Source organism: Setaria viridis, chromosome 1 (assembly GCF_005286985.2).
Source record: "Setaria viridis chromosome 1, Setaria_viridis_v4.0, whole genome shotgun sequence".
Lineage (NCBI taxonomy): Eukaryota > Viridiplantae > Streptophyta > Magnoliopsida > Poales > Poaceae > Setaria > Setaria viridis.
In genome coordinates, this window is record NC_048263.2 from 27,696,323 (window position 1) to 27,766,698 (window position 70,376).

Below are 70,376 nucleotides of genomic sequence, written 5' to 3' on the forward strand. Positions count from 1 at the left end.
TTCTAGCCGCACGCACGCCCACTAGCAGTGCTGCCGCTCCCTAGCTCCTTTTTCTCTTGTGCTAGGCCCCTTGGGCCCACACCTACCGCACCGCTTTCTTTTTTCCCTCCTCTGATGCTGACTCCCTAGAGCGCATGCCTGGCCCCTCCGGGCCCACACCTGCACAGCGCCATCAATGCGCACACGTACCAGGGCCCTAAGCCTGCCGCCTGTCCCCCACGCCTGGCCGCACAGCTGCTCCCGCGCTGGCCCCTGCCGCTCCCTCGCCCGCACCAGTGCCCACACACCCCACTCTAGCGCCGCACGCCAATGCCTCGCCCGAGTCCCGACGCCCTGGCCTCGCCATGCCACATCGACACACTGCTCGTCTCCACCATGCCAGCGCGCATCCCCAGCCACGTGCACGCACGCAACGCCGCTCGCGGCTTGTCGCCGCAGTCACCGTGTGCCTGCGCGTCGCACCATCTGGCCGCGGTCACTGCGCTTGGCGCGCCTCGACGCCGCCGCGCCGCGCCAACAGCTCGCCGCCAGCGCCCGACCACGCCATCCACGCGCATTGCTGCTCGAGCACACCACCGTGTCCCTGTTCGCCTCGCCGCGTGAGCCCGGCCTCACCACGCTGCGCACGTGGAGCTCCACCTCGCCATGCCACCGTTCCTATGCTTTGTCCTGTGCCCGGGCATCCCGTCCGCCATTAACTCCGCCGTTCCTGTGCGCCGCCCATCGGCAGCCCGCTCCACCTCGCCTCCAGCCTATAAAAGGGCCTCCACTCCGCTCTGCACTCCACCACCGAGCTTCCCAACCAACTCCCCCTCGCTCCCGTGCTTCTAGTGCTGCTTCCGCCATCTCTCGCCTGCCGCCACGGAGCCGACTCCACAAGCTACCTCAGCCCGAGGTAAGGAGAGGAATGGAACCCCCTCGGCCTCCTCTCCGTTTCCCCCCTTTTCCCGGCTGTCGTCGTGCCCCGACGCCACCTTTCCCCAACCATGCCGTCCCCTCCTATTTTTTTCCCCATGCCTGGTTCTGTCTTGAGTAAGAAGAATGGGCAGCTCTGCCTTTTTGCCCCTCCGTTTATTCCTTTTCGTATCCAGACCCTCCCACCTCTCTCAAATTTTCTTCGCAGATCAGCCCCTCCACCTCCCAAAAATAATTACAAACAAGTCCCTGGTTCTCGCAGATTGGTCCTAAGCCCTGCTTTAACCCCTAAATACACTGTTATCTCGTCATTTCATGCGCCAAACTTCCTCCAATTAATCCCAAATTTGACCATGGCATCCTCCAATATATTCCCGCCGAGTCATCTCCAAATTCCATGAAAATACTCATTCCTCCTAATTTCCGTTCACATTCTCTGTTCAAGCTCAACGGGTAAAGCTTTATTTTTCTTTTATTTATTGTGTGCCTAATTGTGTGTGCTGTAGATCGCAGAGTGCCCGAGGAGGAGCCTGAGGAGGATCTTGACGACCAGTATCGCGAGCCAGAGCCCGAAGACCAGCACCGCGAGCAGGAACTCCCGGAAGGCTTTGAGGACGACATGTCCAATCTCACCCTTTGATGCATATTTGTCCCAGTTTTTCAAACACAACCTATTGGCCTGTTTTATAAAACTGCACATTGTTTTACTACTGAAACACGGTTGGATAGCCACCCCTTGATTGTTATGATTATCCCTTGATTGTCCTATAATTATCTCTAAATATGATTTGCTCTGTTTGGATGATAATTACTGCTAGAATGCTTAGGATCTTGTTACCCAATTCAATCATGATTACAATGTGTTTCGTTAAAGAATAAATGCGTGAGTGTTTTTAAAAGGGAAAATGGGTTTCCGGAAATGAAGGAAAGGAATGCTTAGATGAGATGGATGGTTGTTTCTTGTGTGAAATGCCAATAAGTTGGGCTCGTACCTTTGTGATTGAGTAAGGTTGGGAGATATCCATCTTGTCAAAAAATTAAGGATCGAGTTGATGTGTCATCTTGCTGAAGCGTCCCCACATAAGTAGAGACTAAATGTGATCCAATTTATCAGTCCCAGGAGGCTGATAACACATTTATTCAACAGATAGTTCAGAAACCGTACAACTCCCGAAGGAGCAGGCGGGCAAGCCACACCCAAAGCAAGACTAAAGCGATAACAACACAAATCCAAGTTGCAGTCCAGTCGGACTCCGGGCTGCAATCGGAACTAAGCGTCAGTGGAAGCATCCTGCAAAAGGGCCAACACCGCAGGCAGCGTTGGGTGCAGACGCAACCTCCTATTCGAAGTCCTCGGCGACGAAGTCCGGATCCTCCTCTGAAGTAACAACACAAGAGTGAGTACAAAAGTACTCAGCAAGTCCAACGCCATCCACGGAGGGGAAAATACAACAAGAATATGCATATGAATAATCAAGGAATAAGCTATGGTTTATTTGCAGTAAAGCTGAATTTTAGACACATGCAGGGTTCCATTTCAAAGAAGTTTCATGAAAACATTTTTAGTAACGATATATCAAGTGGGGTTGATCCTACACAAAGGATCCAAGTTTTATCGCTACCGGACTCCCCGTCCGCCGTAGCGCACGGCACACCTGCCGGACACTTCCAAAATTCCACACACCCACACACGCAGTAAAATACCAGTCATCTCCAAAAGTTAGTTGTGTGACCGAGCCGTAACTCGCCCAATGCCGTGGACACGGCTACCCGGATAGGTTTTAACTCTGCAGAGGTTGTACACTTTTCCCACAAGTAGGGTACCGTATCGCGATCACCTTAGTGTCGGTATGGATCCTAACAAAGCCATTACCCACCTTAGCCAACACTGACTAGTCAACACGGAAGCACCCAAGGGGTTAGCAACCCATCCACGGGGTCGAAACCGGGACCTAAGTCACCAAGAGCTTAGTCCTGTTCCAAGGGCTCCCGTTGCTCACCAGCACACCTGAAGCCTAGCAGTTTAGCTAGTGGGGTTTATGCTAAGCCGTTGCCCATACAACGGTCGAGTGGTTGTACGATGATGGAATTAGGCAGGATGACACATCAACTCGGTCCTTAGTCATGACAAGATGGATATCTCCCACTCTGCTCAACCACTAAGGTACGAGCCCAACAATCCGGCATTCCACACAAGAAACACCCATCCATCTCATCCACCACCTCTCTTTACACCCGAAAAACCCAACTCCTCAGTTAAACATACTCACGCCTTTATTTTCCGAATAAACAGGTGTAGTCATGATTGCATTTGGATAATGAGTTCCTAAGCATTCTAGCAATATTTATCATCTAAACAGAGCAACTCATATTTAGAGATAAATATGGGACAACAAGGAATATTCATGACAATCAAGGGGTGGCTATCCAACCATGTCTTGCGATAGAATAACATGCATTTTATAAAACAGGCCCATAGGTTGTGTCTGAAAAACTGGGTATTAAATATGCATCAAAGGGTGAGATTGGACTTGCCGTTCTCAAAGCCTTCCGGGAGCTCCTGCTCGCGGTACTGGTCCTCGGGCTCGGGCTCGCGGTCGAACTCCTCCTCGCGCTCCTCCTCGGGTACTCCGCGATCTACGGCACACACAAACAAGCACACAATAAATAAAAAAAGAAAAAGGTTTTACCCGTTGAGCTCCGAACAGGAAATATGAACGGAAAATAGGTAGGACGGGTATTTTCATGAACTTTTGATATGCCTCGGCGGAAATATATGAGAGGAGGCCGTGGTCGAATTTGGAATGGATTGGAGGAAATTTGGCACATGAAATGACGGGTTAACGGAGTATTAGGGGCTTTAAAACGAGGTTTAGGACTGAACCGCGAGAGCAGGGGCCTATCTGTAATTATTTTTGGAATGGTGGGAGGACTTGTTCGCGAATCAGGGAAATTGGTGGGTTGGATCGCGAGGAGAGGGATTTACCCCTTCTTCTTCCTGGAGACAACAGGAGGTGGAGGAAGAGATGGCCGTCGGCGTTCTGGTGGTGGGAGTGGAGGAAGGCAAGGTGCTCGTGGTGAGGGTGTGGAGGTGCAAGGCTCGACTCCCCCCTTTTATAGGCGGCGCACGGGCGGGCGAGGGCCGAGGCAATGATGGCGGCTGGACCTTTGGTCGATGGCGTGCCGGGGTGGTGGAGCTCGTGGATCGCGTGGCGGCGTGGTCGACGAGGCTACAGGAGCGGCGACCGGTGACCGGCGACACAACGCGACGCACCGAGCCAAGCGCTAGACGCCAAGGCGCGAGCGGCGTGGCACGGGCGACGCGAAGCGGCGCGGGCGCGGTGCGGGCACGGCGCGGCGCGGCGCGGCGCGAGGCGGCGGGCGCGGGCGCGGGCGCGGCGCGCGGCCCAGCGCGCGGGCGTGCCTCGGCGCGCGTGCCGGCGTGGGTGGGTGCGCCAGCGCCTGGCGCAAGTGGAGGGGGTGCCAGGGAAAGTAAAGAAGAGAGAGAAGAAAGAGGAAGGGAGAGGAGGAAGAAAGAGAAGGAAAAAGGAGAAGGGAAAGAAAGGGGAGGAAAAAGAAAGAAGGAAGAGAGGAAAGGGAGGGGAAAAAGATGGCGAAAAATGCAGGATTCGACTGGCGCGGTGATGGACTTGACGGGCACGCGGCGAAAATTACGGGGAGCGGAAAATGGAGAGTTGACGAGCCGGGGCCAGGACGGCGGGTCCGACGGAAAGGAAAGGATTTGACGGAGCTCGGCGGTCGGAAAAATTTTGGTAAGTATTTTTAACGAGTGATTTAACTGGGTGTATTTTACGGGCGTTAGACTTGCCTAACCTAACCATCGTGCAACCACTCGACCGTTGTATGCGGCAACGGTTGAGCATAAATTCCACTAGCTAGTCTGTTAGTCATTAGGAGAGCTGGTGAGCAACGGGAGACCATGGAGAAGGAGTAAGAACTGTGTGAACTTAGATCTTGGTTAAGACCTCATTGGTAGGTCATTAACCCCTTGGTTGCTTCTATGTTGACTAGTCAGTCTTAGCTAAGGTGGGTAATGGCTTTGATAGGATCTGCACCGGCACTAAGGTGATCGTGCTGCGGTACCCTACTGGTGGGAAAAGTGTACAACCTCTGCAGAGTTAAAACCTATCCGGGTAGCCGTGTCCACGGCATTGTACGAGTTATGACTTGGTCACATAACTAGTGCTTGGAGATGGATGGTTTTCATGGCGTGCGTTGGATTTTTGAAGTGTCCGGCAATTGTGCCGTGAGCTACTGCGGACGGGAAGTCTGGTAGCATTAAAACTTGGATCCTTTATGTAGGATCAACCCCACTTAATGATTCGGTTACCAAAAGAAGTGCTTTGCGAAGACTCTTTTGGAAAATGAACCCTTACATGTGTTGAAAACTTAACTTTATTCCAAATAAACCTTAGCCTTATCCTTGATTTATTCTGTGCATATTCTTGATTGTATCCCCTCTGTGGTTGGGGTTGGACTTGTTGAGTACTTTTGTACTCACCCTTGTTTTGTTGCTTTAGAGGAAGACCCGAACTTCGTCGCCGAGGATTTCGAGTAGGAGGTCGCTTCCGCACCCAACGCTGCCTGTGGTGTTGGCCTTTGCAGAATGCTTCCGCTGCCGTGTAGTCCCGACTGCTGTCTCTTGATAGTAGCTTGGCTCGCTGCTGTTATTTATTTACTTATCGTTTCGACGTGGCTTTCGCGACCACTCCCTCGGAAGTTATACGGTTTATGAACCATTTGTTGAAAAAATGTGTTATTAGCCTCCTGGGACTGATATTGGTATCACATTTAGTCTCTACTTATGTGAGGACGCTTCAGATTGGGATGATCATAAGGTCACAAAGAAGATGCTTAGGGTTTTCACACCAAGGAACCCTACTCTTGCCACTATGATTAGAAGGGATCCAAACTTCAAAATAAAGACACTTAATCAATTTCTTGGTGAAATCTTACATCAATAGTTGGTTGAAAGAGATGTGGCCAAGTCACTTAGTCTAAAAATAAACAAGAGTGTTGCTCTCAATGGTAGCTCAAGTATCATGGTTGAGTCAAGCTCCAAAGCTCTCAAGTCAAAGAAAGAAGACTAAAGTGATGAGGGAAGCACCGATGAAGAAACAACTTTGGTCTTGAGAAATTTCAAGAAGTTCATGAAGAAGAAGAGTTTCAAGAAAGGTGGTGATGATAGGAAGAATATATCATAAAGAAGATGCTATGAGTGCAAGGAATTGGATCATTATATTGCTGATTGTCCATACAAGAAAAACAAGGATAAGGAGGAGAAGAGGTACAAGGAGAAGAGTAAGGACTACAAGAAGAAATATAAAGGTCAAGCTCGTGTTGGTCAAGAATGGGATTCTAGTGATGAAGAATCCAACAAAGAATATATGGCAACTTTAGCCATACTCAAGCCTCCTGCACCAACTAGACTCTTCAACAACACCTCCAACAATGAAGATGACACTCCTTTTTGTCTCATGGCAAAAGGGACCAAGGTACTAGATGCTACATCCTCCTCATCCCTCTCCTCCTCTATATCTAGTAATGTGCAGAATGAGTTGGATGATGAGGAAGAAAAACATAAAGCCAACATGATAAAAGAATTTGGAAATAAAGGTTACAAAGAGATTAAAAAGCTTATGGAGAAATTAGAGAAAAAGAAGGAGTCTCTCGATAGGTAAGAAGATTTGCTCATCCTTGAAAAGGAGAGAAATCTTGCTTCAGAGAAGGACCTCGGCAAAGAAAAGGTGAATGTTGAAAAATTGGCTATTGACTTATCTCTAGCTAATGATTCAAATGAGAGGATGTCAAAGGAGTACACTTTAGCAAATGAATCTCTATCTCTCTAAAGGCTACTCATAGTGAACTTCAAGAAAGCTTCTCATGCTTAACGTTCAAATACAAGGACCTTGAAGTTAAGTATAGTGCTCTTTGGGAAAGCACCAAAACCAATTCCAAGGTAACTCTTAACTCTAATGTCTCCACAAGTGAAGATTGCTTAAGATGTTATAAAATTGATGTAAATGCTTGTGTTGCTAACATTGCTAAGCTAGAAGAGTCAATTCAATCTAGGGATGTTCAAATCAAAAGATTGAACATGCTAGTGGCACAAGGTTATGAAGGTAGTGCCAAGCCCGAGTCCAAGATCAAGTACAAGGCCGGGAGGCATTCTAGCCATATGGATGGGCTTGGACACTACAAGGGTATTAAGGTGAATGACCGCAAGGTGATAAATGGTAAGGAGGTCCTTATGTTCAACAAGGGTGCAAACCTTGGTGACTTGATGGACATGATATATGGTGTGACAAAGACCAATCCAACTCAAGTCAAGCCAATTGTCGAAGCAACTACCAAGGTAAACGTTGTGAAAAAATTCATGACAAGGTCAAAGGACAAGATAGTCTCTATACTTCATTGCTGAACTTTTGATTTAAATAGATTCCGCTGAAACCTGTTTAAATTTGAATTTCGTAGAGTACATTTTACTCTGTCGGAAGTTTCGCCCATGTTTGGAAGTTCCGACGTATTTAATTCCGCTGCGAAGAATTTTCAGGTGTTCAGATCGAGCCTATTCACCCCTTCTCCAGGCATCACACGATCTTTTCAGGAGGCCGAACATGTGTTGATATCGGTGAGTCACGTCGTGTGCGGAGTGCAAGAGGGTTTGACCAATTTGATCTCAAAATCGGGGGTGAGTCACGTCTGCGGGGTGTACAAGAGGGTTTGACCGGTTTGGCCTCAAAATTGGGGGGTGAGTCCGGTGCGACCGGATGGCATCGAGTCGAAGGACGCGTGGCACCATCGCGAAGCTTGCGTCGGGGTGAAGTGAAGTTGTGAAGGCGCTGGGTCTGTTCAATGTACCGATAAAAAGTTGGACGATTTTACCCATATGGGGTATTTAAGTTGTATGCTTCATGTAACGGATTTGGGACATTCGCCAAATGACTATATATATCAGGAGTGGGCTGTTGGGCAGCCACGTCTCTTGCGCTCTTTGGTGGTCAGCTTCTCATTTTGTTGGTGGAAGTGTTTGCGAGGTGAGAAAGGGAGAGAGTTGGGAGATCTTTGATTTAATCTTTTTGCCATCTTAGCTTTGATTGTGCTTAGGAGTGGCTCGTAACCGAACATGGTGGAGTAATCCAAAGATCAATTTCGTGCTGTTTTGTTCCATCCTCTTTGAATATAAAATTTATCTTTTTCGGGTTTTTCGGAGGTATTTTTGAGGATTTTTGGATCTTTGCGTTTGGCTCCAAATCTAGTGAAATTTGTTAGTGGGTTTTGTTGCTAGGATCCTTGTGAGCCACTTTAGTACGATCCCCCATCAAATCCCTCATGGATTCGGCGTGAATTTGAAATTTTTCCTAGACCGTGTTCTTTGTAGGGTGTTTGGTTTTCTTCAAAATCCGTGGTGAATACTTGAGCTTTTCAATATCTTTTTTCTAGATCTACTAGCTCTTGAGGAGGTGCTTCTGTTTTGATCCGTGGTGTTTTGTGAGAGGACTTTTCGTTTGAAGTTGGGAGCTTGTTCTTCGTGTTGTTGTGTGTTGTGTTCTCTATTCGAGTGCAGGAGGAAGGAGCGAGCAGCGAGCAGGAGGAAGGTGCTCACGCGCTGCGCACGCACGCGCTCTCGGCAGGCCGACGCCGGCAGCAGCTGCAAGGCCCGCCTGGCTTCCTGCGCGTGCAGCAGGCCCGTCTGGCAACTGTGCGAAGCAGGCCGACGCGGGTGGAGCCCGGCTCGGGGCGAGGCCCAGCGCAAGGCAGGCCAGGGCCAGAGCGATTGGCCCAAGGGAGGCAGCGTGCAGGGACAGCAGCCGCTCTCGTTCTGTCTGCAAGCCTGCAAGCTTCTGTAACAGCAACAACAGCAGCGCAGCTTGTACCTTCTGAATGCAGCAGACCAAGCCAAGGAACTCAGGTAAAGATCAGGTGCACGGACTGAATACTTGAAGTGTCATTGTCTGTGAATAGTGGAGAAATCATTGCTTTGGAAAGTTAATTGCTTTGTCTCTGAGTGGCAGCTTCCTTTGCTTGTGTCAACAGTAACTAGCTTCCTTTTTAAATTAGTAATCTTTGCTCTGTCTTTTTGTTACCCCAATAATATATATGCTTACGTGTTTGGCAGTAGCATTTGTTCAATAGTAGCTTGCTGTGTAGCTCAATAGCTTTGCTCAACTAATGTCTCGCATGCTTAGCTGGAGCTCTTGTTTTAGTTGGTAATTAGTGAGCAGTCGCTATGCTTTGAGCTTTTTCCAATTTGCTTCCGCTACGCTTTGAGCGTTTCTAATTGATCCTAGGATGAGCTTGTCACGAGTTGACTTGTGTCATCTTGATGATTAGAAGTGAGATCTGTTTGTGGTGACAATCGGGATATAGACCTGGTTCTCAGAGAGAATTTGTTAAAGACTTCCATTCAGCCCCTCTAGTCGCTCATCCCGATCCTTCAACTACACCCATCGTCAGCGGTAGCAAGAGAGGCAAGGGTGAGCAGGCGAATTATTTTCCTGTTCGTAAAATGGCGCCTGTTTTTTTTTCTTGCATCCCCTGTTCGAAACGTCGACTTGCATAACAGATTTTCCAATTCCGACTGATGAACTATTAAGCCTGGTTGGTTTCGTACGTCGCCGTGGATTACGCGTAGCGCCTTGCTAGATCGCGTGCATCGTATGCAACTAGCAACGATGATCGGAGCAGCGCACGCTGCACACACCCTGGTGTTCTGGTGAAGGTCGGATTCGTTCAGAGGCGACCATTGTCGGGCGGTAAATAGGAGCGCGCAAGTGCTTGCTTCCGGGCACACGATCCACCACCACCACCGCTTCTCCCCCTCCCTGCGACGGCGACTTGATCGCTTCTCCCTTCTCCGCCAGGACCTTCTTGCTCCCCATCGTGCGCGGCCGGTGAACCATGTGCGCCGTCGCCCCCTTAGCTCTTCCTGCCCTCGCCGGCGTCGCTCCTCGCGCCGTGCCCGTCTTCCACGCGGGGAGCACGATGGCGACGTACGCTGACGGCGGCGCTCCTGCCGTGATGCGCGGGTACGGCGGCTATGAAGACGTTGGCGCCGACATCGACGCGCTGCTCCGCGACATCCACGCCGCCGTGCTCCAGCGCACACCTCCCGGCCACGCGCCCCAGCCCGTGGCCGCTGGCGCCGACCAGCCGGTCAACCACGACGACTTCGACCTCGAGCCCGTCCTCCGCGACATCCGGAGCATCCGCATTCCGGCCGCCGGGTTTGCTGGTCCCGACCCCGTGGACTCTGCCGTCGGCACTCCGACGACGCCCTTAGCGAGCCTTCCAGCGCCGTTCAGCTACGGCGACGCTGCCGCCGAGGACGCCGCCGACTCCGCCGCCAGCACGACCACCACCCAGACCTCTCCCAAGAAGCAGCAGGATCCCGGCCAAATCTACGACGCCGAGATAGACGCCACCTTCCGGGCCATGGAGCAGGACCCAGCGGAGCGGCCGTCGGCGCTCTACCTTTGGACGGTCCAGGAGGGGGTCATCACCCTGGCCGACCGCGCTAACGTCGTGGCGTGGATGTACAACTTCGTCGGCTACTACGGCCTCGCCCCGGGCACGCTCCACCGCGCAGTCTCCTACGTCGACCGCTTCCTGTCATCAAGGAAGGTCAACGGCTACAACGTCTCCGGTCATCTCCTCCTCCTCGGCTCAGTGGCCGTGTTCACCGCGGCCAAGTACGAGGACCGGCGCGCCACGCTGGCGCTCAACGCCGACGGCATCGCCTGCTGGCACGTCGGGTGCTCCCGCCGCGACGTCGTCGACGCGGAGCGCGCCCTGTGCGCCGCGTTGGGGTGCCGCCTGAGCGGGCCCACCGCCTACACCTTCGTCGAGCACTTCACCAGGCACGGCAACGATGGCGGCGGCGCCGACGAGGGCTCGACGACGGTGAGGTCCCTGGCGCACCACCTGGCCGACGTGGCTCTGCTGGACTACCGGTGCATCCGGTTCCTGCCGTCCACCGTGGCGGCGTCCGCGATCGCCCTGGCGACGCTGAGCATGAACCCCGCGGCGTCGTGGAGCGACGACGAGATCAGGGTGACGGGGTACACGCTCGAGGACCTAGCGACGTGCATGGACGAGATCGAGGAGACGCATGGGCTACAGGGCGCGTGGCCAGGTTGCGCCCAGATGACGGAGGACTACATGCGCAGCTACGGCTTGCTGCCTCACTGATCAACAATTCAACAGCATGGACACGAAGAAAACTAAAGAACGCAGCAAGAAACTTTGGTAGAGCCTAGGTAGCAGCAATCAGTGTGTCGATTTGTAATGTCTATATATCACTAAATTGTGTCTGGATGATTGGAAACTCTGTTTGTTGTTTTGAATTAAAGATCTCTGTTGCCTTTCAAAACCGAGGTGATCTTTGATATATGGTTTAACTAGGTAATTCGCGAGCTGAAGTTTCAAAGTTTGCATAGTGATGTATTGCTTGTTTAGTGTTGTAGACTAGCAGCAGTAGCAAATAACTCATCAACTGATGAACATATATCAATGGCTACCAGCCTTTCCGTGTCCTGTCTACCTTTCCCAATCACAAACGCAGGTCCATATAGGTTTATTTGTTCGAAGTCCATATAGTGTGACCATTACTATCCAAAATTCAATATAGATTGACATCACAATATTGACATTAATATATTTTGGTATGAAAAGTACTTTCATACTCTATAACTCCTTTTCATTTATGATAATATACGTTATGACAATAATATATTACTACTTAAATAAAGTTATAAAAGTTTGACTTAAGACAACTGATGGCACATGTGCCAAGGAACGGCCCTGCAGCCTGCTAGCTAGGGCTGATCATCCAGATGCAGTATATTCTTTTTTTTTTCTTAAGCGACTAGATGCAGTATTCAGATTTCAGACGTACTTGCCTATGGCCAATGCTCTGACCGACTGACATTACTTTTCAGAATCAACGGGCACGTACCTTAATCAACAAAAAAAGATCACTACAGAAAATATGACGGCAACCCAAGCAACACAAGCATGTTCTGTTCTCACGTAGCCAGGGTTACTCATGTGTGATTGTGTGACCATTGACCTAGCCACGGCCAGCATGTTGCGCTCGCACGTACAAGGAGCATTACATGCATGGTATGGGCAATGGGCCTGCATTTCACGCAAGCAAGAAAGACAAGCTGATGAGTTGAAGTCCGCATAGCCAAGAGCGTTTCAACCAGTGAGGCAGTGACACATCTGATGATCTGAAATTCTGAATGTCTTGCAGGCTGCAACATAATCATGTACGTTAATACTTTTAACTAGAATTTTGTTGTGTACACAAGCTTTAAATCTTCTTTCCATTCTACAAGTTCTTCTCTGTTCCATACGTTTACCAGTTGCAAAATGATGCTTGAAAAGGCCATCATTGCTTTTTTTATTTTGTCAAATTAAACTTATTCTTAACAAAAAACATTTTAACAATCATTATATCCCCTGGACCTTTTTTTGCTATTTGAGCCATATAATGATATACAGGCTCGGATTACTCAGTATATATACTCGCATATGCTCAATTAAGTATTACCTTTTGCATGTGCCCTAGCGCGGTAGCGCCTGCCATCAGCCCCTTGCCTCCATGCATGGGTCATCGTGCAGACTCTACACCTTAAGGCTTGTTTGGATAGAAGAGAATTGGAAGGGAATGAAGGGCATTGAGTCTGAAATGAACTAATTTGCTCTCCAATCCCTCTATCCACTGGTATCCAAATAAGGCCTTAGGTGGAAAAAGGCGATGTTCTTTGTCCAATGGTGTGGTTCTAATTTGTATGGATTGTGGTGTCTTATATGTGTTGTTGGCAATGTTATTAATGGGTAGTAAGTTTATCTTTCTTTGCCATTGCAGAAAGCCTCTCTCCAGCTCTCTCCAGTGTTTTTAGCTATGATGCCGGCATTTAGAATTTTTTTTTCCAAATCTAGATAGCTGTTGTTTATAACTTGGAGATGAAAATTCTGATCAAGTGGAATACATGTTAGATTTGACTTAATCTAGCATTAATCTTAAACATGATCTTAGCTTAGCCTAATCATGATCACTAAATTAACTTAATGCGGAAACTTAAGGTTAAACTAACCAGAGCCTGTAGATGCCATATGTAGGGGTATTGTTAATGAAGCAGAACTTAATTTTCACCGGATCAGAAGCTTGTTTCTCCTGGTTGGTGAAGAACTTGATGTTGATGACAAACAGCAACCTTCTGGACGTCAACCTTGATGAACTTGATGTAGATGCTATTCACACTCTCAAGAATAGGGGTTCTTGATCTGGTGAGGTTAGGATCTCGAGCTTCCGATCCCTCCGGTGCCCTAATTAATCGGTGTTTAGCTTAATGATGAAATTAGATTGGTGCACGGGGCACCCCTCCAATTCATATATATAGCATTGTGGGACAGGAGCCGAGTCCTAGTTGGTTACGCTTAGGTGTGCTTGCCGATCACAGCACCTGAGTCCTAATCACATATGACGTAGGTGGGACACGTACGTGAGTTGTAATCTGAGTTGTTATGTTGAGATCACAAAATATCCAACAGTACATGCTTGACTTTTTTTTTCATATATTGTGGTGCCATTTGAATGTGCAACATTTTCATCTTCTAGAATAAGTAAGGATCTGCCACCAACCAGTAATGGGGCATTGCCCGGCTCACGATCGTTCAACAAAGTTTATCATGCCTTTTGTGGCACAATTTAGATGCAATTTATGTGACCCTTTATTAGGATGTATGGTGCTTCACCTCCTCCTTCGGTCCAATATCTTCCCCAATTTTATCTTTTCTAACCCTGGAAACAGAAAACCAGTCCCTGGTAACTAAAAGGGAGCCTTGAAATCCTAACCCCTACATCATTTCTCGCCATTGTAACCGGCATTCTTCAAGGCGTTGCTTAAAGTTTATTCATGTTGTATCTTCCATTTAGGAAGTATATACAAATTCATTATGCTTTACTAACTACTGATCAAGTGGATCATACAAACCCAACCGCGGCTATATGGTTTATTTGCTGTAAGAGGCACCAAGAACGTGCTTACATATACTCATGACTTATCTTGTCATTGGTTTTTCATGGTACGGATTTCTAAAATGACAAGAACTTCCTCATGGGGAGTCTAAATGGATGGTCTATATATACATTTCGATTATCTCAACGAGAACTAAGCGATGATGAAGTCTAATTTGGTGATTTCAAACTTTCCCAAAACTGGATATTCCGGTTATAGAAAAAACCAACTCTTTGTCCAACCATGCCAATTTGGTCCGTCAATATCTTTTAAGTTTTCTTCTTTCTATAATCTAAATAGAACTTAGAGCAACTTCAAGAGACTGCTAATCTTACCCCTAATACCTTTTTTAGGAAAAAAGAGAGAAAAATGAACTCCAACAATCCACCTAAACCTTCCCCAATTTTTTAGCGACGCTAAAAAACAGCCTGCCACCGTGTATATTTTAGCGTTGGCGTTCCTCCCCCAATCCTGATTCCCGCACGCCCGCGCATCCCTTCCGATGGGCCCAATATGATGACGTGGCCTGTGTTTGAAATATTGGGAGCTATTTATTAGCGATCTGCTGTGGACTGATATGTTTTTGGGGGAAATTTTTTTTAGGAGAATCCCCAATACATAGTTTTGGGGAAGAATTTTTTAGGATAGTCTTGGAGTTGCTCTTACCCATTTACCAACGCACCCCTCCCAACCCACTCTGCACACAGCAAGCCTCCTCCGCAGTTACTACACAAGGACTCACCCACTGATGCGTGGGCCCGTGCAGTTACTTCAGAGGAACTACTTCCCTTCATATGCCACATGCACACAATGCAGTTACTGTTAGAATAGCAGATAGGTTCGGCTTATGTAAAACGTAATATGCATGGAGTGTATAACATGCATATGCGCCTGGGACTGGTATTCGTAGTCAGCTTGGACTCGGCATAGAGATAGAGATATATGTAATAGAGACCGAGTACCCTTGCTAATTACGATTGTAAACAACATGTACTCTTGAGGGGGATTGTCCCTATATAAACACGGAACCGATGGCGAGCCGGGTAAGGTAGCCACGTTTACCAATCTACTATAATTCTTTCATGGTAATCAGAGCTGTCTTCTTCCAATACATCTAATTGCTAGCCTCGGTTATGGCGTCATCATCCAGCGCCCCCTCTGTTGCGCCCCTAGGGCCACAAGTTACCGAGAAGCTCACCCGGGACAACTATGTCCTTTGGAAGGCGCAAGTCCTTCCCCCCATTAGAGGCGCTCAGCTCATGGGGATCATTGATGGATCCTTCAAGTCGCCGTCAATGACCATAGAAGTTGTGAGGGACGACAAGACGAAAGAGATCCACGTCAATCCAGCATATTCAGCATGGCTTGCTCAAGACCAGCAGGTGCTTGCTTTCCTTTTTAATTCAGTTTCGAAAGATGTGTTGGGCCAAGTTGCGACGCTGGATTCTGCAGCTACTGTTTGGGTGGCGCTAGAGACAATGTTCTCAGCGCAATCGCGTGCGAGAGTGACAAACCTACGCATGCAGATTTCTACTTTGAAGAAAGGAAGTATGAGTACATCTGAATACTTCAACAAGATGAAGGCTTTAGGTGATGAATTGGCAGCCGCTGGCAAGAAAATAGAAGACGATGAGATGGTCTCCTTCATACTCACCGGATTAGATGCGGACTATAATCCAATTGTGACTTCGGTTATGGGCAGGTTGGATCCAATTCCCTTGTCTGAATTATATGCTCAAGTAATGTCGTATGAAACAAGACTTGAGATGCTGCAAAACCAAGGTGGACAGTACCAATCTTCAGCAAACTTCTCTTCGTCCCGTGGTCGCGGTGGAGGCAGCAACTTTAATCGTGGTCGATCAGGAGGATTTCGTGGACGTGGAGGCCGAGGAGGTCGAGGTACTGGTGGACGACAAAATCAGTCCACCAACCTGAGGTTCGACGGGCAAGGTACCTCAAAGCCAAGGTGCCAAATCTGTGATAAACCAAACCATTCGGCTCTTGAGTGCTGGCACAGGTTTGAGGAGGATTTTCAGCCCAACGTGAGCAACAAAACAGCTGCCAATGCTACATACTATGGTGTTGATACAAATTGGTATGTGGACAGTGGATCAACTGATCATATTACTTCGGACCTCGACAAGATGACTGTTCGGGAGAAGTATGGCGGCCGTGATCAAGTCCACACTGCTAGTGGTTCAGGTATGAGCATTAGTAATATTGGTTATTCTATTTTGCAATCCCCAATTCGAAACCTCCTTCTAAAAGATGTCCTCCATGTCCCATCAGCTAACAAAAATCTTGCTTCCGTTCACCGTTTAGCTCGTGATAATGATGCTTATTTTGAATTTCATCCCACTTTTTTCCTTATTAAGGACCGGGCAACGAGGAGAATTCTACATCAAGGAAGATGTAAGGGTGGTCTTTACCCTTTGATGCCGAGCTCCCTAGATAATAGTTGGAGAAAACAATCTTTTGTAATAAGTAGGCCATCCATTAAGCAATGGCATAGTCGCCTAGGACATCCTGCTCTTCCCATTGTTACTCATGTCCTCAAAAATAATGATCTTCCCTTTATTAATGATGATAGTACCACATCTGTTTGTGATTCTTGTCAGCGTGCCAAGAGCCATCAACTTCCCTACTCCAAGTCTCAGAACATCTCTACCATTCCGCTTGCTCTAATTCACTCCGATGTCTGGGGTCCTGCACCTACATCTGTAGGGCGGTACAACTACTATGTGAGCTTTATTGACGACTATAGCAAGTACACCTGGATATATCTTCTTCGACAAAAATCTGATGTCTTTGCTGTCTTTCGTGACTTCCAGCAACTCGTAGAAAGAAAGTTTAGCCGAAAGATTTTATCCATGCAAACTGATTGGGGTGGCGAGTATGAGAAGCTAAATACCTTCTTTAAACAGATAGGGATCTCTCATCGCGTCTCTTGCCCTCATGCTCATCAGAATGGCACGGCCGAGAGAAAGCATCGTCACATCGTCGACGTTGGCCTCACTCTCCTCGCACAAGCCTCCATGCCATTAAAGTTTTGGGACGAAGCGTTCCTCACAGCCACACACCTCATCAATCTTCTGCCTAGCAAGGTCCTTAATCTTCACACCCCAATTGAGCTCCTCCTCCAAGAAGAACCTGACTATATGTCCTTGCGTGTGTTCGGGTGTGCCTGCTGTCCCAATTTACGACCCTTCAACAATAAGAAGCTTTCCTTCCGTTCTACGCGATGTGCCTTCCTTGGCTATAGTCCCCTCCATAAAGGCTTCAAATGCTTAGACATCTCATCAGGGCGTGTGTATATCTCGCGCGATGTTATCTTTGACGAGGCCGTGTTTCCTTTTGAGATGCTACATGACAATGCAGGAGCTCGTCTTCGACAAGAAATTTTACTCCTTTCTGAAGATCTTTACGCCACCAATCTGGGGGGAGCAAATAGCAATGAACCAATAATTACTGATGACCATAACCTTGACATGCCTTCTAGTGATGTGATTGGTGTGCAGGATCACGAAGGAGCACTCGCTGGTGAAAACTCAACTCAAAACAGACAGCAGCAGCAAAATTCTCTGTTTCTGGATAGAGACACGGGTGCTGAAATCCAGGAGGATTTTCCAACAGCATCTGGCACGGAAGGCAATGCGGATTCGGCGGCGGCAGCACCTGGCGACAGCAGCAGCGGTGCAGCGCTAGCGCCGGCTGGCAGCGCGCGGAGTCATCCCGCGTCACGGCATGGGCGTGTCGAGCCCGGGCTGGCTGACGGGAGCGCGGGAGGCTCCACCTCCGTACGATCCTCCGCGGCAGAACCTGGATCGCGTGCAGATGGCAACGTTGTGCCCGAACTTGCGACCTCAGCAGCTGCTCGCCCAAACACGAGATCACAAAGTGGGGTTTTTAAGCCAAAAGTTTTCACAGATGGAACAATTCGATACTCCAGCTACTGTTCGACAGGGGAACCTGATAATCTTGCTGAAGCTCTGAGCAATCCAAAGTGGACTCATGCGATGGAAGAAGAGATAATGGCATTACACAAGAACAACACCTGGCATCTTGTTCCTCCAAGGCAAGACATAAATTTGATAGACTGCAAATGGGTGTATAAGTTAAAGAGGAAATCTGATGGGAGTATTGATCGCTACAAAGCTCGATTAGTCGCAAAAGGGTTTAAGCAAAGATATGGGATCGACTATGAAGACACCTTTAGTCCTGTGGTTAAAATTGCTACAATAAGATTGGTATTGTCTATTGCAGTATCAAGGGCCTGGTGCTTACGGCAATTAGATGTGAAGAACGCGTTTCTTCATGGTGTTCTGGAAGAAGAGGTTTACATGAAGCAACCACCGGGTTTCGAAGATCAGTCAAAGCCTAACTACATTTGCAAGCTGGACAAGGCACTGTATGGATTAAAACAAGCTCCGAGAGCTTGGTACTCAAGGTTGAGCACAAAGTTGTGCGCGCTTGGATTTCGACCATCAAAATCAGATACGTCCCTCTTTATATACTCTAGTGGAAACATCACTATATACATGCTCATTTATGTGGATGATATAATTGTTACAAGTTCCTCTCCTCAAGCCGTGACTGATTTACTCAACAAACTTCGAGAAGAGTTTGCCCTGAAGGATCTAGGAGATCTGAATTACTTCCTTGGCATCGAAGTAAAAAAGGTGAATGGTGGTTTGCAGCTTTCGCAAGGGAAATATGCGTCTGATATTTTAACAAGGGTTGGCATGCTGAAGTGCAAAAGTGCAGCTACTCCATTGTCCGCAATAGAAAAATTGTCAGGGGAAGATGGCATGCCATTGTCACTAGAAGATGGGACGCGGTACAGGAGCATAGTAGGAGCATTGCAATATCTGACTCTCACCCGGCCTGACCTCGCATACTCAGTAAATAAAGTCTGTCAGTATCTACATGCTCCAACTACGGCTCACTGGAGTGCAGTAAAGAGGATCCTGCGATACACTCAAGGAACTATGGACGTTGGCTTAACTATTCGACCTTCCGATTCAACTCTGCTTAGTGCATTTTCGGATGCAGATTGGGCAGGCTCGATTGATGACAGAAGATCTACCGGTGGTTTTGCAATATTCCTTGGACCTAACTTAATATTGTGGAGCGCTAGAAAGCAACCTACTGTGTCAAGATCAAGCACGGAAGCTGAATATAAGTCATTAGCAAATGCTACTGCTGAACTTATATGGGTGGAAGCGCTGTTGCAAGAACTAGGTGTGCGGATAGCTCAGATTCTGTGCTTATGGTGTGATAATCTTGGAGCCACTTATCTCTCAGCTAATCCAGTGTTTCATGCAAGGGCAAAACACATCGAGATTGATTTTCATTTTGTGAGAGAAAGGGTTACCAGGAAGCAGTTGCAAATTCGGTTCATTCCTTCTAGAGATCAAGTGGCAGATGGATTTACAAAGCCGTTGGCAACTCAGAAATTCATAGAGTTTCGAAACAATCTCAACCTGACAAGCAAGATCAGTTGAGATTGCGGGAGGCTGTTAGAATAGCAGATAGGTTCGGCTTATGTAAAACGTAATATGCATGGAGTGTATAACATGCATATGCGCCTGGGACTGGTATTCGTAGTCAGCTTGGACTCGGCATAGAGATAGAGATATATGTAATAGAGACCGAGTACCCTTGCTAATTACGATTGTAAACAACATGTACTCTTGAGGGGGATTGTCCCTATATAAACACGGAACCGATGGCGAGCCGGGTAAGGTAGCCACGTTTACCAATCTACTATAATTCTTTCAGTTACTTCAGAGGAACTACTTCCCTCCATATGCCACATACACACAATGCTCATTGCTCGTGCCAGGAAAGCTTACCTGTTCGCTTACACACCATTGAACCTGAGACGAGGTTACATGGAGCTTTACGTGCACTAGTTTAAATTTGGCATCCATTTAATATACATGAGTATGAGAGTTCAATGGTTATGTACATCTCTTGTTTAATTTGCTGTAGTTAGAAGTTATACTTTTCTTCTCTAAAAAGAAAAATGTCTGAACTGATTTTTGAGTGCGACCGAACGAGGCTTCCTGCGGCTCTATATGTTTTACAAAGCGCCGTCCGATTGGTAGATAATTTCCGTTGCATGGTTATGCTTGAGCGTCTTACTCGACTGCATGCCCATTCTAGAGTATGCATAAGAAAACCAATCAGACACACCAATTCAAGACGGCGATCGTACTTCCTCGATTGGAGCAGCACCTCTCGACCATCAACTCAAACTCAAATACGTGCGACCGGAGGGGGACCTCACATGGGGTGGTGGTTCCTCGTAGGGAAGCCTTAGGAAAACGTCCTCTGTAGATGTCATCAGTGCGGCCAATCAAAGAATCAGTCCATTGTTTTTCAAACATAGCCCCAAAGTAAAGGGAAAGAGGACACGGTTTGTTTGATCTGCATCAAGCTTGTACACCGATTTTAAAGCAATAAGAATGACCATGTAATCACGCTTTTGAAAACTAATCTCAAAAGCTGTTTAAGAAAAAAATTGGCTTTTGAGAAGGGTTTTCGAAAGCATGTTTCAAAGGTTGATTTTTGTTGCTTTAGAAATTGTGCTAAAGCCTCTAGAACTATAGAGAAGCTCAACAAACAAATAGGCTCGCCCATGGGCACAAGCAAGTTTACGCATGAGATGCAGAATTTCTGCGCATGGGCACAACAACCCTAAAATCCTTTCCATTGCTGACGCTTGATCGCCTGTTCGGAAGCGTCGACTGCATAACTGATTTTCCTATCGGATTGAACAGCCGGCGTACTCTGTTTGCAAATTACAAGCAGCCTGGTTTCGTTAGTCGCACGTCGTTGTGAATTACGCGTAGCGTTTTACTGGATCGCGTACATCGTAGGCACTACAATTCTGTAGCCGATCGGAGCAGCGCACGCACTTAGCAGTTCAGGTGAAGGTCGGATTCGTTCAGAGGCAATCATCGGCGATAAATAGGAGCACACTAGTGCTTCCGCGTACACGATCCGCCACCGCTTCTCCCCCTCCCTGCGCCGGCGACTTGATCGCTTCTCCCTTCTCCTCCAGGAGCTTCTTGCTCCCCATCGTGCGCGGCCGGCGAACCATGTGCGCCGTCGCCCCCTTCGCTCTTCCTGCCCTCGCCGGCGTCGCTCCTCGCGCCGTGCCCGTCTTCCACGCGGGGAGCACGATGGCGACGTACGCTGACGGCGGCGCTCCTGCCGCGATGCGCGGGTACGGCGGTTATGAAGACGTTGGCGCCGACATCGACGCGCTGCTCCGCGACATCCACGCCGCCGTGCTCCAGCGCACGCCTCCCGGCCACGCGCCCCAGCCCGTGGCCGCTGGCGCCGACCAGCCGGTCAACCACGCCGACTTCAACCTCGAGCCCGTCCTCCGCGTCATCCGGAGCATCCGCATTCCAGCCGCCGGGTTTGCTGGTCCCGACCCCGTGGACTCTGCCGTCGGCACTCCGACGACGCCCTTAGCGAGCCTTCCAGCGCCGCTCAGCTACGGCGACGCTGCCGCCGAGGACGCCGCCGACTCCGCCGCCAGCACGACCACCACCCAGACCTCACCCAAGAAGCAGCAGGATCCCGGCCAAATCTACGACGCCGAGATCGACGCCACCTTCCGGGCCATGGAGCAGGACCCAGCGGAGCGGCCGTCGGCGCTCTACCTTTGGACGGTCCAGGAGGGGGTCATCACCCTGGCCGACCGCGCTAACGTCGTGGCGTGGATGTACAACTTCGTCGGCTACTACGGCCTCGCCCCGGGCACGCTCCACCGCGCAGTCTCCTACGTCGACCGCTTCCTGTCATCAAGGAAGGTCAACGGCTACAACGTCTCCGGCCATCTCCTCCTCCTCGGCTCAGTGGCCGTGTTCACCGCGGCCAAGTACGAGGACCGGCGCGCCACCCTGGCGCTCAACGCCGACGGCATCGCCTGCTGGCACGTCGGGTGCTCCCGCCGCGACGTCGTCGACGCGGAGCGCGCCCTGTGCGCCGCGTTGGGGTGCCGCCTGAGCGGGCCCACCGCCTACACCTTCGTCGAGCACTTCACCAGGCACGGCAACGATGGCGGCGGCGCCGACGAGGGCTCGACGACGGTGAGGTCCCTGGCGCACCACCTGGCCGACGTGGCTCTGCTGGACTACCGGTGCATCCGGTTCCTGCCGTCCACCGTGGCGGCGTCCGCGATCGCCCTGGCGACGCTGAGCATGAACCCCGCGGCGTCGTGGAGCGACGACGAGATCAGGGTGACGGGGTACACGCTCGAGGACCTAGCGACGTGCATGGACGAGATCGAGGAGACGCATGGGCTACAGGGCGCGTGGCCAGGTTGCGCCCAGATGACGGAGGACTACATGCGCAGCTACGGCTTGCTGCCTCACTGATCAACAATTCAACAGCATGGACACGAAGAAAACTAAAGAACGCAGCAAGAAACTTTGGTAGAGCCTAGGTAGCAGCAATCAGTGTGTCGATTTGTAATGTCTATATATCACTAAATTGTGTCTGGATGATTGGAAACTCTGTTTGTTGTTTTGAATTAAAGATCTCTGTTGCCTTTCAAAACCGAGGTGATCTTTGATATATGGTTTAACTAGGTAATTCGCGAGCTCAAGTTTCAAAGTTTGCATGATGATGTATTGCTATTGTCGCGTTGTAGACTATAGCAGCAGTAGCAAATAGCTCTCAACTGATGAACAGATCAATGACCAGCCTTCCCGTGTCCGGTCTACTTTCTCCGATCACAAACAAAATCCATATAGGTTTATTTGTTCGAAGTCAAATTACCATTTTAAGTTTGACCATTACTGTCCAAAATTCTTATAGATTGACATCACAACATTGGCATTATTTTGGTATGGGAAATGCTAGCTTTCACACTCTATAGCACTTTTCGTCGTTTATGGATAATATATACTTGTAGTATAGATTACTAGTCAAAGTTATAATAAGAGTGGCTTACTAGGAGTTAAGAGACAAACCTGATGGCACATACCAACGAATGGCCTGCAGCCTGCTAGGTAGGGCTGATCATTGAGATGCAGCATTCAGATTTTAGAACATACTCAATCCATTCCAAATTAATATTCGTTTTGACTTTTGTAGATACGTACCTTTTGCTACGTATCTAGACATATGCTATATCTAGATGCATAGCAAAAGATATGTAATTAGAAAAGCCAAAACGAATAGTAATTTGGGATGGAAGGAGTGCTTGTCGATGATGGCCATTGCTATGACTCTGATCGACTGACATTGTCTAAGGCGAACTGAACTTTAGTACGTTACTGACCCCCACCATCCAATTTGCTCGACAAGATGGACGTATACGTATGTAGTGCTTGGACGAGGGATTGATCGGCATGCATCTATCCATGTAAGTGAAGATCACTTCATCAATTCTGTTGGTACAGAAGAGGCGAGAGCGACCAAATCAACACAAATTAAACACCTTATAAAAAAAAGACACAAACAAGATTACCAAAGAAGAGGTGAGAGGGGCCAGCATGCTGTGCTCGGACGACGTAGGAGGAGCATTGCAAGGTATGGGCTAAAGTCAGAAGAGAAGCTGATGATAAGCTAAAGTCCGCACCGAGAGCCCAAGAGCATGTCAACCAGTGACACATCTGAAACGGCTTGCAACATAGGCTCGCAGCATAATCATGTTTTATGATACTTGATTCTTATGATCTAAGTAGAAAAACGAATGGGGACGTAGCTCATATGGTAGAGCGCTCGCTTCGCATGCGAGAGGCACGGGGTTCGATTCCCCGCGTCTCTCCATTTTGTTAATTTTTTTTTGCTTTCAGATAATCCTTTCCGATATCTAGTTCATTTCTGTTTCAAGCACGTATATTTTTTAGAATTCTCTTTGAAGCACAAGGCGTACGGCGGTTTTGTCTTTGATGGCAAAACTACTGGCTCACTTTGTATTTATACTGCTTTAAATCTTCTTTCCATTCTACAAGTTATTTTCAGCCATGAATTCGGTTCACAGGCTGAGATGCATTAACCTAGACCTTCTAAACTCAGCGAACATCATCCTGTTGCCGAAGAAGGATGGAGCGGACAAAATCACCACCTTCAAAACTCTTTTAGGAAAGAAAAAAATTCCATATCGATTGATTAGCCTCATTCATATCACTCGACCAATTAGTCTCATTCATAGTGTCGCAAAGCTCCTTTCAAAGCTGCTGGCACTAAGGCTAGCACCGACTATGCAGGAGATAATTTCGAACAGCCAAAGCGTGTTTATCTGAGGCTGTAGTATCCACGATAACTTCCAATATGTTCGTAGTTCGACAAGACGATTTTACCGTAACAAACGCCTATGCTTCTAATCAAACTCGATATAATCCAAGGCCTTCAACTCACTTCGTTGGGATTATCTGCTTGCCCTGCTTCAACACTTAGGTTTTCCAGCAAGGTGGAGAGATTGGGTGATAGCGATTCTCTCTACTTCCTCTTCACAAGTCCTACTAAACGGCATTTCGAGCTAACCGATCGCGCACGGCAGAGGACTGCGGCAGGGGTTCCATTGTCCCCCTTGCTCTTCATTGTGGCTATTGACCCGCTTACTACATCTCGCAACGGAGGCTGGCATCCTCAGTAAAGTGGGAACAAATCGCTCCAGGCTGCATACGTCCATGTATGCAGATGATGCAGTTATCTTCATCAAGCCAATCAAAGAAGAGGTCGCAGCCTTAAAAAGACTACTCCAACTTTTCGGTGAGGTGACTGGCCTCAAAACAAACCTGCAAAAATCATCGGTTGTGCCAATCTAATGTGAGAACTTGGATCTTGATGACATCCTTAGTGATTTACTGGCAAAACGGGCTAGCTTCTCAATCAAATATCTCAGGCTGCCACTAGCAATGACGCGCCTTCGAAGGGTAGATTTTCAACCCCTCGCCGACAAGGCGACTGCGTCCCTAACGGGGTGGTGGGGGCGCAATCTCACTCAAGCAGGTTGTGTTACCCTGGTCAAATCGGTCCTCTCATCACAGTCGGTGTATCTTCTCACATCCCTTAATCCCACACAAGAGGTGCTCGACGAGCTGGATAGATTCAAGAAACGTTTCCTCTCGGTGGGAGATGAGGCGCTCGTGGGAGGAAAGTGTAAAGTCAATTGGCCAACGGTCAATAGACCCAAGGATACGGGGGACTTGGGGTGCTCGATCTGGAAAGGTTTGCGAGGGCGTTGCGCATTTGTTGGCTATGGTAGGAGTGGGCGGAGCTAGAAAAACCGCGGGTGCGTTTGGGAACACTTTGCAACGAGAACGACAAACTGCTCCTCACAGCTGCCACAACGATCTAGATAGGTGACGGAACAAAAACTTCCTTTTGGCATTCAGCTTGGGTGCAAGGATGCAGACCTAAGGACATCGCCGCTGCGATCTTTCGAATTTCCAGGAAAATAACAGGAAGCTACGCGAGGCTAGAACAAATAACACCTAGATGCATGATCTCAACATCGCCACAAATCTTACAGTAACACACCTCCAACAATTTGTGGAACTTTGAGGCTATGTTCTGGTGGTCAATCTCACACAAGGAGAGGAGGATAAAATCTCCCGAAAGTTCACACAATCAGGGAAGTACACTGCTTCATTGGTGTACCGTGCCCAATTAATTGGAAATGCAGGAGCTAACCCAATACCGCTAATATGGAAGCCATGGGCACCACCAAAATGCAAGTTTTTTGCGTGGCTCACCATCCGGAACAGGGTGTGGACATTGGACCGTTTGGCGACATGAGGATGGCCGAGATGTGAGTCCTGTCCATTGTGCCACCGGATCCAAGAGACAGCGCTGCACCTGCTGGCCGGTTGCCGTGACTCAAGATGGATTTGGTAACTAATCGCTGCATGGATCCAGTGCCCCCAACTGAACCCGAACAAAGTGGGAGCCAAGCGATAGTGTAGCAGAGTGGTGGAAAATGCTAGGGGCACGTCCTGGCGTACCGAGGAAGGGCCTTCGTTCCCTAAATTTGCTTGTCGTCTCGGAAATCTAGAAAGAGCAAAATACGAGAATCTTTCAAGGAAAGGAGTTAACCACTTTAGGATTGCTAGGTAAGATTAAATAGGAGGTCCGTGCCTGGGTTTGGCTGGTGCGAAGTTTTTAGCGCAACTTGTAACTGGAGTGTAATTTTTTTCTTGTAAGCTCTTCCCCAGTCGGCGGCCCGTTCGGGTCGCCTGGTAAACTCGTTCTTTACTAATAGACATGGTGCACAGTCTCGTGCTTGTTCGTTCGAAAAAAGTTATTCTCTGTTCCGTACGTTTGCAAGTTGCAACATGATGTTCAAAAAGGTATCATTGTTTTTTTCCCTAATTTTGTCAAACTAAACTTATTCTGAACCAAATAATCATTTTAACGATCACTACTATATCCCCTTGTGCAGTTGTGCTTGTGCCATATAACGAGATACGCACATGCTCAATTAACTGTGTTACCTTTTGCATTTGTCGGAGTGCCTGCCGCAAGCCCCTTGCCTCCATGTCCATGCACGGTTTGTTCTGCCCTTGGGTGGCAAAAAAAAAACGATTCTCTATTAGGTTCTGTGTTGTCTAGATTTTGTTTTTTTAATCGGTGGCGTCGATGTGTAAGAAGTTCATCCTACTTCTTCGCCTTTGCAGCAACTCTCACTTCCACCTTACTCCGGTGTCGTTGCATATGAGGGTGTGGCCTTTGGATGTTTTCTTTCCAAATCTAGATAGCTGTATTTTAGGAGTTCTTCACCTTTTTGTTCACAGAGATGAAATTTTTTATCAAGAGGGACACTTGCTTCACTTTTTCATATCTTGTTGTTGTGGTGCTACATGAATATTCCACCTTTATTTTCATCTTTCTAAAATATAAGTGTTGAGAGTAGAAAGAGAGATTGAAAGAATGAACCTAAGGATTCTCTCTATTGATTGAATGAATGGTCTGATTACTTATTTATACAAGGGGAAAGGGCATCATGTCCCTTGAAATGGAGTTGGTCCCTTCATAAAAGTTCCACACCTTTTCATGAAAGATCCTCTATAACTAACTCTAATATTAATTGATCACTAATTAAAGTATTTCACAACAATAAGCAAGGATCTGCCACCAACCATAACAGTGCTGGTTGCTCGTGCCAAGCGAACTTGAGACGAATGGGTACATGGATCTTTTATCGCTACCTTGCGATACGTGTACTAGTTTAAACTTGGTGTCCATTTAACCTACATGTCCATGAGTTTAACGGTTGCGTACACATTTAGATGCTGTCGTAGGCCAGAATACCTTTTTTCTCTCAAAAAAAGAATGTCAGAAGCCGAGCTTGAACTGATTTCTCAGTCCGAATGAACAAGGCTTCCACAGCTCTTTGTATTTTACGAAGTGCCGTCCAATCGGTAGATAGTTTCCGTTGCATGGTTACTCGATCGCGTGCGCATTCTAGAGTACCTATATGAAAACCAATCAGACACACCAATTCAAGGCGGCGATCGTTCTTCTCCGACTCCGACTCGATCAGTCCATCACAGCAGCTAGCGTACATCCTGCGCAACTAATTAACCTCGCTCGGTGATCAACTAGGATTAAGCGCGGGCGATAAATTGGGAGGTCGCCATCATTACCCGTCGTCGGAGTTTCTGGCTGAATTCCACGCTCGATCCACCGGTCCACAACTTCTCTTTCCCCCTGCGGCGCCGGCGATCGACTTGATCTATCGCTCCTCCGACAGGGGCTCCTTGCTTCTTGGGCGGCCAGCGAGCCATGTGCTCCGTCGCTCCCTTCCTTCTTCCCGGACTAGCCCGCGCCGCTCCTCGCGCCGACGTGCGGCCGACGATGGCCACGACGTACGCGGAGGGCCCTCCTGCCGCGTGGGGCGGGTACGGCTACTACGACGATGGCGCCGACATCGGCGCGTTGCTCCGGGGCATCGACGCCGTCGTGCGCCCTCCCAAGCCCGCCGACCTTCCGATGCCATCCAAGGACTTTCTCGCGCTGTCTCGCCGGCACGGCAACCACGACGCCGGCTTCAACGCCATGCTCCGCGGTATCCAGAGCGTCCGCGTTCCGGCCGCCGGCCTGATGGCTTCCCTCCCCATGGACGCTCATCACGACGACGCCCCGACGACGCCCGTAGCGGTGCTGCAAGCGCCGCGCAGCTACGGCGACGACACGGTCACCAACATGAAGACGCCACCGCCCAACAAGAAGCAGCCGCGGCAGCAGTGCGGCGGCGAGTACGACGCCGACATCGACGCTACGTTCCGGGTGATGGAGACCGACCCGGAGGAGCGGCCCTCGGAGGACTACCTCAGCGACACGCAGGCGGGGGGCATGATGATGACCGACCGCGCCGAGCTCATCGAGAAGATGCACCGCTTCTCCAGGTACTACGACCTTGCCTCGGGCGCCCTGCACCGTGCCGTCTCCTACGTCGACCGCTTCCTATCGATCAAGAAGATCACCGGCGGCGACCAGAAGCATCAGCTCCTCCTCCTTGGAGCCGTGGCCGTCTTCGCCGCGGCAAAGTACGAGGACAGGAACACCGTGCAGAGGATCGACGCCGACGCCGTCGCCGCATACGCCGGGTGCTCACGGCGCGAGGTCCTCGCCGCGGAGCGCGAGCTGGTGGCGGCGCTCGGGTACCGCCTGAGCGGGCCCACGGCCTACACGTTCGTCGACCACTTGATGAGGCACAGCGGCCAGGACTCCCAGGAGGAGGAGGTGGTGATCACCAGGGCCCTGGCGCACCACCTGGCCGACATGGCGCTGCTGGACTACCGGTGCGTGGCGTCCCTGCCGTCGGCCGTGGCGGCGTCGGCGATCGTGCTGGCCAGGCTGGTCCTGGGCTACTACTCGCTGGAGGCGCCGTGCTTGGTGGCTGGGTACGCGCTGGAGGACCTGAGAGAATGCATGGAGGCGATCTACGGCATGCACGAGAACCTGCAGGTGTGGCCAGGTTGCGCCCAGATGATGGAGGACTGGGAGCTCACTACTCAGCTCAGATACTACTTGCCTCCATCGACCATGCTGACCGCCATGCATTGACCTGTGGAACATATGTGCTGCTGCTGCAAAATAGTAGGAGTACTGTACAAAGGTTTTAGAAGACCCTGGCTAAGTACGGCAGCTTAGGAGTTGTAATGTCCATATGTACATCTGGATTTTAAGGCAGTGAATTCCTCAACCTCACTTTCATTTTTTTTGTGTCGATTTGTAATGTTCGTACTAGATGGATTGTTGGAACTCAGTTTTGTGTTGTTGTAATTTGTAAATGATGATGCCTTGTCACCTTGCCAATTATTTTGAAATGGTCGATTTGCTAAATGTGTGCACCGTACACTGTACTAATACTGTACATTAGTCATTAAAGGGCCTAAACGGTGGCCAATTTTCTAATATGAAAAGTAATTCCAGGAGTTTTATTAACGAAACAATTCTTCAAGTGTGGAATGATGCATGTTTTTTTTGGTACATGCGACTTGGAACATAATGATCGAATACTGACAGCAATATTTGGCGTATCACCATATCAGGAGTCTGATCCAGGATTCAGACTTTCAGAGTTCAGACAACGACATAGTAGATTAAGCCTGCGTTAGCAAGGTTACCGTGTAGACGTAATACTCCCTCCGTTTATCTTTATAAGACGTACGTGCGTATAAAGATTCAAACTTTGTTATTTTTACCAATAATTTAACCAATAAATTTTATTTTTATAATGTAAATTGAATTGGTTGGATTTGTAATCAAATGTATTCCTAACGATTATAAATTTATAACCATAAATAATATAATATAAGATAAATTAATGATCAAAATGTAATTTGAAAGATTGTGCCATGTAATATCACACCTTATAAAAATAAATGGAGGGAGTAATATGTACACTCATGGTAGACTAGAAGAAAATTCGGAGGCACCAGAGTAACTCTCCCAACGTATGCATACGTGACGCGTGTACGGTACCTCAGTTTTTACCGTCGATCAACGTAAGCCGGGTCGCGTGAGCAGGCCCACGGCCTACATGTGCGTCGACTCACTGCTGAAAAATTTACATCGGTTCTAGTCCTTAGTATCGATTTTTGATCCAGAAGCAATTAAAGGTCACCTATTAGTATCGGATGGAGCCTCCACCCAGTACAAATGTGCCTGAGGGCGTACCGGGTAGAGGCTCCACTCGGTACTAATGGGTGAACTTTAATACCGATTTGAGCTCCCAACCGGTACTAACTTCCCTTATATAAATCAGGCATCTTCTTTCTCCCGCCCGACCATTTCCTCCAACTCGGGCTTCATCCATTCATGGCGAAATAGGGGAGGTGCTGCTAGATTTTTTACCATTTCATGGGGATTTCACTCTTTTAAGTGTTCTAAATGTTAGAAACTTCATCCCTTCCTTGATACATGGTTAGTTTACTAAGTTTTATACTTTAGAGGTAAAGTAATTTATGATTTTTAGAATAAGGTACAATGGATAAATTTTTCATTTATATGCATGTGTTGTTTAGAGCTCATATTTGTGATTTTTAGAATAAGTTACAATTTTTTTGGATGCTATTCGTATTAGTCAAAAAAATTGATATGAGGTTAGAGGAATAATTTCATAGTTTAGTCTTTAATAAATATGAGCTAAATAAATTATGGGAAAAAATATAATTTATCCATATTTTAGTCATTTGAAAATATGAGCGAGATAAATTGTGGTACAGAGAGATAATAAGATAAAATAGAGGTATGTAATTAGTCATTTTTAGAATAAGCTACAATAAATAAAAATTTTATTTATATGTTATGTTTGAGCTAAATAAATTGTGGGGAAAAAATATAGTTTGTTCATAGTTTAGTCATTTGCGAATATGAGCTAAATAAATTATGGTACATAGGGATGGCTACTGCTGCTGGAGGTAGTGACGATGGTGGGAGCGATCGTTGTTCCTCTCGCGGCAAGGGGAAACCATAGTTGGTCGTCGTGATAAGCCGAAGAAAATAAGTACGTGGTAGAGGGCAATGCTTCGTTATTTGGAAAGATGTCATGAAGATGCTGTTGCGGCAGGTCAGGTATCTCCTTTTGGTGATCATTATGCTCCACCGTCAGTCCTGACGGTTTCAGGTCCACTGAGTACTACCATCGCAGGAGGTACAAATAAACCACAGGATGAGGCTGGGTTAGCGAAACCTTCATCTTCGCCGCCCAAGGATGCTTAAAATCCTCCTAGATAGTACTCAGTGGATGGTTTGTCGTAGTGTACCATGTTGTTTAGGTCTGAAAATTAAATTTGTGTATTTCTATCTAAATTTTCAGCAACATTTGAGTTTGTCGTAGTGTATCATGTTGTTTAGGTTTGAAATTTAAATTTGTGTATTTCTATCTAAATTTTGAACAATATTTGAGTTTAATGAAATTTGTATCATGCTTGTTATGTTCCCTGTATAACTCTATGGATGATCAGAATATCTTTGGTTCGGTAATACTTTGTAGATGAATGGCAATGGATGTACAACGCGGACAAATGCTCCATGAAGTACATTAATGGCTTTTGGGGTTTTCTCGATCTGGCAAAGTACAACAAACCGTTGTATGGTTTCATTTGTTGTACATGCCGAATTTGCAAAAATGAGAAGGATTGTTGTGGCGAAACCACCCAAATTAAACCGGCTTAAGTGTGCTAACCATCATCTTAATGGTTAATCTGGTCACATCCACTTAAAATGGTGTAATCCAATAGTCCGTCGGGTCAAGCCCGATTCAACCACTGAATATCTCGATCGAAACAATATGCAACAAGTCTCATACGAAGGTAAGCACAAATGATACAACATGGCATTTCAGTTTACAAGCATAGAGTTCCCAGCTTAATTTACAAACCAAGTACGAAATTTATAAAAGATTATAAGCCAGAGTTCTTAAATAAAACACAACGAAAGTCTAAATGGTAAAGCACGAACAAAGATACATGACAACATGAGTAGCCCGCCAACATGTCATCCAACACGAAACCACCTCGATGCGAGGCCCGAGACCACTCAACCGACCACCTTTCAGGTAAAGAATAGCCATCCCAAGGTTGACCAGCAACCAACTCCATCATTTCTTCAATAAGACCTAAAAGTAAACAGCAAAGCAGGCTGAGTATACTTATACTCAGCAAGATTTACCTGACTATGGTATATACTTAGCCGACTCCTAGTATGAAAGGCTTTTGGCTGAGGGATTTGTTTTGCTAAAAAGTAACTAAGAGTGGATCCTTACTTTCAAGTTTTAGCATCCAAATTAAAGTTGAGCTAACCATTCTACATGAGCAACATTTTTAAAACTTTTCACTATGGAAAAACAATTTATTAGATAACAATATCATCATCATTTCACATTTCCTTCCATTCTACTTCTTACTATGATGTGACACAGTGATCAAGGTTCTCTTAACTGAGAGCGGCGGCGAATCGATTCATTTATAACTATCGGATTTATAAGCCCGGTAGTCCACCAGTGGGTTACCCAAGTGGTTGATTTGTAGGTGGAACCAAATGCAAAACCAAGAACTCGAAGGTGATCGCGAGAACATAAGGGACACGAGAGTTTTAGACAGGTTCGGACCTCCAGAAAGTAATATCCTACATCCTGTATGCTGGATTGTATTGCTTTGCGTGTATGCATGGATTTTTTGGGATTGGATTGCCCTCGGGAGGTGCCCTTGGCCGCCTTATATAGACTGACAACCTAGGGTTACAAGTCGTTCTAAATCTAATCTGCTCGGTTATTACATGGAAGGTAATCTGAATCGGATTGCAATATGTATCCCGCAATATCCGGGCTGATTTGAATCACCCAGCCTCCTTGACTTGTACTCCAAGTATCTTTGTGTCCTTGGCCCGCATGTTCTGGTCGGGCGGGCTCACTTGTCAGGATCGACCAGTATCCTGGACGGTGGGGACCCGTAGGGTACTCATATCTCTCAAGCCCCCGAGCGATGTGTAGGCGAACAGGAACCTGAGGACATCACAGCGAAGCTTGGAATGTGGTCGGCTGAAGCTGCGATGGTGTCATGATGACGGAGAGGCTACGTAGTGCTTAAAAAAGAAGAAAATCCAAGCAAGCGCAGAGCCATCGCGCAGAGCAAAGTCAAGTGTCGAGTTGATGGATGTTGGACATCCAACAGGTCGAAGCGAAGGACATGGAGGGTGTCGCAAGATGCACTTCATAGGAGTAGCCCCCGAGCATTGAAGGGATTAGTATAATCGGTCCAATGGTCAAAAAAGAAGAAAAAGTTATTCCCAATAGCAGGTCCAAGTGTCTGAACACAAGGATAGGCAAAGCCGCAAAGCCATGCTGATCAAATTTAGGCACCCAGCCCCCAAGGATGAGGACTGGCGGATCCGCGGAGGCACACCAACCAAAAGTAGGCACCCAGCCCCTGAGAACGAGGACTGGCGGATCCGCGGACCACAAGTAGGCGCCTAGCCCCCGGGGACGAGGTCTGGCGGAGCCGCGAAGGCACGCCGACATGAAATAGGCACCCAGCCCCCGAGGACGACGACTGGCGGAGTCGCGGAGGCACGCTGACCTGAAATAGGCGTCTAGCCCCCAAGCGTGAACGCGAGGACTGGCGGAGCCACGAAGGCGCGCCGAACTGAAATAAGCACCCAGCCCTCGAGGACAAGCACTGGCGGAGTCGAGGAGGCACGCCGACCTAAACTAGGCACCCAACCCCTAAGGACGAGGACTGGTGGAGCCACAGAGGCACACCAACCTGAAAGAGGTGCCCAGAACCCGAGCGTGAGGACTGGCGGGGTCGCGGAGGCATGCCGACTTGAAATAGGCGCCCAGCCCCCGAGGATGAGGACTGGTGGTCAATGGTGCATCTTTCATGACCATGGGGGTGGAGGGGATCCATTGTAGGTGCATCAACAAATTTATTGATCCCATCCCAGCAGGGTTCATGATTAAAAAAAGAGCAACAACCTTAAGTCAACAAGGGATCATGCATGTACAGGGTTGTAGCAGCCGGTGATTGGAGAACAAATAAAATAATGAGGAAACTACTCATTAGTATTTCGATTCAAACTCAAATACTAAATTCTAATTATTAATTTTGTCATTGCACATTGAGCCACTAAACTAGACATTTTACTACAATTTAAGGATAATTTATCAAGGTAACAAAACCTCACAAAAATACTTTGCCAATAAAAATACAAAAGATATTCTTGATAAAAATGTATAAACCTTTGTATTGCTTCAGTAAATACCAAAAAAATATATTTGTATAAGCTATTTCATTTTCTCATGAATTCGAAGATATGCCACAAGAAAAATACATATATGGTATCCAGATCTGTTACAATGACATGACTAAACACAAGTATTTGCATTCATTTATTTTGAAACAAAACATCCAAATATTTGTATAAAAAAGCTAGTTACCCACGCTATTTGTGCGGGTCACTTACTAGTTTTACTGATGTAGCGGTCATGCTTAGGCTAAGTGTATCATGTGGATTAGTTAGTTCAGTACAGTACATGTTAGTTTAATTCTAATAACGACGGAAGCTCAGTTTGTTGTCAAGAATGATCTATGGTACTAGTAGTCAGTTTCCAAGTTTTTGATCTTGTTTAGATGTCTGTAATCTGGTGCTGTGATTCGTGAGCCAAGATTTGTTTGGATCATGAATTTGTGCAACAACGTGTGTGCATACGGCAGAGTAGCTCTGGTGGGCTAGCAGGAATACTGGAATAGCTAGTTTGCCGGCAGAGTATAGTTGACGAAAAAATCGGTTGCCGGCCTTCCCGTCCGGTCGAGGCGTCGAGCCCTGTCGGTGTCCTAATTCCTTGAGCACGGCTCACGGCCGGCGCCGTGGCCGACGCCGACCGTGCCGGCTGAGTGGCTGACGCGCCACTCGGCAATCATGGGCCGTGGTTCCCGAGCTTAACTTTTGTTTGACAACGGGCTGGGAGATTCTGGGCCCTGCTCTCAGCTGTGAATCTGTGAAGTGGCTCGGTTCTGCCAGCCATTGCCACGAATGGCATGGCAAATTTCGTTGAGAAGTCGCGCGCTTTGCTGAAGGAAATCGATGCCTGCAGCAGCTGCAGCTTACCGTGTACCAAGTAAGGTCACTTCTTCTGAAGCGAACAGGCCAGGAAACTTTCCATTCAATATTACACTGGCTGGAAAGTGGCGGAAGTGGTGTTTCGATAGTAGTAGTGACCGTCACTGCATACAGTAGCTAGTGTTTCGTCATTCATTTTCATTTCGTCATGTGCACAATTGTTTCGTTTGTCATCAGCTGAAAGAAGTACACCCCAGTCTACCGTTACAGGAACCTCAGCTTAGGGTGCGTTTCACAGAGCTCTTAGAGCTGATTCTTTGCTAAATCAAGCAAGAGCTCTGCCAAACAGTTTTTCAGAGATAAGTGATTCTATGCTGATTCTACGAAGTGATTCTCTGAAATGAACTAAGAGATTGGAAGCTGGAAAAAAATAGTTTCTCCTGATCCTGTGAATTGATTCTCCATCCTGATTTTACGAATTTATGTTAAAGAATCAAAGAGATCATTTTCAGCCACAAAATCATTTCTCTTATAGAATCAACTCCCACAGAAAATCAGAATTAGATAGAGCTCTACCAACAGACGCTTAGGTCCTGGATCTTACACCGAGGGCTACAGAAATCGCAGACAACGAGCTCAATAATGCGCTCAATAATGCCTGATAACCTCCATCACATGATGGCAACAAAGCACAGCTCAAGCAAGTGAACACCGAACATATTCTCCACAGGACACCGATATACCCATTCCAAAGAATAAGCACAGTTACAGCTATTCTTGCAACGAAAATAAGCATGTTACATTTAATGACATGGTAATTTGTTAACAACAGATGAAAATCACGAGCACAACAGGCAGGTACTAGTTACACACTCACCCCCACACTATCAGGTACTTACCACAACTCAAATTGCTAATCCTTGCTTGTTGCTAACACCGCCACTACCACCTAGTTGAGCTCACTATCCCTTTCTTGGCTCCCGACCCAGATCAGCCTATCTGGGACTGGGAGCAAATTCTACCAGAGCAATGTAACATTTACTAACAATGCAAATTGTTGTTGAATTACCGTTGCTAGAGAGGAATAGAGAGGAGAGCCATTACTGGCTCTCTTCCTCTTCGTCTTCTGCATCCTCCTCGGCTTCCTTGTTGTCCGAGTCACTGCCATTGCCAGTGGCATTGTTCTGGTAATGTGGCTGCTGCGTGGCGTGCTGGTGGATACTACCTTTGATGCGGTACCGGACGCGATGATTGCTGCTGGTGGCAACCTCTGCGGCCATACCCGTTCTCCGCGTGCCGTTGCCATCGGCAGGGATGGGGACGGCCACGGGTGCGGCAGCGGCACTGGCGCCGCCGCCGGTGGCCTTGGTGAGCTCCATCTGCATCTTGAGGAAGAACTGCGCGCGCTGGTCCTCCAGCTCCCGCGCGGCGTCCAGGCGCTCCCGCTCCATCCGGAACTCCTGCTCCCTCTTGGCGTTCTCCACGCGCTCGTACACCTCCCCGAGCCGCCGGATCGCCTGCGCCAGGTCGCGCAGGCCCTGCGCGCGGCTGTCGCTGCTCTCCGCGCCGTTCGCGGCCGCGGCTGGGGTGTGCTCCTCCACGCGCTGCCTCTTCCCGTTCGGCAACGCGGACCGCGTCTCCGGCGGGAAGCCGTCAGAGGATTCGGACGACGCGGACGCCTGGGGCGGCGGCGACGGCATCCTCCGCTTGGACCCCGCCGAGGGCTGGAGCGGCGTCCGGGTGCGCTGCGGGAAGTTGATGCGCGGCGGCACCATGGGCGGGGCGCTCCGGGCGGCCGCGGCCGCCGAGGAGGAGGAAGAATTGGGCTTATGCACGGGGGCGAGCAGGTCGTCGAGGCGGTCGAAGTAGGGCCAGGAGGAGCCGCGCTTGGACTTCTCGATCTTGTACTTCTTCTTGAGCGTATCGATGCGGTTCTTGCACTGGACGTCGGACTTGGGCGGCTTGGAGTAGCCGTCGCGGGAGGAGACGACCTCGGCGACCTCCTGCCACTGCGGGTGGCGGAGGCTGCCCCGGCCCAGCGCCACGAAGCGCTCCCCCCAGGCATCGATCAGCGTGGAGGTGGCGCCGTCGCTCCACGCGTCCTCCCGCCCGCCCCCGCCGCCGCCGCCGGAGGAGGGCGAGGGCTTGCGGAGCGGGATGGCGACGGCGACGTGGCCGGGCGGCGCGGCGGCCACCGTGACGGGGTCGGCGACGGGGAGCGGGGACGGGGAGCGCGACGGGGAGGGCGAGGGCGAGGGCGACGGGGAAGCCGCGCCGTCGTCGTCCATGGCCGGAGATCTGGCGGCCGGCGGCGGCGGGGGCAGGGAGGCCAGGGTTTGGGGATATTTCCGGGATGGGGGAACGCGGAATTGTTCCGATTATTTGCTCCGGTGTTGTGGCCGTCGCGTCCGGCGGCGATGGGAGCGAGTCGTCGCCTACTCGCCTGGACGGAGCAGGATGGCTGGCTGGCTGGTGCCTTCCTTGTTGGGCCGTAATGGACCGGGCCGGACGGAGATGTTGATACGGGCCTTCGTCACTTCGATCAACTCCGGGCTCGGCCCAGAACATCTCTGTGTCGGCTGAACCATCGAGCAAGGCTTCAGACCGAGGGAGCGCCACCGCCGGCTCCCTGCCTCCGCTCTTCCGCGCCGCCGCAGATGGCGGGGGGCACCTCGCCGGCAGCGCGCGCCCTCGTCAACCGCTGGCTGCCTCAACTCCTCCTCATCTTCATCTTTGGGTAAACTTGCTTGTACCACTTCTCCTCTGCTGAGTGCTGAGCCTTTGGGTGGCTTAATATTGCTCCAAGCATCCAGTCGAGGCTGCAGAAAGTAGCTGCTCAACCTTTCCTTGCCCTAAAAATGTTAGATTTGATACAATAACATGCTTGCTTCGAGAGATCCGGGAAAGTTTCGGCCTAATCAAGCTGTGGCCAGCCTTAATTTGGACCCTTTGGTCATATCGATGCCAAACAATGCCTACATGTTCGTGAACCCAACTATGCATCGTGAGTCTTGGATTGAGGATAGAACCAATCCAGATCAATCGAAGTAGCCTTTATTTTACTGCTCTTTTGTCTGCGGATTTTAGTCTGTAGAAAGGAAGTGGATGTATAATGTTAAAAAAGCTTGTGTTTGTGTAGCTGAAACTCTGCTGCATCTGTGATGTATGCTTGCTACTGATGTGGGATTTTGGTTTATTATCAATTTAGGTGCTGCAGCTGTTGTGCTGTCGAGACTGAGAGAACCCTTGCGATGATCAAGCCGGATGGTTTGTCAGGCAACTACACGGAAAAGATCAAGGTGGCCATCTTGGATTATGGATTTCATATTGTCAAAGAGACCGAGGTCCAGCTTGATGATGAGAGGGCATCTCTCTTCTATGCGGAGCATTCTGGGAGAAGCTTCTTTGGCAGCCTAATCAAGTATATAACGAGGTATTAATGTTGTTTAAAGACTTGTGTCTTGTTTGTTTCTTGCATAATTCTTGATTATGCTGGCATGATGCAGCCTCCAGTCGTCTAGAACATCTACTCTATTGTTTGTGTCGTCTAATTTGTTCTTCATTCAGTGTGATGATATCACTTGAGGCAAAATACTAACTTCTACCACTACTCCTGACCCTAAACCCTGAGCTAAATAGGTCTTTAGTAGCCCTACTTTATTAAAAAAAAATCAAGTAGCCATTTCTGAAAGATGAACACATTCAGCTGCTTGTTGTTCTATTTGGAAGCCCCATGGCCATGAGTACTTACGCAGTGAAGGTGCAGTCTTCAGGTTTTGAGCCTTTAACAGGGAAGTGGGATGTTTTAAACTTGTCCTTGATGGACTAGCAAGCACGTTACATCTGAATCAGCATGGACTTTTTTATTCACACATTGCAAATTTTGTTCAATTTACTTGCACATTTGCTTTTTGCCCTCTGATGCTAATATCAATGCTAACAGTTTGTAACATGATCTTTTGTGTTGGCAATCTTCAGTGGTCCAGTTCTTGCTATGGTTCTGGAAAGGCCTGATGCCATTGCACAATGGCGAGCTTTGATTGGGCCAACTGATGCACGAAAGGCTAAAACTTCTCATCCAAACAGGTTCAACACTACACTTCTTTCTTTCTTTCTTTTTCTAGTTGAAAACACTGCTCATATAACCTATATGGTCATTGATGGATATGGTAACAATTATTAGCAGTTGTTATCAAGGATGCACTTTTCCACTAATCAATACTCCATCTTTTATGAGAGTGATGCGCTTGGAAATTTTTCTCTCATTTTTTGTTGCATTACTATGTTCACTTTTTATTTTTTCCAGTCACCAACGGCATTCCTTTTCATTTCAGCATTAGAGCAATGTGTGGGTTGGATTCAGAGAAGAACTGCGTGCATGGTTCAGATTCACCGGAATCTGCAGCCAGAGAGATTTCATTTTTCTTTGGAGATGGTTTAGGTTGGTTTCTTTACTCCTTGTTTCATAAATCTGAATATCACACCATAAAATTTCTGACCTTGATGCTTGTCCCTGCAGAAACTGTGGAACATGATGAGCTTTAGACACTAACTAGTATCAGTCAAGGCAGTAAATTGAAACTTGATATGTCTCCTTTGAACTCTTAGTTGATAACAACTTGAGTCAGATGAGGCTACTCTGGACTCCACATTATAATTCTTGACTTGGTAGCTTCATATACAGAGGTCCGAAACAATTGATCTGCAGACTCTGATTGCTGAAGACTAGGATGGTTGAGGGTTACCAAGCTAAAACTTTTACTTAACCATTACTCTCCACAAGTAATTGTTGTGTTAAGATGAAACATATATTTGACTGTACTGGACACAAATAGATCTTAGAATTGATACTGGTTTACCAGAAACTGTCACAAATGGATTGCCCTATCAATCTGAGAGAATTCAACTTTAGATGCATAGGGTCCATGAAATTGGGAGAAGGGAATTGCCAATTTGTCGAACAGCAGACTCTTAAGGATCAGGAATTCGTTCTAATGTAATTATCCATAGTAGTATCTGTGTTTGCGTGCACGCACAACGTTGTAACTTGCAACATCCAAGAAGCTTAGTGAGTGCAGCCCGATAATTTTTTTGTCGATTCTGTTTAATTTCTTGATGGAATTTTGCTGCACGATTTCGGCCGTTCAAGCAAGTGATCCTATGTGCAGCAGCGGTACTGATCCTATGTGACAGCCTGACAGGAGAACTAGTTAAAGTCACAAGTAATTTACAGTGCAAATAACCACTTCAACGCAAAAACAGGCAGACTAGCAATTGGAAACGTGCAATACTTGGATGCCTTGTTCATAACGTTTTTTATCCAGCAATGCTTGAAATTGTATTTGGAAACGTGCAAAATCGGGCTCAAAATTTGTCAAAAAGAAATGAATTTATCCAGTAATGCTTCAATTCAATTTCAGAGCAGCGAATGGAGTTTCCAGTGTTTCATATCGTTATTTATCCAAAAACTTGAATTGAACAAAAACTGAATTGAACTGAAAATTGAATTGAATAAAAACTTTTATCACAAAATTTACCAAGCTCCAAAACAAGGCCACGTCCTCGCTACTTTCTTTGGGGACCCAAATCGAGCCCACATTCCCGCGCATCCGCCTGCCCAAGGCCATCCGAAGGTCGCCGCCCCGGCCCCTACTGACGCGCAAGGTGAGGTCAACCCCAGCCGCTGAAGCCCCGACACTCCCACACGCCTTGCAGGTGATTCCCTTCGACAGTACCATCGTGCAATGTGGTGGGTTCATTATTTTCGCAATCTGTGTGACGAATGCATATCCTCCCTGCTATATCTGTCAAGACACGATAGTTTGTTGGGTTTCAGTACTTGTAAAATTATAAACTGTAAATATGCTCTTCAAAATGGACACAACTGAAGGTTTGAATTATGATTTGACTTACTTGCAACTCTTGCTATCTCCATTCCTTTGTCAATTTATACTTTGGTATTCTAAATATGTGCCGGTAAAAGTCTTAATGTAGGATAGATTTTCCCTTGTGCACTTGGCTTACGGACGGAAACAGATTTTTAAATTAATTTGTTGGCAGAGGGAAACAATCCACTAAGCCAATTTTTAAATCGGGATGCCGAATTGATGACAACGTACTGACAAGCTCACCTGAGGAGCAATATTCGCCAATTGAAGTTACTCCTCCACCATGAGGCGAAACCAAAAAAGAACGAAGAATTTCTTGGATGCATTAGATGATTTGTGGGCAGAGAAGAAAGAGGTGGATGTGATTAAAGAGCTCAAGAAAGATGAGAGATTTAAACAATCATATGAACTAGAACAAAAGAGAGATGATTATATGAACTAGAACAAAAGAGGGTTGCAACTGAGTCGAAAATTCTTGAGATGAAGAGCAAAGAATTTGTTTTGAAGAGAATGTTTGATGAAGAGAGAATTATATCTATGGACAATTGGACATTAGTGTCATGTCTGGGCTACAGCAACAGTACTACAAGAGCCTGAAAAATGAGATCATCACTTTGACAAAGTAGATAACACTGACAGGATTAATATATCAGTGTCCATGGCTTGATTTTGGTATGGAATCGAGCAAGACTGCAAAAAGGATGAACTCTCTGCTCAAGTCGCGTGTTTCAGAGGCAGAAATAAGAAAGGCAAGTGCTTCTATCGTTACGCTTGTTCTTGAAAGATATAAATGTTCCCTATTATTGTTCTCTTCAATGTTTTTGCTAATCACTTGCTCTGTCCAGTTATTTCCCTCTTTCTAATGTTCCATGCTCTGTATGGTTCTCACTGGTTTATCTTCAGTATTTCACTTACTGGCTTAGTGGTTGATCTACAAGGATGTTAAAAGCTGTCGAATTATGATGCTACCATTGTGGTATACTTAGGATGCATATTAATTAGGTATAGCAATTTATTAGGAGCTGTTTGGATACTAGGTGCTAAAGTTTAGCACTTGTCATATCGAATGTTCGAATGCTAATTAGGAGGAAAAATATGAGCTAATTATAAAACTAATTGCAGTCTTGGTCTAATTCGCGAAACGAATCTATTAAGCCTAATCAATCCATCATTAGCAAATGGTTACTGTAGCACAACATTGTCAAATCATGAACTAATTAGGCGTAATAGATTCGTCTCGCGAATTAGCTTCCATCTGTGCAATTAATTTTGTAATTAACTTATATTTAATACTTCTAATTAGTATCAAACATCCGATGTGACAGGGGCTAAAGTTTAGCCCTGGCAGCCAAACAGGCCCTTAATCGTCCATTGATGGTTTGGAAAAAAGGAAATCACGGCATAGGAAGTTAGTTGATAGATTGGCAATCTGATAGAAATGACCTTTGACGCATTAATTGTGCTGGGTTGGTCTTATCTTCTCACTGTAGACCTGTGATGTTATCTATTACAATTCCTTTGAGCTAGCTGTACACTGGAAGGGCTATAGGCTGAGTTGATTTTTCTCAATTACTAATTCTTCTTTGCACCAAATAACATCTATCCTTGATAATAGGTTGTTTAGTCATCTTTTTTTCTTAAGAAACAATGTTTTTAATCACCGTTCTGAAATGTGCTTCTTAATCTGTTACCCAAAGAGAAAATTCTACATTTATTAGCGCTTTGAGTGCGTGTATATGACCTTTTTTGTTAAGTTTACGACAAATGTAAGGATAGAAGATGTCCTTTCCTTGGTCCTCATTATCTATTCTATACAGTTAGTTATGTACCAGATGCAATGTTCATTGTGTACATTATTTCATATTATGCCATATGCCTGAGCTTGATGTTGCCCTTTTCCAACACTTGGATTTCGTGCTGAACATCTTATTCCTTAGTCCACATAGGCTGAGAAAGCAGAAAGGGATGCGAGAGAACTTAAGGGCTCAATGAGGAAAAGGAATGGAGTTCCTCAGACTTCGATTGGCGTCCCATTGACCGGTAGCTGTTCCGGCAGAAGCCACAAGTTTTTATTTGGCGGCTTCAGGTACGTAGAACCAGAAAACTATTCCATAGCGCCATGTTCCAAAAGCGTCAATGACCCGATGAATTCTTCTGTAATAATTCGGTTATAGAAAGAATTAACGGATCGATTCCTGATTGCAGTCTCAGACCCATTTCTGAACATTTGACGATTCCATCATATATATGATCGTGTCACCTGCAGTACATCTGTACATGTTTGTGAACTTGACTAGTGCGTTGAGACTATATGATCATCACAACCCTGTCTGCACTGCTACTGTGTGGACTGGTGTTGTTGCACGGTCTGGGTACTGTCCATCTCCTGAGTCCTGATCAGTCCTGGCCTGAGTAAATGAAGAGGGGAGTTCCCATATGCCGAGGTACATGGGCTTGCTTTCGAGAGCGAGTTGTTGGCTGTGCGTCCAAGTGTCCCTTTCTATTCCCTTCATTCTAAATTGTAAATCGTTTTAGTTTTTTAATTTATAGATATTATTATGCACCTAGAATATCTAGGTACATAATAATATCTAAATAACATCCATGAATCGTTCAAAAAAATATAAAAATCTAGAAAAATTAAAACTACATGCAATTTGGAACGGAAATGAAACGAATTGAATTGGATATAGACATATAGTGTGCTTACCGCGAAATCACGCAAGCTGCTAGCTTATATTTCGTAGTAGTATGCTTTGGTGAAACGACGCTGTCACGTGGCATTCAGGCATTTATATGCGATGGCGCCTGCGGTACCAGAAAGACAGACAGGCCCGATAAAGCCAACTTGCTGCATGATTGGAGTCAAAACAGTATAGCTGCAGAGACCAAAGTCTTCGCGGGACAGGATTGCGATGCGATGTCAGAGTCGTTGCTCGTCCCTGCATGGCTGCATTGCATCCATGCAGACCAAGTTGGAATGCTCGTGGTCATGGGCACAAACCGGTGTACTACTCCTCGACAGGTCGCTACACGTTCCGTTGTACTGTACCCTACGTACGGGCAGCACAAGTGTGCTATAGCCAACGCCTTGGACCAGGATGTGTGCAGGATTGATCGATAGCACTTGGAATCATCTCGTCAATCAATCATATAGGCGTGGGCAGCGGGCACGAGTTTCCACAGCCGCGGAGTGAACGGTGGCTTGCCATGGCAGTAACCATGCCTACATATCTGGTGCTTGAACCCCGTGCCGGTAGCATGTTCAGGCTTCAGGGGAATCCCCGTTTTTCCAGCTTATGCGTGCTGCTAACGACAGGATGGAAATGGCCAACGCATGGGCCGATTGAAGGAAGCCATGCCATGCATGATTTGTTTGCTGTGCTTGCATGAGTTAGAGGCAGCGTTTGTATTCGCGATATTCATTCCTTTAATTTTGTTCCCAAGGATTGGTTTGAGATATTTTAATGTAGGGTACACGATGTTCTTAAACCCCTTGGCGTTTTCAAGTCAGGAAAGGAAAATTCCCATACCGTCCGATATCGATTTCTTATTTACGATATATGTTGTTCTTAACCCTTTTTATATATTAGCAAAAAAACATAAAGTTGTCATTTTCAATTAATTTCATAATTATTTTTTACTGCATTCGTTCATTTCACAAATGTGAGAAAATCCCAGCCTGTCAATTCCTATGTTGCAATATATTTTTTGTTGGGATAACCACGCAGTGGGAGCTAATAATCTCAGCAAGCACAAGATGTCAACTTATTCACGAAGGGCAACATATGCATCGCACATATTTGGAGGAAATTGTAGCAGGAATAAATCAGCAATTGCAACCAGATGCAGCACCAATTGCCACTTGCAGCTGAGAAACACTATACCACAACCCTAATATAGCATCGGACGTTAGTCTGTAAAACAAGAAAAATACCAATTAATTGTTGGTCGTTAAAAACTTCTATCAAATCATGGGTCGGTATATTAGTGTTGTAGGTCTGACCATCGGTCGGGATAGATATTCTAGTTTTACGTTGGAGCATTGGTCGGCACTGCGTAGTAGTTAGGTTTGAGGTGCGTAGTAGTTAGGTCTGAGGATTAGTCGGTATATACATGGATCGGATCACGCTATGACTAGCCCACCCACGCACAAAATTCACATAGATCGCGGCCCACTAGCCCGCTATCAAACCCTAGCTCAAAGTTCCCCTACCCCTCCGACGCCACACACTATTTTCCCAACCTTATCTCTTCCCTCCCTACCACTCCCATCTCTCTTCTCCCTCCGCCTCCTCTTCCACCGCGTCTCTGCAGGCAGGGGTGGCGGCGGCCAAACCTCGCACCCACATCATGAGAGGATTTCCCAACATTTTTCTACCATTTCTGATCGTTTTCATCCCGTGTCTCGCAGCATTGTAGGCGCTAGGCAAGGGTAATCATGTCTAGCCTGAGCTGGAGTAGATGAACAAGAGGGAGCAATGCCTTATTGATTTGTAGTATTGTGGTGTTAAATAAAGGTGACTGATGGATGTTTATTTGTTTTTGTTTTTTCCTTTTTGTTTCGTATCGCTGCATCCCTTACTTTTGACGTCACGGCACCTTTCGTTTCGACGCATGTCAGTCGTTCAGGTCCATTCGGTTTTAATTACTAACGACAGGCCTCTGGTTGTCTGCTTACTCGCACGTCACAAATTCACCGCTGATTTTCAGATCGAGATATAGGGCGAAACAATTTGATTTGATGCAGGAAACCTAGCAAACATTCAATTTGAATCAACCCACAGATTATATTTCTGGGGGACAGAATGGAAATATGATGTGAAGAAATTATAAATTACTATATTTCTTTGCTTACAAAAGAAGAACAAGAACAAGCAGGAAAAAGAAAAGTACTCTTCTGTGCATGCATCTGACCAGTGCCCCAGTCTCCGGTCTCTTCACCGGTTGTTGCACCAAAGCTTCACGTCTGTTGGTGTCTCCTAGTCACCTGCGTGCTGATGCTGCGCGCGACGCCAACTAGGACCGATCGAGCTGCGCCGCCGCGGGCGCAGCCTGAAGCCCTTCTTTCCCGGCGGCGGCGACTCACCAGCACGGCCTGGTGCTGGCCACGAAGGGCGTGGCGAAGCACGGCTCCAGGCCGAGCCACGGAGGGCAGGTCGACGACGCCGCGCCGGGCGGCGCGGGCGGGCCCGTCAGCGCCGCCAGGTAGATCGCGGCCAGCCTGCGCGCCGCGCTCCGGAGCCACCGCGCCGTCAGCCACCGCAGCCGGAGCCGCCGCAGGATTCCGCGCCCACGCCCGCCGCCGCCGCCGCCGAGGCGGACGACCGGGAGCCTCCGGCGCCGGCCCCGGCCGAGGCCCCGCCACCGCAACCGGCCGCGGGCCGGCTCGGCGTTGTTGCATGGCGCGCCCCCCATAATCCTCTTGCCGACCGGCCGCTATCTCCCCTGCGTCTCTTGCAGTCTACTAGCTTTCCTTCCTCCTCGTCTATCCCTTTTGTCTTTGGCCCGTCAGGGTGTGGCGTTGGGAGAGTGATATATGGAGGGGGCAGGTGGCTGGACCATTGAAACATCCAAACGCACTTATATCAGTGGCGCCACTCGAAACCTGCATGAGCTAAGGGGTTTTGTCATGCATGGCAATGCAACGTTCCCTTCCTACCATGGTAAAAGCACGACTAGCACCATGGTAACTTTGGCCCTGTTTGGTTGCTGCAGCAACTCGCCTCGCTTGAGCTTCGGCATCGCGGCACCGTTTGCTTGCTGCCGCACTTCTGGCGCGCAAAAAGAATGCAACATCTACTCAGTTAATTTGGTAGATATATAGTCATAAACTGTTAAAATTTTGGCACCAAACCATATGGTGAAATTTGGTAGATAAATAGTCACAATAAATAAAGTCAAAATGTTCTCTATTAAATTTAACAATGTTAGCGTCCTACTACGATAAATGGTCACAATTAAAGTCATATCATCTACCACTATTCATAATTATGAATAATGCCCAAAACCTTGGACAAGATGCCCCACAGCAACGAATAGCAGCGACTTATCACCTACTCAAACTTAAGATGCTTTGACTCTCCAAGATTCTTGAAATGACTTATAATTTGGAACGGAGGGAGTACTAAATCTATCACTTACTAGACCAATTTATTTCGTTGTGGAAGTGTCCTAGAAGATAATTTGTTACCGAATCGTTTGACTTGTCGCGATTCTCTACTAGATGCCATACACTATTATGGAACACGTACTACTGTTAAATTTGCCCTGTGCTGGTAATAGACTTTTTTGTGGGACACAGTTAAATCTATAAATGCAGAAAAGCTAAAAATAACTAATAATTTAGGACGGAGAGAGTAACACAGAGCTATCACTTGCTAGATAATAATTTGGCTTGCTCACCACGCTGGTAATAAATTAGCGTCCTAGACGATATTTTGTTACCGAGCACTTTTAGATTCATCAATTTTCTCTGCTAGATGCCCCACGCTGTTGCGGAACTCTATTGTTAAATTTACCAGTGCAGCAGGACACTACCACTGTCACTTCAATTCGTGGTAGGTGGACTACTATATACCGGTAAAATATCATCTTGGAACACTGCTAAATTCACACAATACGACAAATAGCCACAATTTGATCAGGTTGTCTAACTGAGAATTATCAGGTACTAGGCGGTGCCCTGTGACGCTGTGAGCTAAACAGCATAGCGAAGGAAAATTTAGGTACACACTACGTACGCGCGTATCTGGCAGAACTGCTTTGGAAACCATGCGGTTACCTTACGCGTATGTACTTGCCTGCCCTCTGCCACTCCCGTCAGGGGTTTAACATTAGAGAAACACTACACCACATTCCACAGGAAGCATTTCCTTGGCGAGGAGCCTGACATCGACGCAGCACTACTGCTAGTACGCACCGAAACCTGCGTTTACCCTACTTGTCTCATTCTCTGTCAGTCTGTGACGACTTGAAAGTTTTTTTTTTTTTTTGAAACGAGACTTGAAAGTTTTCGAACGAACATATCGATCTTTGGCTTAACATTGACGCTGCAGTAGCAAAAAGGAGCACGTTTTGCTAAGGCACCCGCCTGCCCCCGAACGCGGGCGATCGAGTCAACTGTACGTGCAGAAAGCAACCAAAACTTCCTTCACTTGAATGAATGCTTCGGTTACTAGCGGTAGTGGCTCTCGCGTCATGCGTCGTCTCCGCTTCCGTTCCCTCTGTCGACAAGTGTAAGGGACGACCACTTTGAGTTTATCAAGTCAAAAGCTATTTAGATTTTGATCAAATTTATATAAAAATAAAAATATTTAGAATAGTTTGATTTTGAAAAAAACTCTAACACCATGGTAATACTCGTGCTGGTGGCTCCTTGATTTTTGCTGGGCGCGCGTCTTTAGCAGTTGGATAATGGAGATACAGCGCAGCGGCCAGCGCGGGTGCAGCGCTAGCTGCTTGGAGTAGTTCCAGTGTCAAGTGACTGCGTTTTCAGTACTGCACACTACTGTGCAGGGCCGCACTAGAGCAGGAAGCAAAGAGTTGGTGCCTGGTGGGTTGGTGAAAGTCTGAAACATCGTCGTCTACCCAAAGGAGGAAGATTTACCGACTCCGAACAACAATGATTTGCTTACAAACGCACTAGTACAAACTAAAGTTCCCTTGGAAAAAGGAACAATATCTCCGCCACCAGTATCTCCTTTTTACCGCCGCCAAACTTGAAGAGGCTGTGAAGCATACCGAACGGAATAAAATGGGGTAGAAGAAAAAGAAAAAAAGAGAACACAAAGTGACAGAGGGCTTAAATTAAACCAGCCGTGCAGCCCAACAGCATGCAAAAGAGACGATCGACGCAATGGGACCAGGCATCATATCTCCTGGCTTGTCAACGGAAAGCAACGGCGGGATGGCCATACGAACGAGCTCGACGCCAAGACCCACCGGTAACCTAAGGTTTGTCGGGTCCTTGTTACGTACGCCCATGATAGGCACAGCAGCTTTGTCCATGTGAGGACCAATGGTGGTCATCTTTGGATGACGAGTGATTGACAACGTTATGTTGTTTGATGCTGCTCTTGACTTGTGATGTGCAGGTGTAGGATGTAACGTGACGGTTGACAGCGTGCGGTGAAGGTCAAGCGAAAGGTTCATGCCGATGGACCAAGAGTGGTGAAGGATGAACGTGAATAGATTGGGACCGATAGCCCTGAGGAGTCCGGACGAAGTCATGGGCGGTCCACATGGTGCACAGAACGGCGAGAGGACATGACAGGATGGAGACGGTGTTGGTCGAGTCAAGCGGGAGGCTTGGCGGAGGCCGGACACGCGTCAACATCGAGGAGGTCGCGTGGCGGCCAAGCGAAGATGGACGGTTTGGGTGCTTTGGGCCTCAAACCACAGCGCAGGCAGGTTTTCCGGTTTGGGCCTCAAAACCGGGGGTGAGCCCAGTGCGGCCGGAGCTTCGAGAAGGAGGGCACGTGGCGTCATCGCGAAGCTTGCGTCGAGACGAAGCAAAGTCGTGAAGGCGGCGTGTCCGTCCGATGCGCGGATAAAAACTTGGACCAAAATGCTCTTGCGTGGATAGTTATCCTAGTTATAGTGTTAGGGGTAGTATGGTCATTCGTCCCGGACTATATATAGGGATGGGGGGCTGGTTATTCAGCACCTCTTTGCTTAGCAACTATTATCATTTGGCTTAGAGGCTAGTTATGTGCTTAGAGTGAGAGGAGAAAGGGAGATTAGAGAGTGATTACTCTTTTCTCTTGATTTCTTCATATTTAGTGGGTGGATGAAGGGAGGATGCTAGTCCTCATCTTGTATAGAAGATGTTCTCGTGATTTAGCTTTGTTTGTTGTCTCAAATCGTGCTAAATCTTTGATTCCTGAGCGTTTTTCTTTTTCCCTATTTTTGGAGCTATTTTTTGGGAATTTTCGTTCATCATGTTTGAGCCCGAATCTTGTGAGATTGGTTGAAGGGAAATGTTGCCAGGACCTTGGAGAGCATCTTTGATATGATCCCCCTTCAAATCCTTCACGAATCCAGCTTGATTTTGAGTTTTTCCAAATCGTGTTCTTGAGGTAGGGTTTCGATTTTCTCCAAGATTTGCAATGAATACTTGAGCTTTTCGAGATTTGTCTCATGGATCTATTTTCCCTTGGGGTATTGCATCCTTGTCTCAAGTTTCGTTTCGATCCGAGGAGTATTGACGGAGTAATTCTGGATCGAAGTTGGGCGAGTTCTTCAGGCGTTCTTATGTTCATTCGGTTTGCTCTTCCTATTCCTCTTTTGTTCGTGTGTGTGTGCAGGGCATCAAAGCGAACCAGCAGCGAGCAGTGAACAGCAGCAGCATGCGAGTGGGCCAAGTCCAGCGACGCAGGCCAGCACGGCAGGTAGCACATAGCCCAGCAACTGGTGGCCCGTCAGCAAGCCGGAGCTGCACCAGGCCGTCCACTGCGAGGCGGGTCAAGTCTGACCAGGCGGCCCAGCTAGCTGCACCAGCGTGCAAGCAGCCCAACTAGGAGGCGCAGAAGCTTGGCTAGTCCAACTACGGGAGCTAGTGGCCCGTTAGCAGCTGTGAATAGCCCAAGCCTCAAGTGACAGTAGGAGGCCCACGCAAGCAGATCTTCTGTGAAAGCACTGTGAACTTGATTGTTTTAGTTCCTTGCCAATTCCATGCAATTGCGAGCTAACCACTGTTGAGTGGTTTAGCAATTTAATCCTTGCATAGTTCTGTTACTTGCTACTAGTTTTGATTTCCCGTATTACTAATCTGCGTAGTTTATTGCTGATCCTTCCTTGACTAGTTTAGTAAGTGGTTAGTAGTATCCTTGCTTTATTTCGTTTGTGCAAGCTTGATGGAGTCGAATCATGCAATGTTTCCGCTGTGATATGAGCGTGTCTTATCGTTCCTAAGGTGAGCTTGTCACGAGTTGACTAGCGTCATCTTGACGATATAACGCGTAGTGTGTTTTGGGGTTGCGTTTGGGATATAGGTCTTGTTCTTGTTGAGAATTTTTTATAGGCTCCTATTCACCCCCCCTCTTGTCACCCTTTCGGTCCTTCAATTGGTATCAGAGCTGGTTAAGGTTTTTCATACCCTAATTGGTTTCGAAACCTATTATGGCAACCTCTGAGCGTTCTTCCTCGACCACTGCACACTACTTTGATGGCTCTGACTATCAGTATTGGAAAACTCGCATGAGACCACTGCACACTAATTTGTTCATTTGCCTGGAGAGTCTGCTGATGCTTTGTTTCAGCACTTTCTTGCTATTGTGAACAAGATGAAAGCAAACATCACTGTCTTACCCTACACCGATCATGATAGAGCTTTAAAGCTCCTGCATGCTTTGGATCACGAGGTGTGGGGTACGAAGGTTGATGCTATCATCGAGTCACCAAATTATGAGACGCTTTCCACTGATGAGCTCTTTGCTAAGTTGAAATCCACGGAGGTTGACAAGAGGCTCCGAGCTAAACAGGGGAGCCCTACTGATCCAAATAGTATGGCTCTCATGTGAGGCTCTGGACAGCCTAAGTCTTTGAGTGGCTCTTCTTCGATGTCGTTTGTCTTGTCTTCTTTGGTTTTAGTGTCCGAGGAGCAGCTGGAGGTTCTTGATGATGATGAGCTTGCCTTGATCACTCGGCGATTCATGCGCTTCAACGACAATCCCAAGAACCGGTGAAGGAACAACAATACATGTTTCAACTGTGGGAAGCCAGGACACTTCGCCGCCGACTGCCCCGACAAGAACAAGTCCAAGAGCGGGTACAACTACAACAAGCACAAGAACAAGGACGACATCAGGAAGAAGAAAAAGTACATCGATCGCGAGAAGAAGGAGCATCGCAAGAAGGCCAAAGCGCGTGCCTTCATTGCCTCCCTCAGCGACGTCAACTCCAACACCGACGACCACACCGACTCAAGCTCAAACGAGGAGGATGACGATCGCAAGGCGAAGAAGAAGGACGGAAAGAACTTCAACAGCCTCTGCTTCTACTCCGGTAAGAACCACGACGGGTACTGTGTCATGGCCCTCAACTCCAGGAAGGATGACAAGGAAAGTAACTCCGACACAGAAACTGAGGTAAAGTCTACTCCTGAATAGCTTGCTCTAGAAGTAGAAGAACTGAATGATTGCCTGATCAATCAAGATAAGTTGCTTAAGAAGGCTGCTAGAGAGCGAGTTGAGCTTAAGGCTAAGTTAGAGAGTGCCTTGATTGAGATTGATATGCTCAAGTCTTCTCCCACCATTTCTGATGTTGTTGAGTGTGATGAATGTGCTATTCACATGTCCAGTTTAGCTTCCTTACAGTCCAAACATGCTTTGCTTGTAGATGAATTAGATTTGGCCAGGGCTGCACTAGATGAGATTAAAACTAGACCTGTTTTGCTTAGTGCTTGCAAATCTTGCCCTACTTTACAAACTAAATTTGATGATGCTTGTGTTAGGTTTAAGGCTCTTGAGAAATCTGAAGTTTCTATTTGCACTGAATGTCCTGAAATTAGAGATGCTTTGCAATATGATAAGGATGAGAATTCTTATTTGCGCACTGTTCTTAGTTGGGTATCAAGTAGGGAACCTCAGCTAGGCATGATGATTCAGGAGTTCAAAATGGCTGATGGTTTTGGGCTTGGATCTGTTATCAAGGGTTGTCATTTTAATGGGTTGCACAAATTCTTTGATGGGTTGTGTGAGAAGGTGGGTCAAAACAGTGGAGAGAGAAAGAAACCAAGCTACAACCAGTGTGAGCCACCAGCTGACTATACCCCTCGAGAGTCACCCACATAAAATAGAGAGCAACCCAATCCAGCCAGTGAGCAAAATGTGTCTGAGTGTGTGAGAGATGGAGTTTTCATTGAGACACCACCTAAAGCACCCAAGAAAGCCATTTGGGTGGAAAAGCCAAACCACCTCAAGAACAAGCTTGACACACTTTCGGAAATTGCTCCTAAGAAACCTCCACCAAAACCCTAAGCCAAGCCACAACCTAGAGTGAATCCACAGCCAAAACAGCCTGCTAGATTCCACTGTGAGTATTGCAAGAGAGGGGGTCACCTTGAGAAGTTTTGCTTTCGCAAGAAGAAGGCTTCAAGGCATGAGTGTGAGTGGGGAAATAGGGACATGTACCACCCTTCTCATGGTGTAGATGCGCTTAGAGCAGCCTCTCCACCTCGATGTGTGGATAGTATGCGCTTTGCTTCTTTGTGTGGTTTTGCCAAGCATGCTCCTCGCGATGATTAATATGGCCCAGGATAGCATGGCCGTGACTTTGAGTCCCAGAGGTACAATCGACCACGTTTTCCTCCTGTGCCTCCTAGTGTTGGTCGTAGTCCTCTGGTGAGACGAGAGATGGTTGATTATGTTAACCCCACTCTTGAGCAAATGGTTCAACACTGGTATTCTACCTGTTTTTCTAACCCCAGTGTTGAGGCATTTGCTCATCCTTGGTCTCCTTTCATGTGAGCAGGTCGGAGGCCTGGAGAACACGTGGCTCATTGATTCTGGTTGCTCTCGGCACATGATCGGTGATCACAAATAGTTCTCCAGCCTCACCCCGGTGATGACCAAGGAGTACATCACTTTCAGGGATAATAACAAAGGTAAGGTTCTGTCTGAAGGTGCTATCAAGGTAAGTGAGAATTTCATACTCAAGCGAGTTGCTCTTGTTGATGCTCTCAGTTTCAATTTGCTTTTGGTTTCACAACTTCTTGATGATGGAGTTGAGGTTCGTTTCAAACATGGGGCTTCATGGATTTTAGATTCTCGAGGTGATCTTGTGTGTATGATCGTTCCTGAGGGTCAAGTGTTTCGAGTGGATTTCTCTAAGTCATTTGGTCTCTCTCGGTGTTTAGTGGCTGGCTCATCTTCTGAGCTTTGGAAGTGGCATAGGAGATTGGGTCATTTGAGTTTTGATTTACTTTCCCGCTTGAGTGCTTTGGATCTTATTCGAGGTATGCCCAAATTAAAATTTGAGAAAGATCTTGTTTGTGCTCCTTGTTGACATGGAAAGTTGGTTGCTGCTTCCCATCCACCTGTGAATCAGGTGATGACTAAGCATCCAGGCGAGCTGTTGCATATGGACACTATTGGTCCATCTCGTGTTTGCTCAGTTGGTGGGAAGGGGTATGTGCTTGTGATCGTTGATGATTTTTTGAGGTATTCATAGGTTTTCTTCATGGAGTCTAAGGATGAGGCATTTTCTTTTGTTCAAGATTTCATCTTGAGGTTGAAAAATGAGCGACCAAAAGATGTCATAAGAGCTATCCGCGTGACAATGACACAGAATTTAAGAACGCTCATTTTAAATCCTTTTGCAATGATTTTGGTCTTGAACACCAGTTTTCATCACCTTATGTCCCTCCTCAGAATGGTGTTGTTGAACGGAAGAATCAGACCCTTTGTGAGATGGCTAGGACGATGCTTGATGAGCATAGGACTCCTAGAAAATACTGGCCGAAACTGTCAACACTGCTTGCTATGTTTCCAATTGAATCTTCTTACGAGCTTTCATGAAGAAAACTTCTTTTGAGCTGATGCATCGACGTTCCCCCAAAGTGTTTCATTCTGAGGGTGTTTGGCTGCAAGTGTTTCATTCTCAAGCAAGGGAATTTGGACAAATTTGAGTCTCATTCTACGGATGGGATTTTTCTTAGTTATGCTTCTCATAGTCGTGCTTATCGTGTGCTTAACCTTGGAACTAACCGGATCGTGGAAACTTGTGAGATTACATTCAATGAAACTATGCCTTGCACAACTTCTATCTTTGAAGTTGTAAGTGAACATGAAATGGGGCAAAGCATCTTTGAGGAAGAGGAAGAGCGTGTGAATGGTGGTGATGAAGAAGATGATGAGATTGATCGAGTTCCAGCTGCTACTCATGTACCTTCTAATTTGACTACAATGGTTGGTGGTCCTACCTCCACTCCCACTACTTCAAGCCATCAACAACTACCACTACAGGATGAAGAAGAAGAAGTTCAGGGTAATCTAGCTGCTGTTAAGGGGGAGGTGACTTCAGAGCAAGAGGCTCCACATACATTCAGCGTCGCCATCCTCCACAACAAATGATCAGTAACTTACATAAACGCACCACTCGGCACAGCTCTAGGCAGATTTCACACTTTGCACATTCTGCTTTTGTTGCCTCTTTTGAACCCTGAGATATTGGACATGCTTTATCTAATTCGAACTGGGTCAATGCAATGCATGAGGAGTTAGAAAACTTTGAGAGAAACAGGATTTGGGTTTTAGTTGACCACCTCCAAATTGCCACCCTATAGGAATAAAATGGGTTTTCAAAAATAAACAGGGTGAGGATGGATTGGTTGTGAGAAACAAAGCGAGGTTAGTTGCCCAAGGTTTTAGCTAAAAAGAGGGGATAGATTATGAGGAAACCTTTGCCCCTATTGCCCATTTGGAAGCGATTAGAATCCTTCTAGCCTTCTCTGTGGCTAAAGGTTTTAAGCTCTTCCAAATGGATGTGAAAAGTGCCTTCCTAAATGGTTTCATAGAGGAAGAAGTGTATGTGTAACAACCCCCTGTCTTTGAGAGTCCTAAGTATCTTGATCGTGTTTTCAAACTTCACAAAGCTCTCTATGACCTAAAACAAGCATCCCGAGTGTGGTATGCCAGATTGAAATCATTTTTGCTTGGAAATGGGTTTGAAATGGGGTCAGTTGATAAAACACTCTTTCTCCTCAGGCAAGGCAAAGACTTAATGATTGTTCAGATTTACGTGGATGATATTATCTTCGGTGGCTCCTCTCATGCTTTCGTTGCCAAGTTTGCAGATGACATGGGCAGGGAATTCGAGATGTTTATGATGGGTGAGTTGACCTTCTTTCTCAGGCTACAAATCAAGCAAAGCAATGATGGAACCTTTGTGCATCAAGGCAAGTACACGAAGGATGTGTTGAGGAAGTTTGACATGGCTGACGCCAAGCCATTGTCAACTGCTATGGCAACGACGACGGCTTTGGATACAAATGAAGATGGAGAACAAGTGGACCAGAAGGAGAAAAGGAGCATGATCGGCTCCCTCTTGTACCTGACGGCGACGAGGCCGGACATACACTTCGCTGTGTGTCTATGCGCTTGTTTTCAGGCTTTACCGAGGACATCTCACCGTCAGGCAGTGAAGAGGATCATGAGGTATCTCCGCTTTACCCCTAAGTTCGGTTTGTGGTATTCTGCCTCCCGACACTCACGCTCTGGGGATATTCCGATGCGGACTTTGCTGGGTGTCGCTTGGATCGCAAGTCTACCTCAAGCAGTTGCTAGTTTCTTAGTTTGTCTTTGGTCACTTGGTCTTCTCGCAAACAATCTAGTGTTGCTCAGTCTACCACTGCAGCTAAGTATGTTGCTGCTGCTAGCTGTTGTTCTCAGCTGCTTTGGATGATTTCCACTTTGAGAGACTTTGGTTTGGATTTTACTCATGTATCCCTTCTTTGTGACAGCACGAGTGCCATTAGTGTAGCCAAGAACCCCGTTCTCCACTCAAAAACCAAACACATTGGTGTGAGATATTATTTTCTAAGAGATCATGTTGAGAGAGGGGACATTGACCTTGGCCATGTTGCTGCCCAAAACCAACTCGCTGATATTTTCACCAAACCCTTGGATCAAGCCACTTTTGCTTGTTTGTGGGGGGAGTTGGGTGTTTGCTTTCCTTTCTGAGTTGGATTTTGGAGCTTCTCTTTTATTATACTTGTATCATTTATGTACAAAACATGGTAGGATAGCCACTTCTTCATGATAGCTTTGAGTTCTTCATGTATATCTTATCATGCTATCTTTTGTGATATTTTGTGGTGGATGATACATATGAACATCATGTCATGCTTTACCATAGTTCACATTTGTGTATGGCATATTGTTCATCTATATCATTTTTGCTTAGTATTTTTGCATCTATATCATAATGCATTTTGTATCATACTGCATTAGATGAGCTTCTCCTATATACCCTAAGTACTCCCTTATGCTACTTGTGAGCTAGTGTTGTGGTTGGTGATTTTGATGCAATGTGAAGTTATGCTCTTGATGATATTGTATACTTGTTGAGATAACTATTTTTGAAATTCAATGCTAAATTCTACTCTATTAACTTGCTTATCTCCCATGAGTAGATGCATAATTATGGTTTGCCCTTGTTTTAATACTGGTTCTGTATCAAGCTTGTATTTGGAATCCATGTTCTTTTCAATTGGGTCAAAGATTTAGGTATCATTGCAAATGTTTAGCCCATGATGCACCCCTTGGGGAAGCATGGCTTCTTTGTGCCGCAAAGGTACTTCATGTATTTTGCTTTGTGTGAATAATGAAAATAAAAATGCTGACAAATTCATAAATTCACCAAATTTTTGTGCTTAATGTGATATTTTTGCTTGCTTAGTTGTTACAAGATGTCTACCAAAAGAAGTAGGCACTTGGTTTCAACAAGTTTTAAACATGACGTGTGATGCATATATGGGTTTTTGCAATGATGTCTTGTTGATAATGGGTTTTCCTAGTATGAGCTCTTGATGGACTAGTCTATTCTTTCTTGGGTGATTCTTAACTAGGTGCCTGCTCATGTGGTGATCTTTTTATACATTGCTAAAACTTGATACTTGCTTCACCTCCACTGTTGTAACTTGATATCATCTTGTTAGCGATGCTATTGTTTCTTATGATCCATCAAGCTTTATCTCCCCTGTAGCCTTTGAGAATGCATTGTGATATATTTGAGAAGCTTGTTAGGTTCTGCATTTCCATGGTATGCATTTTGTGCTTTCATGCTTTTCTTGATGGTTGCATTGTCAATAAGGGGGAGAGAAATCTACACAAACTCATTCATCTATCAAGGGGGAGACTTTGCGTGTATGCATGATTTCAGGGGGAGTGCATATGTTCAGGGGGAGTATTTATGAGTTGTTGCTATGCTCTTGTTATGCTCTTGTGCTCTTGTACCAGTCGCGTTGAGCTATTTACCTCTTCTTAAGGAGCCAATTTTTTATTTGAGTTTGGATTTTCATGTGATTGGTGTTGAGCCCGTTTTATGCCTCTTCTTGAGAGATCACATGATTTTGTCTCAGTTGTGTAGAGTCGTTTCCCTTATCTTAGGGGACTGAGATTTTCTATTTGAGTTTCTTGTTTTCTGTTTCAATACTATGAATTTGTGGGGTGTTGTCAATACACTCATCAAGGGGGGAGATTGAGGACCAATGGTGGTCACCTTTGGAAGATGAGTGATTGACAACGTTGTGTTGGTTTCATGTTGCTCTTGACTTGTGATGTGCAGGTGTAGGATGCGACATGGCGGTCGACGGCGTGCGGTGAAGGTCAAGCGAAAGGTTCATGCCGATGGACCAAGGGCGGTGAAGGATGAACGCGAGTAGGCTTGGATCGATGGACCTGAGGAGTCCGGGCGAAGTCATGGGCGGTCCACATGGTGCACAGAACGGCGAGAGGACATGACAGGATGGAGACGGCGTTGGTCGAGTCGAGCGGGAGGCTTGGCGGAGGCAAGACACGCGTCGACATCGAGGAGGTCGCGTGGCGGCCAAGCGAAGATGGACAGTTTGGGTGCTTTGGGCCTCAAAACCACCGTGCAGACAGGTTTCCCGGTTTGGGCCTCAAAACCGGGGGCGACCCCGGTGCGGTCGGAGCTTTGAGAAGGAGGGCACGTGGCGTCATCACGAAGCTTGCGTCGAGGCGAAGCAAAGTCGTGAAGGCGGCGTGTCCGTCCGATGCACGGATAAAAACTTGGACCAAAATGCCCCTGCGTTGGTAGTTATCCTAGTTATAGTGTTAGGGGTAGTATGGTCATTCGTCCCGAACTATATATAGGGATGGGGGGCTGGTTATTTCAGCACCTCTTTGCTTAGCAACTCATTATCATTTGGCTTAGAGGCTAGTCATGTGCTTAGAGTGAGAGGAGAAAGGGAGATTAGAGAGTGATTACTCTTTTCTCTTGATTTCTTCATATTTAGTGGGTGGATGAAGGGAGGATGCTAGTCCTCATCTTGTATAGAAGATGTTCTCGTGATTTAGCTTTGTTTGTTGTCTCAAATCGTGCTAAATCTTTGATTCCCGAGCATTTTTCTTTTTCCCTATTTTTGGAGCTATTTTTTGGGAATTTTCGTTCATCATGTTTGAGCCTGAATCTCATGAGATTGGTTGAAGGGAAATGTTGCCAGGACCTTGGAGAGCATCTTTGATATGATCCCCCTTCAAATCCTTCACGAATCCGGCTTGATTTTGAGTTTTCTCAAATCGTGTTCTTGAGGTAGGATTTCGGTTTTCTCCAAGATTTGCAATGAATACTTGAGCTTTTCGAGATTTGTCTCATGGATCTATTTTCCCTTGGGGTATTGCATCCTTGTCTCAAGTTTCGTTTCGATCCGAGGAGTATTGACGGAGTAATTCTGGATAGAAGTTGGGCAAGTTCTTCAGACGTTCTTATGTTCATTCGGTCTGCTCTTCCTATTCCTCTTTTGTTTGTGTGTGTGTGCAGGGCATCGAAGCGAACCAGCAGCGAGCAGTGAACAGCAGCAGCATGTGAGTGGGCCAAGTCCAGCAACGCAGGCCAGCACGACAGGTAGCACACGGCCCAGCAACTGGTGGCCCGTCGGCAAGCCGGAGCTGCATCAGGCCGTCCACTGCGAGGCGGGTCAAGTCTGACCAGGCGGCCCAACTAGCTGCACCAGCGTGCAAGCAGCCCAACTAGGAGGCACAGAAGCTTGGCCGGTCCAACTACGGGAGCTAGTGGCCCGTTAGGAGCTGTGAATAGCCCAAGCCTCAAGTGACAGTAGGAGGCCCACGCAAGCAGATCTTCCGTGAAAGCACTGTGAGCTTGATTGTTTGAGTTCCTTGCCAATTCCATGCAATTGCGAGCTAACCACTGTTGAGTGGTTTAGCAATTTAATCCTTGCGTAGTTCTATTACTTGCTACTAGTTTTGATTTCTCGTATTACTAATCATGCGTAGTTTATTGCTTATCCTTCCTTGACTAGTTTAGTAAGTGGTTAGTAGTATCCTTGCTTTATTTCGTTTGTGCAAGCTTGATGGAGTCGAATCATGCAATGTTTTCGTTGTGATCTGAGCGTGTCTTATCATTCCAAGGGTAAGCTTGTCACGAGTTGACTAGCGTCATCTTGACGATATAACGTGTGGTGTGTTTTTGGATTGTGTTTGGGACATAGGCCTTGTTCTCGTTGAGAATTTTTTATAGGCTCCCATTCACCCCCACTCTGGTCGCCCTTTTGGTCCTTCACCATGGCGCGCGGGCGTCAATTTTCTCCTCTGGCAGTAATCTGCCTTTTGCCCGTGTGGTTCGGTTGTTTGGGGCCTGCCTTAGCTTTTCTGGTGTGGAAATTTGCTGGGATTCTTGTGCCGTGTCTGCATCATCGTCAGTCACTTATTAAGACACGATGACGAAAGGCTGTAACAGGCCCACCTATGGTGGGCTTTTATTCTGAAGAAGGCCTTAAGCTGGCCCTTGTTGGGCCTGTTTATTAGCCTCATCATCATCTTGTGCTACAATTGCCGGCCTTCGAAATTCAAACGCGAAAGAACTCTATCTATATAAAGTAAAATGCATGAGCGGCCATTATACTTGTCAGCTTACTTCAATTTAGCCAATATATTAAGAAAAGTGTAAATAATGATTATTAAGATTGCTCGGATCTATCGCAAAGGGATTCTGGAATGGATATATAACAGTCAACAAATGTTTGTAAATACCTGTAGTTACTCCAAAGGCACAAGCTGGCATTCAATTGTTCTTGCACTTAGAGTTGTAGTCAAATAGAAACACACGTCTTCATAAGGAACATGGAGAATATTTTTACCAACAAAAATAATAAACACAATTAGCTAATAGGTAAACAATTGCAAGATGACCAAAAGCTTTCTCAGTTGTACTCAACAAGGAAACATAGCATCTTATGGCATTGGTGATTAGAGTAGAGAATAACAGAGTATAGGTTTCACTTAAGCTAAGTAATGTTCATTACAAGATCTACTGAAATATGATTCAGGTAAGGCACATGGTCGATGGTCCATCTTGTTGATAACATATGTTTGCTGTAGAAGTAAAATTGAATGATAGAGTTACTGCCATTTTGTGACACTCTTAGTGAAATGCATCGGTTTCTAACGCTCAATGTTGTACTGCTATTGAAATTGAAAGTACCCTATAACAGAATGCCTGAAGTGAAAACATGAACTAAAGATAACTTTTTTTTTAAACGAAACAGGTAGGAGAGCTATCGATTATATTAAAAACAAGAATAATCCCAGATTGGGTACAACAACAAAGCAACAATACCAACCCCTAACGGGTACCAACACCAAGACAACTCACAATCTGACCATCCAGATCCACATAAAGCAACTCTAATTGGATTGGGACCTCAATACTCGCTGCCAAACCTTCATACAACAACCCACAAACAACTACAACTAAAAACGACCCTTAACCAAGGGGCAAAGAAATCCTTGCCACAAGGTCCCAAAAAGCACAACCTTTCACACGCTTGAGTGAGCTGAGGAGGTCCGGTGGAAGCACTTCCTTCAGATAGTCTGCATAAGCTTGAAGCGCATCCTCATCAAACTTCCCATCATTTCCAATAATGCCCAAGTTCCTTAGTTTATTGTGTTGAGCAAGGCGGGCGTTTTCGGCGGAGCATTGATATGTCATAAGACTTGCGCTTGCGTTGCGTTCTCGGTGATAAGTGTTCTTCTATCGTGGCATCAATGAGACAAGGTGGGGCAATCCACGACGGCGATCGCGGTTGGATCTTCCTCATCATTCGATGCATCTTCCACTATCACAACATTCTCGATAGAGGTGACAACTTGTAGTTCCTTGATCTTCGTAGCAGTGACATCTATGGGAAATGCTGCCTCCATCGGTGGGCGTTTTGCCTCAACTCCACATTGGGTGGAGCCATCAGAGGCGATGACAAGATCGACGGGGTCCCCAAAAGTAAGATCCATAACTGAGCCAGCTTCTTCATTCTCAGATGCTTCTTCCACCATAACGACATCCTCAACATAGGTGGCAACTTGCAGCACCATTTGCTCTATGGGTAGGTCCAAGGGAGATTGTTGTACACAAACAGAGGGGGTTGTGGCCATAATTTTTGCTTCCACAACAATGGCACAAGCTTTGTCGAGCTCCTTACAGGCTGCAGGAGTTATTGCCGCATCCATTGTAGTTGATGGGACTGTAGCTATTTGGACATTCAAACTAGAGTGTGTTGGAGGCTCTTGAACTATCTCATTGATAGTCGAAAGCTCATAGACATTAGTGGTCCGTTGTCCCATATCATCTGCAGTAGTAGCCACATATTGCTCATTGTGTGGCATGGAGTCCCAGGTAGGTGTGTAATTATCCACAAGTGAAGAGAAAAGTGGAGTCAAAGAGCACTGAACTGGGGAGCAAGGACCAAAATGGTAAACCAAGTCGACAGTGGAGGGGTCCTTGCAAGATGACTCCATGTGTTCTAGGTGGTTGGCCATCCGTGCCAACCACAGTCTAATGATAGATGCCTCAGACTTGAGTGGGCACACCACTTCCTCAAGACGAGATGTGAAGAAATCCTGAAGGTCTGAACGAAGCGACTCTATTAGAGGCCTGAGCATGGATTCAAGGTCTTGTGTTGACAAACCATGTGCAGCACGACAACAACAGCCACACGCAGCACAAGGAATGACATCCATAGCACCCATAGGATCGGGGTTAGTTGAAGCCGGCAACGAAACATGAGGCTCTCCAGATGGAGACATGGCCATATCATCCGCCCACCTCTGAGCATGCTGAGGATGGTGAGGATGGGCCGAAGGGGAGTGGAAACGTGGTGCAGCAGGGGGAGAGAGGAAGCGGCATTGACGCTCCCTATGCCCAGTACGACGACAATGGATGCAGCGAAAGAAGTCCCGACGGGAGCAAACTTGATGGTCTTTGGCAAGACAATGGTAGCATCTACCTTGAGCCCACTTTTTGAAGGTGATGCTCTGCTCCACCTGTGCCTTGGATAATAGTGAAGATGAAAGAATGGCACGATGTGAAGATGACCTGTTCATGGAGCGACCCTCTTCTCAAGCCCCCACATGGGGAGAGCCCGATGAAGAGGAGGATGGCATGATACAGTTTCACATCTTAGCAGCTAGGTGATTTGTTCGACGGGGAGCCTAGCCTGCGACATGGATTAGGCTGGCTACAACAAGAGAGATAACATGTGTGGACGATGCGCTCTTGGCAGAGGAGAGAATGACGATGAGGTCAGCGTGAGGAAGGCGGCGCTGCAGCGATGGCGTTGGTGAGAAGCCCTTCGGTTGTCGAGGCTACTACCAACTGGTCACCTGCAGCTGCAGCCTGCAATTTCACCTCATCGTCCTCTAGGGGCCGCAGGTTCGGCCGTGCGGTGCCTTCATGGTAGAGGCATTGGGGTCCTATCGCGGAGGTATTGACAAATGGTGGGAGGCAGGCCCGTCAATAGTGTAGGAGGTGGTGGTGATGGAGGAGCTTCTTGGTCATGGGATGCGGCGGATCCAGTGCAGGGGAGGCCTTGACTTGGCGGCTATTGGAGAGGAGGGAGCGCCGGGATGGGGCAGCAGCAGGGAGCCAGCGTTGAAGGTCAGCTGCAGCTCATGGAAAGGCTACCGGCGACACCGTGGGTCGACGCCGCCGCTGGCAGCACGGGTAGCAGGCACCTCAACTCCTCAAGTCACCATGGCTACGCCCTGGTGTGGAAGGCCTTTCCGTTGAAGGAAATTGGAGAAATCGGTGGCTGGGAGTGTGGGGATTCTAGATCTGTAGGTTGATTGGATTTTGGGAGTGGTTTGGTGGGGGATTTCGGTGGATTTGGTGGAAGAGCGGCCGGTGGCGAGCAGTCGCCCAAGCGTCCTACTCCTCGGTCCCTCACGTCGGAGAAAATAGCAATTGCTCAACGCCTAACCTGAACTAAAGACAACTCAACCAAAAGACATTCTCACTCATATGTTACAGTATTGGTTACAGTTATGCAGTGATTTTAACATATAAATCTTCCGATAGCGAAAAAGTCTTTTGATGAAACTGAAACATGACATCGGTGCTACAGGCTTCAGGAAATATTACTATCAGATATTACACACGAACAAGTAGGAAAAATGGGGGGCTCGTACAATGAGACCAAGATTTGAGGGGACGAGAAGGGAAGTGAGGCGAGGGAGGGAAGAAGAATCTTCTCTTGAATGGTAGCCGTGGAGGTTGGCATTCTTTGGGCCGGTTTAGTAGGCGAAGCGGCGCCGCCGCACTGGGCGTTGCCGGTGTCTGGGTGGCACGCGTCAGTGGTGGTGGGCGAGAGAAGAGGAGGCGCGGCTGATGGCGTGGGTCCCCTAGCCCACTTGTCATTTGGTGTGGGTTTATTTGTTGCTACTGGCACAGGCGCACGGCTTGAATTTTGTGGTGGGGCACGGCTGGGACGGCGGTGTTGGTGACTCGGTGTGACACAATCATGCAACTGTCCAGTTTACTGTAACACGAGCAACTAATGGACATCCATCGCACTGATCAAGTCAGTCGTGTCACTACGAGGGCATGCTTCTTGCCAACGCCGCACTAAGAAAACAAAATGTAAAACTTCACGTGGCTGAATTTAAGCTTGTTGAGCTGACAGTCTATATCCATCCAATTTCGATCCACATTCCATAAGAGCTTTCAACGTTTTTGTCTTAAATTACTCCTCCCAGAACGAAACCATAAATTTTCTATCAAAAGGCCAAATAGCAAAAATCTAAATGATAAGCAAGCATATCTTCTATCATTCGTGGATGGAACTGCTGGAATCAGCAAATTCCGATAAATGTAGGTTGAATAAATATTAGTATTAGAGAACGTACTCCTTTCGTTCTAAATTATAGATCGTTTTAACTTTTCTACGTTCATAGATATTATTATGCATCTAGACATAGTATGTCTAGATGCATAATAATATCTATGAATCTAAAAATGCTAAAATGATCCACAATTTGAAACGGAGAGAATACTGGTTTAAATTGGTTTATTCGTGGAAATTCCATTCCATAATACGTCCAGACTTATTTTTGCGTTGAAATGTATGTGGGACCTGCTTGTAAGCCTCAGAAAATTTACTGATTTACTACCTTTAGATCAGTTTTAGATCCTTCCAGAGATCTTCCAGGAATTGACTGCGCAAAAAATCAAGGCAAAGGAGCCCCAGGCCGATAGAGGGACCAGGCCGATCGGCCTGGCCTCTCCTTTCCTCTCCTCTAGCTCTTCTTTCTAGTGAAGCTTCCTTATCTTGTATCTTTCCAAAAATTTCATAAAGCTTGACCAGAAACGGAATGAATCTTCATATAATGGGTTGTGTTTAAGGAATAGGTAATAAAAATCGAGAAATTTATGGTTCAGGTTTAGGAATTCAGTAGAAAATATGATCGTTCTAATAAAGAACTCTCATTACTGAATATTGACGAGGCTAGAAATCAGAGATGGTAAAAGGATATGATCAATGCATAGAATTAAAGCAAACCAAGAGAGAGCGATCCTAACTCAATTCAAAGCGTCAATTCTTGCTTATGGTAGTATGAATAAATATTTTTAGGCATTGGGTAGGATAGGCAAAACTCTCGACCTGCTAGAAAACTTGATCAATCTTATTTTTACATACATTTTAGATAAGCAATAAAATTTTAAATCACCTCCAATTCAAGCCTTACTCATAAAGCATAATCAAAACCAAAACACTTGATCATCATAAAGCATGGGTATTACATAAACAAATCAATGACTAAACTCCACAACTAAGATTTAGAATCCAAGACAATGCTCATGATCCAAAGTTGCAAAGATAAAATAAAAGATAAGCAAGCAAAAGTAGACACTAAAAACACTCGCGCGATCTAGGCCTAAGTCTTCCAGAAGTTTAAGAAGACTACTACTTTATCTACTTTTGATTGAAATAAAAACACTAAATTAGACTTTCACACAACCCGACTCGACCAAACTAGATCCAAAAGCTCATACGAGCGACGATCTCCCCCCTCCCTTCCGCTTAAAATCTACGACGTCCTCGTGATAACCATATGAAGTACAAAGGGAGAGACGCTCGCAAACGCACTAGTGACACTACCCGCACTGCTTGCACACAGGACGGTTGTTGCTTCCTTTGCCATGAGCCTTGTTCTTCCTCATGTTGCCATACATCTCGAAGAGATTCCTCACGTTCCTTTGCAAGAACTTGAAGTCATCCTGCTGACAGCGATCATTATCTTCTACTCTTTGATCTAGAGCTTGCAAGGCTTCCATGATGTCGTCGACGGTGTTGAAGAGGTAGTGGATGTTCTTCCTGCAAGCGGTGCAACACGTACGATCATGCTCCTCCAGTTTTGGTTCGTCGTCTTCTAGATCTTTCTCTTTGCCCTTGTCTTGATGGCGGTGCTCTTCCTCGCTTTTTTTCATCTTGTCAACCCAATCCTAGTTCGTGTTGGCATCTTCTTCATCGTCATGGGCTGCAACACCCCACGATCCGGGTTCCTATAATCCTTCCAATCGCTATCACCTCAGTAGTCAGCCGGCGAATACTCGGGCATCTTCTCCACATAGCTCTTGCGCTTGATCCCAAGGAGCCTTGCTGAACATCTTGTGGGAGCGACGACGACCTCCTTCTTCTTCTTGGTTGCTTCATCATCACTTGAGAGGATGATGAACTTGCGATCCGCGAGCTTTCCAGACGGCGCCTTGCCTCCAACGCTGATGCGAGCGTTATGAGCAGTCCTTGGCAGAGTTTTGGGACCCAACTCACACCTCTTGACTTCCATGTGACGGGTGAAGGCGACAGCCAAGGGAGGGGGCGGTGCCGATCGGCTTGGGGAGGTTAGGCTGATAGGTCTAGCCTCCTCCTTCGCCGGCTGCAGCCCCTTCTCGTCTCCCGAGCTCCTGAATGTCGCCATTGCACTTTTTTCTGGTTGTGTGGATCTGAATTGCTTGTGTAGATGTGAGACTTGAGCTCCAATTTTCCTCATTATATACCTTTGGAATCTTGGCCAAGGATCCACATATTTCCAAAAACTTCCTCGCCCTTTCCCATAAAAATTCACTTTCATATTCTGTCATAATCAAAGATGGGAAAGGGGGAACCGAATTGAAGGCAAGAACCTCCCAAGCTGATCGGCCTGGGGCCTACTGGGCCGATCAGCCAAGGGGGTTTTCAGCCCCTCTGCCTCCCAACTTTTCGTGGCAGCACGCACGTCTAAAAATATATCTAATTTGTTGAGTCCCACACAAAAAATTGAAAGAAAATAACAAAAATTTAAGACAGAGTATGTACAAGGTACCTATTTTAGTGTTGTCAGGCTTGACATGTTCGTTCCTTCTCTGTAGTGTAAACGTCAACATAATTGATAGGCACGACGTCAAGTTCTAAGAATACCTTTAGTCGCTGTCCATTCACAATATATTGATCTCCTTTGGTGTCCATGATTGTCACTGCTTCGGTAGGTGATATAGAAAGAACCACGTATGGCTCGTGCCACTTGCTCATCAATTTTCCTTTACCGAAGAGTTTGAACCTAGAGTTGAGCAGTAGCACTTTGTCTCCTTCTTTAAATTCTTTCTTGTGAAGCCTTTTATCGAACCACCTCTTTATTCTCTCCTTATAAATTCTTGCACTGTGGTAAGCTTTAAGTCTCATCTCTTCCAATTCACTGATCTAAATTCTTCTTTTTACTCTTGCAGCATCAACATCACGATTCATCATCCTTTATAGCCCAATAGACTTTATGTTCAAGTTCAACGGGAAGGTGGCATGTTTTTCCATAGACGAATCGATACGGGGTCATACCTATAGGTGTTTTGTGAGTCGTCCTCTATGCCCATAATGCTCCATCTAGCTTGTTTGACCAATCTTTCCCTTCTTTGATTACCGTCTTCTTCCAGATATCCTTCAATTGTTATTAGAAGTTTCTGCTTGTCAATTTGTTTGAGGATGATAGGCTGTAGATCCTCAATTTTGATAGACATTTGCCAAAACCTTTTCCGTGAAATACGATCCTCCATCACTGATCAATATTCTTGGCACTCCATACCTGGGAAATATTATAGTCTTGATCATGTGAATTGATTCTTCCATCGGTACCTTCTGATATGGAATAACTTCTACCCATTTAGACATGAAATTACCCATTTAGACGTGGAATAGCTAAGGAGGCTAAGTGGACAGGCGAAGAAAGTAAAATGGAAATGTTTTTTTTCACGGTCGAGCGACTCGACTACTCGAGCGGATAAGGCGCGCGGGCAGGGGGCTCTCGGTGTATCTCTATCGGCAAGCAATCTTGGCCATGCAGCCCGCAGCCCGAGAGCCCGGCACGAAGCCCGTATTTTTAGCCCGTACCTAGCCTAGCCCGGCCTGTAACTCTTCGGACTTGGGCTGGCCCGGCCTGCATCATCGTGCCGGGCGTGGGCCGTTGCCTCGGCCCGACGGGCAGCACGGCTCGGCACGAAAACGCACCCCCGGCCCGTTGCCGGCCCGTCAAGCAAACAACAGGCCGACCCAGCAGCCGGAGCAGCCCACCAACGGTCGGGAGGAGGGGCATATATAAGCCCCCCGCGGCCGGCCACGCCCCCCTACCTTCGCAAACTCTACCCCATTCTCCCCTCCGCCCGCCGCCTCCTCGCCTCCTCGTCTCCTCCGCTGAGCTCCAGGCTCCTTGCCTCCTCAGTTCCTCCTGTCCCGGCGACGGCCAACAGCGACCGGCGCGTCGCCTCCTCGCCTCGACTCCTCCGCTCCCGGCTCACCTCCTCCGCGTCTGCGTCTGCGTCCGTGTCCACGTCCGCGCCTCCGCCTGAGGCCTGACCGTCTCCCTGGCTCCCTGCCTCCCTGGTGCCTTCTGCCTTGCCGGCTTGCCACCGGCACCGGCGCACCGCCTCCTCGTCTTGACTCCTCCGCTCCCCGCTCCTTGACTCCTCCCGTCCCGCCACCCTGGATCTAGATCTATATCTAGATCCTCCTGATCCTTAGATCTAGATCCTCCTGATCCTTTTCTTGCTCTCCTGATCTTGTTCCCGTCGTCCTCTCCAGCCCGGGCTGAGCCGCTGAGGCGTCGCAGGTATGTAGATCCTCCTGATCCTTTTCTTGTTCTCCTGATGTAGATCCTCCTGATCGTGTTCTTGTTTTCCTGATCCTCTTCTTGTAGGTACTGTCTTCTTCTCCTGCTCCGGGCTCCGGCGTCGCAGGTAACTGTCGTCTTGTTGTCCTCCTGATCCCCTTATTGTTCTGCTGATCCTCTAGTTGTTCCTGATCTTGTTCTCCTATTTTTCTTGCAGGTATCCGTCGCCCCGTCGGGTGCCGCGCGCCGTTGAGTGATGGAGCGGTTGAGGCCTGACACCTGAGGGACACCCCGGCCCCCGGCTGCCGCCTGCCCCAGGAGGTCATCGTGATGGATGAGAACTACACCATCAACGACGACCTAAGGGCCTGTGGCCTGCCAGGTAACTTCTTTCTAATCCTCTTCTTGTTCTTGTTCTCCTGATCATCTTGTTGTTCCTGTCTTCCTGATCCTCTTCTTGTTCTGTTCTACCAGGCAACGATGAGGACAACGTGGCTGCCGGAGCCGTGCCACTCGTCGGTAGCTCTGCTGCTCCCGTCAATGTGAATGCTGCCAGTGCCGGAGGTACTGTTCCACCTTCTACCCCATCTTCTACCCATCTTCTACCCCAACTACATCAACGGGCACCAGTGTCTGCAAGGGGAAGCGGCGATCTGCTGCCTGGAATGACTTTGAGGAGTTGTTCCAGGAAGGTGCCAACGGGAAGAAGGTAAGGTACGCTGCCAAGTGATGTCATTGTTCTCACATTCTTACTGGCCGGTCTTGTGCTGGTACTGGCCATTTGCTCCGGCACCAGAAGATGTGCTTGGCTAAACAAAACCATTCTTCTCTTGTTCAGTCGCAACTGCAATTCCATTCTGATGGCTCAATTATTAATTGGGAATACAAGCCCGATCTTGCTCGCAAAGAATTGTGCCGGTTGATTGCTAGACTTGATCTACCCCTAGGCTTTGGTGAGACAGAGGCATTTGTGGAGTACATCCAGCGTGCTCATAACCCTTGTTTTGCTAAAGTTTCTAGACAGACCACTTCTAGAGATCTTGCCAAGTTCTTTGCCGAGCGTTGTCTTTCTCTTCTTGATACTTTGAAGTCTCATGTTTCTTCTATTTGTTTTACTTTTGATATTTGGTCAGGGAATGCCAAGGAGGACTACCTTAGTGTTGTTGCACATTTTGTTTCTGCTGATTGGGAATTAGAGAAGAGAGTCATTGCTCTTAGGTTGATTGATTGCTCCCATTCTGGTGTTAACATTGCTGAGCGTATTGAACAAGTTGTTTCTGAGTTTGGTTTACTGGATAAAATTTTCTCTATCACACTTGACAATGCTTCTGCTAATACTTTTGCCATGTCCACACTTATTCCCAAATTTGTTGGTTATC

General features: G+C 47.1%; 6 protein-coding genes and 2 non-coding genes across 9 annotated transcripts in view; 6 read left to right on the plus strand and 2 right to left on the minus strand.

Annotated features, from left to right (window-relative positions):
* The first annotated feature begins 15,580 nt into the window (after positions 1–15,580).
* On the plus strand, positions 15,581–15,716 carry LOC117841771 (small nucleolar RNA Z247). Its single transcript, XR_004637356.1, has one exon. It is a non-coding gene; the product is annotated as a small nucleolar RNA Z247 (small nucleolar RNA).
* Positions 15,717–21,070: 5,354 nt separating this feature from the next.
* On the plus strand, positions 21,071–22,360 carry LOC117855411 (putative cyclin-F2-1). Its single transcript, XM_034737766.1, has one exon. The coding sequence runs from the start codon at positions 21,071–21,073 to the stop codon at positions 22,358–22,360; it is 1,290 nt and encodes a 429-aa protein (XP_034593657.1).
* A 1,324-nt stretch (positions 22,361–23,684) lies between these two features.
* On the plus strand, positions 23,685–23,759 carry TRNAA-CGC (transfer RNA alanine (anticodon CGC)). The gene has a single exon. It is a non-coding gene; the product is annotated as a tRNA-Ala (tRNA).
* Positions 23,760–27,791: 4,032 nt separating this feature from the next.
* LOC117855422 (putative cyclin-F2-1) lies at positions 27,792–29,003 on the plus strand. The gene has a single exon (XM_034737777.1). It carries the CDS (start codon positions 27,792–27,794, stop codon positions 29,001–29,003), a length of 1,212 nt encoding a protein of 403 aa, XP_034593668.1.
* Positions 29,004–35,721: 6,718 nt separating this feature from the next.
* Positions 35,722–37,427, minus strand: LOC117862560 (uncharacterized). Its single transcript, XM_034746055.2, has one exon. The coding sequence runs from the start codon at positions 37,289–37,291 to the stop codon at positions 36,104–36,106; it is 1,188 nt and encodes a 395-aa protein (XP_034601946.1). The 5' UTR covers positions 37,292–37,427; the 3' UTR covers positions 35,722–36,103.
* LOC117862570 (probable nucleoside diphosphate kinase 5) lies at positions 37,413–40,099 on the plus strand. 2 transcript variants are annotated; one of them, XM_034746065.2, is made up of 5 exons: positions 37,413–37,740; positions 38,212–38,436; positions 38,982–39,089; positions 39,338–39,444; positions 39,523–40,099. In XM_034746065.2, exons 1-5 carry the CDS (start codon positions 37,661–37,663, stop codon positions 39,546–39,548), a joined length of 546 nt encoding a protein of 181 aa, XP_034601956.1. In that variant the 5' UTR covers positions 37,413–37,660; the 3' UTR covers positions 39,549–40,099. The 2 variants fall into 2 exon arrangements, with proteins under 2 accessions (XP_034601956.1, XP_034601964.1); XM_034746073.2 differs by having other exon boundaries at positions 38,221–38,436.
* Positions 40,100–45,713: 5,614 nt separating this feature from the next.
* On the minus strand, positions 45,714–46,431 carry LOC117833374 (uncharacterized). The gene has a single exon (XM_034712838.2). The coding sequence runs from the start codon at positions 46,307–46,309 to the stop codon at positions 45,977–45,979; it is 333 nt and encodes a 110-aa protein (XP_034568729.1). The 5' UTR covers positions 46,310–46,431; the 3' UTR covers positions 45,714–45,976.
* Positions 46,432–70,135: 23,704 nt separating this feature from the next.
* The window catches only part of LOC140221657 (zinc finger BED domain-containing protein RICESLEEPER 2-like), a 1,491-nt gene continuing 1,250 nt past the window's right edge, over positions 70,136–70,376 (plus strand). The window contains exon 1 of the mRNA XM_072291392.1: positions 70,136–70,376. This exon is cut by the window's right edge and continues 629 nt beyond it. Coding sequence (XP_072147493.1) covers positions 70,343–70,376 — 34 coding nt within the window. The 5' untranslated portion in view covers positions 70,136–70,342.

Coding starts and splice junctions, on each gene's coding strand:
- LOC117855411 (XM_034737766.1), top strand. CDS start 21,071: ATGTGCGCCGTCGCCCCCTTCGCTCTTCCTGCCCTCGCCGGCGTCGCT.
- LOC117855422 (XM_034737777.1), top strand. CDS start 27,792: ATGGCCACGACGTACGCGGAGGGCCCTCCTGCCGCGTGGGGCGGGTAC.
- LOC117862560 (XM_034746055.2), bottom strand. CDS start 37,291: ATGGACGACGACGGCGCGGCTTCCCCGTCGCCCTCGCCCTCGCCCTCC.
- LOC117862570 (XM_034746065.2), top strand. CDS start 37,661: ATGGCGGGGGGCACCTCGCCGGCAGCGCGCGCCCTCGTCAACCGCTGG. Junction 39,090..39,337: donor AAAACTTCTCATCCAAACAG/GTTCAACACTAC, acceptor TTTTCATTTCAG/CATTAGAGCAATGTGTGGGT. Junction 39,445..39,522: donor TTTCTTTGGAGATGGTTTAG/GTTGGTTTCTTT, acceptor TTGTCCCTGCAG/AAACTGTGGAACATGATGAG.
- LOC117833374 (XM_034712838.2), bottom strand. CDS start 46,309: ATGGGGGGCGCGCCATGCAACAACGCCGAGCCGGCCCGCGGCCGGTTG.